Below are 72,089 nucleotides of genomic sequence, written 5' to 3' on the forward strand. Positions count from 1 at the left end.
CCCCACAAACATACAACACTATAACCAAATCGTATTTAGTTAGAAGAAACCTCAGAATATTTCTGTCCTAAAATACTGGCCCTATTACAAAATAATTTCACAAATATTGTTCCTGCGTGACTGTTCAAGCAAGATGTTGAACTCAGGTGAGCGAGCTACGGCCAACAAAACCCTCTTGTTGCTATACGTAACAGCACTTATCATTAAGATAATTATTTGTATTACATAAACCTGCTAATTTTTCTTCCCTCAAAAAAGTAAATATACACAAGGAATTGATAGTCATAGTGTCAAATAGGAATTGCGACATTTAGCGTTGGTGTTGCGACATATAACGGTGGGCAAATTTTTGCGACATTTAACGTTAAAGGTGCGACATTTAGCGGCAGACGATTTTGCGACATTTAGCGGTGGTTGCGACATTTAACGTCAATCTTGCGACATTTAACGGTGGTTGCGACATTTAGCGGCGTTGCGACATTTAACGTTGCAACACTCATACGCCTAATTTGGTTAACACATTCTAGGGTTATGGTACTTATCTCCCTTTTACATTTCTGTCAAATAGGGCACCAGGACAACAAGTTAGGCAATATTTGAACTCTTGATTAAAGATGTAAACGTTCATGCTAGAAAAATATATATAATTGAGTGGAACTGTAAACAATTAATTTCTTGCAGAAGAATTCTAGTCACAGCAATATAAATCGAGGATTGATTTTGTCTTAATTATTTTTTTTTTTCAACTTGAAACATTTTGGTGAAAGAAAGCTATTCAATCATTTTGCTGTCACCATGCCATCAGTTACTTAAATATTTCGAAGCTTCAATTTTTGAATTTTACGGACGACGCGTTAAGAATGGTTTTCACGGAAAATGTCCGAAGTTTGTCTCTTTCCTCATTGTGAGTTAACATAACATTGAACTATTGTTAGCGGTAATTCAATAGTCTGCCCTCTGTGGGTATTTACAATTTCCGGAATTATTTGGGAACGAGTAAGTCTAAAAATGTGATTAGTGCCAGACAAAATAAATTTTAAACAAGAAATTAAATTATATAGCTTAACTATTATCATGCTGGACACGAATTATTCTGTCTTTGCGACCAGTGTAGGTCATGATCAACCCTAATGGCTTGATATAGACAGAAAAGCATGTAGGATAACATGCGTTACTTTTTCTGGTGACACATTGTGCTTGTGCGTCTATGGCTGCCGAAAACAGGTCAACGCAACACACTCAAATCGTTGAGAGATCACTAGATGCTAGAAATGAGACTGATTCCTACAAAAGCCGATTCGTGTCAATCGAATCTACTATTTTGTAATTACTAAATAACTTTCTCGTTAAAACAAGATATTTTCTCGTAATTGCGAGATTTTTTCTTGCCATCACGGCCTGATGTTGTTCAACTCCATGGCCTAAAAGTACAGTATATCATCATAGTTTAATGTCACAGGACAGACATTTATCTCCAAATAGATGACATCAGACAAAAGAAAAACTGTGTGAATTTTCAATCTCTAAAGTGATTGTTATTTTGTAAATTTCACCCCGCCATGCAGTTTGACATTAACAGCTGTAAACTGTCTCCTTGTAGAATTATAAGCAAACAGACAAATGTTTATCATGGCTTTAGAAATTTTAGATCAATCATTTCCGTAACAAGATGGTTCTTTGGTAGATTAATCCTTATCATGCTGGGCACGATTGATTCTGCCTTTGCGATCCGTGCAGTCCGATCATGATCTGTACTGTACGCCATTCAGTCGGCATCTTTTTGGTAGACATCCGTTTTGGCAGTTAATGGTACTGTCTAAATTGGAAATTCTGCAGGGTAAGGGTTATATTCCTTTAGTTTTCAACAATCTAAAAATAGTCATAGATATGGTATAGAATTTTTTTTTTATTTTCAAAATATCTTGCCATGGTTACTTTTAAATTCATAATAAAAATTGCGTTGCAAAAAGCCTTCTTTTTTTTGCATTTTCAGCATTTTCATTTAAATTATGACCTTATATGTTAATGGATTGTTTTAAGGCTTTTGAATTATCAGAAGCGTTCTACGTGCAATATTTTTCAAATATCAACACACGATTTCATACCCTTGTTACTCCAGAGAAATACAAATTAGGGATTCTTCATATATAAGCCAACTCTTTAAGATAGGTAAAGTCATGAAAATGATTTTTTTAAATGCGCTGGATCGATTTTTTTTCAAACCCGTATACAAAAAAAAACACGACAAAAATCTGCTGGTTTGGCGACTTTCATTTGGCGTTATTTCGTGCGAAATCTCTAAATCTATAACAGCGTCTTTTTTGTTCATACTGTGTGATTTAGTACAACATTAAACTATTTTTATAACCGAGTTAAATCAATAACTTGTCGTCTGTGAGACTTTTCAATATCCTGAATATCTGAGGAAAAAAAAGAAAATTAAATAAAAAACTGAGATTCATGATTACAAGATATGAAAAAGCAGGTTCAATGGAGATATATTGTATTAGACGGCCAGACATGTGCTGTAAAAAATTTCTTAGCTGGTATTATGCGAGGGAATAATGTTAAACCAATCTGTGTCATTTCATTTTGATATTTCTTTGGTTAAACCTCTCATTGTAGTATTAGATCCCATTGTTTTAAAGATGTACCATTCTCACTGTACGCTAAAAATGCTTTAGATTCAGATAATGATTTTAAGCTTAAAAAATCCTCACCAAGTATGTTTAACTTGATTACGTACGCTAGAATTCGGGCGAAAGTTTTCCCAATAATAGAATTTCTTCAAATTTTGGACAATCATCTAAGAAACAAAAAAAAAAAAAATGCAATAAAAATCATAGGTCATCGGTATTGAAAAAGAGTTATCTGCCCTTGAAAACGGTAATTTCGTACGCCTTTAAATACATTTTTAGTGTGTAGCATTTTAATTCCCAGTACTGTTTATACACACAAGTTTTACATGCTTCTATTTTTCCATTAATAATCTGAAGCATTTGTTCATATTTCAATAAACTTTAGGCATAATATATCTTTAAGCGTTGACGTAGATCTATATGAAATGTACCATTTTCCATGTAAATTATCGCTCCAGCTCATGATCTTGTTTGTTAGGCAGACATTTTGTAACAAAAATTGTCAGTAGGAAAGTAAATCGGGTCGTGTTAAAATGTGTAGTAAAACATGAAAAAAGAACATGAAGAAGGTAGAAAGTATTTGGCGTGTTCAACAATATGATTCCTATTCGATAGTAAAAGATGAGTTCGCTGTTGCAGAAAATAGGCATACAGCCATATAGATCAGGAGCAGGTTCTCGTCTGTTGGATTATATATAATCTATGGGATAGGAAGGCATATCGTAATTGTATGTTGCACTGTCAAAGAGGTCTAATTCAATGTTTCTGTCTGGTCTAGACTAATATTTTATATTGAGAAATTTTCTTAAGATAGATACTCCATAATTATGTTTCAGTCATCTAGTTAGATTTTATTGATGAATTAGACAGACAAGAATGTAAGTCAATCTTAAGAGTACATTTTATTTTCACACAAACTTCCCATAAGGCACATGTTAGAGTCCATGTCCTTGCACATACCTCCAATTAAGGCACATGTTCGGGTCCATGTCCTTGCACATTCCTTCAAATTAAGGCACATGTTCGGGTCCATGCGCTTGCAAATACCTTCCAATTAAGGCACATGTTAGAGTCCATGTCCTTGCACATAACCTTCCAATTAAGACACATGTTCGGTCCATGTCCTTGCACATAATCTTCCAGTTAAGGCACATGTTCGGTCCATGTCCTTGCACATAATCTTCCAATTAAGGCACATGTTCGGTCCATGTCCTTGCACATAACCTTCAAATTAAGGCACATGTTCGGTCCATGTCCTTGCACATAACCTTCCCATTAAGGCACATGTTCGGTCCATGTCCTTGCACATAATCTTCCAATTAAGGCACATGTTCGGTCCATGTCCTTGCACATAACCTTCCAATTAAGGCACATGTTCGGTCCATGTCCTTGCACATAACCTTCCAATTAAGGCACATGTTCGGATCCATGTCCTTGCACATAATCTTCCAATTAAGGCACATGTTCGGTCCATGTCCTTGCACATACCTTCCCATTAAGGCTCAAGTTCGGATCCATGTCCTTGCACATGCCTTCCAATTAAGGCACATGTTCGGGTCCATGCGCTTGCAAATACCTTCCAATTAAGGCACATGTTACAGTCCATGTCTTTGCACATTCCTTCCCATTAAGGCTCATGTTCGGATCCATGTCCTTGAACATTCCTTCAAATTAAGGCGCATGTTCGGATCCATGTCCTTGCACATAATCTTCCAATTAAGGCACATGTTCGGTCCATGTCCTTGCACATAACCTTCCCATTAAGGCTCATGTTCGGATCCATGTCCTTGCACATTCCTTCAAATTAAGGCGCATGTTCGGATCCATGTCCTTGCACATAATCTTCAAATTAAGGCACATGTACGGTCCATGTCCTTGCACATAACCTTCCCATTAAGGCTCATGTTCGGATCCATGTCCTTGCACATAATCTTCCAATTAAGGCACATGTTCGGTCAATGTCCTTGCACATACCTTCCCATTAAGGCTCATGTTTGGACCCATGTCCTTGCACATTCCTTCAAATTAAGGCACACGTTCGGTCCATGTCCTTGCACATACCTTCCCATTAAGGCACATGTTCGGATCCATGTCCTTGCACTTTCCTTCAAATTAAGGCACATGTTCGGATCAGTGTCCTTGCACATAATCTTCCCATTAAGGCTCATGTTCGGGTCCATGTCCTTGCATATACCTTCCAATTAGGGTACATGTTCGGGTCCCTGTCTTTTCAAATACCGTCCCATTAAAGCGCATGTTTGGGTAAATGTCCTTGCACAGATCTTATCTTTTTTAAGACATATGTTTGAGTCCATGTCCTTGCATATTGGTTATGACTTCATGTATTTAAAGTTGAATGATATAGGTGGTAATATAAATTATATTGACTGAACAATCAAAGAGTCAGGGCAAACAAATTGAGTTCAAGCTTTGTTTAATAATGAATAGGCCGTACACCCAAAGGATAGGACTCGTGTGCTGTATGAATTAAAGAAATCGTCCCACGGTACCTTCAACAAAACAAAAAAAAAAAAAAAACCAAGTATTGTAGATCATATATGCATGTTATAAGCTTAAAATAATTGCCGACTCTGCGAGTGTCTGTTCTCTGATACTACTGAGCTCACAATTTAAATCATTTGAAATTGGATTTTAAAAGTTTGGGTCTAAGCACATTCATCGGCTTAAATTATTAAGTTTTTTTTTTCGCTTTACTTTTGCCATAAATCGTAACATGGCCTTGTCATATACTTGTCATTTTTGTTTTAGTAAATTTATAGATTTCCGTGTAGATGTCAACTATCTGCATATCATTACATTCGCTACTGTGAGGGGACTCCGTGGCCAATTGGTTAAGGTAACTGACTTAGAATGACTTGCCCCTCTCACATGTGGGTTCGAGCCTCACTCGGGGTGTGGAATTCTTCATGCGAGGAAGCCATCCAGCTGACTAACGGAAGGTTCGTGGTTTCATCCCGGTGTTAGCCCGTGATGAAATAATGTACGGAGGGGCATCTGGGGTCTTCCTCCACCATTAAAGCTGGAAAGTCGCAAAATGACCTGTAATTGTGTCGGTGCGACCTTAACCCCCCCCCCCCCCCCCCTCCCCCTCCAAAACAACAACAAAAAACAAAATGCGCTTCTGTAGATGTTCCTGCCGGCGTTTATTGAACGTGACATATCTTACTGGATCTTTGGGCTTGTAAAATTGGTACTGGTTTGGTGATAATAATTTTATTCCTGTGGATTTTATTACGTGTGTTTACCCCGCCTGGTGAGGAATAATTTTATTAACACTGTCTTGTAATATGATAACATGCTTGGGTTAAAGAGTGGGGTTTGGTGCCAGTAAAACTAGGTTATCAAATGTTTTTTTTTATTATCATTTATATTAAACTCATTGAATAAAACTGATAAATTGCTCGACAGAGCCTCACATTTTATCAGGGTTAAAGAGTGGGGTTTGGTGCCAGTAAAACTAGGTTATCAAATGTTTTTTTTATTATCATTTATATTAAACTCATTGAATAAAACTGATAAATTGCTCGACAGAGCCTCACATTTTATCAGGGTTAAAGAGTGGGGTTTGGTGCCAGTAAAACTAGGTTATCAAATGTTTTTTTTTATTATCATTTATATTAAACTCATTGAATAAAACTGATAAATTGCTCGACAGAGCCTCACATTTTATTAGGGTTAAAGAGTGGGGTTTGGTGCCAGTAAAAGTAGGTTATCAAATGTTTGTTTTATTATCATTTATATTAAACTCATTGAATAAAACTGATAAATTGCTCGACAGAGCCTCACATTTTATCAGGGTTAAAGAGTGGGGTTTGGTGCCAGTAAAACTAGGTTATCAATTATTATTATTATTATTATTTTATTTCTATTAAACTCGTTGAATAAAAGTGATAAAGTGCTCGACAGAGCCTCACATTTTATCATTTTATTCAACTCGTTAAATAAATTCCGGATGAAAAGATACTAATATCCTCTATTAAAACTTCAAAGTGGTGTTTTGTCTGTGATTGTTTAAAGGTAGTGCACGCCTGTGTGCCTTCTTCAAGTATTCTGTGTTTGTTTGTTTGTTATTTTTATGTTATTATTACTGCATTCTTGAATATGCATGTGTACATGTGTTCAACTGCCGTGTCAGTGTATACACTTACATGTACCCTTATTCCATTCGAAGTGCTGTAGAACAAAATTAAGTGTACATTATAGAATTTATACGAGTTAACAAGTATGTAATAAAATGTTTATTGGAATTATTTTCGGCATTAATAATTGTTCCACTGCAGAACTCGTGATCTTTATGGATGCAAATAAAACTAAAGATTGATAATTTTGGTGCTGCACGACAACAAGCAATAATCGGCCAGAATAATCAGTTATTGTCTGAAGGCCTAGGCGATGAGTCCCTTAAGGCTAGTTATTGTCTCCTGGAGTGTAGCATCAAATTATTAATGCCTTTTATGTGTATGTTTTCATTTTTCAGTGAAAAAGATGAAAACAACTGAATTGTATAGGTTCGATTTTGTGAGGAACCGACAATTACGCAAATCTCGTCATACAAACTATGTCACCATGTTCTTCACTGTGTATAAACTTAATATAAATTATAAAAAAAGATACTTTTGGAAGCATGAAACGTAGCCAAGCAAAATAATTGTACACTCGGTTTTGATTGAATATGTTCATGAGAGGTAGTGAAGTACGCAACACTTCATTCGTCCCCAAATGATCAATGGTCTCCAGAGCGACCTTGAAAATAGGACATAGGATACATTTCTTCAAGTTGTGTACATAAAGTAAAATCCTTTGGAAACATAGTACGCAACCAAGAAAATCATGTGTAGACTCGGTTTGACTGAATCTGTACATGAGAGGTAATGAAGTATGCAGTACCTCAATCGTATTTAACAGTTTTCCTCAAATGATCAATGGCTTCCAGAACGACCTTGAAAATAGGACTAAAGCTACAAACTCCGTCATCATGTTTTTTTCAAGTTGTGTATGAAGTAAATATAACTGTAAGAAGATTCTGTGGAAGCAAGGAATGCAACCAAACAAAACAGTTGTAGACTCAAACTCCTACTCAGTGGCAAGGGAGATCACTGCCATGAGAGCGTAGCGGCAAGGGAGATCACTGATTAGGAGTTTGTTGTAGACTCGGTTGGATCGAGTTTGTCTGTGAGAGGTAATGAAATAAGCAAAACCTCAATCGTATTAAACAATAGGAAATAGGACACACTTTTAGCAAATAGATAAATAACAAAGACAAGCTTTTGTTTGGGAAAAAATATATTATTAAATACTTTTATTATCACTGCTATAATATTGCACACCGAGGATTCTTAAGGGATACCCATACTTTGATCGTATTCCTCGTTTTATTTTACAATTTCACATTCATACACCAATCACAGTTTCAGCATAACATCACGTGTCAATATGGCACGTGAATAACTAGCAGCTGTAACCGGTACCGGTTAAAGATGTTTAATATATTCAAATAAATAACAGTAAATCAACAAAATATAAAAACAATTACACACGGCAAATTGCGGCCTTTATAAACATTGTGTTGCAAGAACGGATTTACAAATAAAGATGTTATCGATAGACTTTCAAAACGAGGCTTAATTCTATTGTTTTTAAACAAAATTGTCAGCATGTTACAATTTTTATTCTCAGTTGGGTCACGTGACATGTAAGTCCGTCCTTGGCGTAGGAGCTCCTAGTCCTGGGGTCGCCTTTGATTGTTCGAAATAACGAAGTCTGACTTGGTGTAACACCCGAATGCCTTTTTACACTGGAATTTTACATGTTACTAAAATGAAAGATGATGTCTTGGATGTAAAGTTTTTTATAAAAAGTCTTTTTTGTTTCGTTGAACTTAGTTGGGTCCAGCCATCACTTTGTTGATGCATTCTGAAAGAAAAAATAAAAATAAAATAAATAAAAAAATTATGAAACTTTCGTTAAATGGGTAAATTGTGTTGATTTTGTGTTTGCTTGTTAACACGCATTGACAATCGGCAATTTCCGTGCAATTTCGGCATTATTCGGCCAAAGATTTTGTCCAAAACAACAGAAGAATGTTGAAAAATTATCAGTCAAAATGTTTCATTTATTATTAAAAGCTTTACCATAAGAAATTGAGCATTTGTAAATCGCTGAACAGAGTGTTTTGGACATATATTGGGGTCGTAACGTAATCATCAGGGTCCAAGGTTGGAGACCAGTAATCTGATTTGCTGTTTCTGAAGATACTTTTTGAAATTGACCAATCACAGAACAGCATTCTGAGACTGGTGTACAATCTAAGTTTTATATCCTTGAGTCTTGTACCAATTTTTCTATGAAACGTAATCCATTGTATCTCCATACGTTTCAAGCTTTTCATATGTAATTGAGCTATAACAAATTAACAGACACCGAAATTAAAACTGTAAAGACATACCTTCGTATTTGACATTGCCCTCCAAATCTTCTGTGAGGTCAATATATCTCAAGATGTCGTCACATTCCATATCGGTCAATTTCTCACCTACAACAAGGAATATTGCATTATAATTTTATCAATATTAATACAAGTTTTATGAAAAGGAGGTCATACAATATACAGTACGCACAAATCTTAATGAAATAATTACAAAATTCGATCACAAAGTTACTGTGTTAAGCATAAAAACCGTGTCCATATAATCTGAATACGGTATGTCGAGTCTAATTTCCAACATTAAAAACACAAGAGCCAAAGTATCCTTTTATGAAAAAACATAACAACCCAGTGAGTTCGAAACCACGGCATGTGAAGAAGGAATCTGGCTGGCATACTGAACGCCGGTGTTCTAACCAGGTGCCCGCCTGTGTCTGAATTAATGTCCGAAATGGAACTACCATCAAAAGCTGGAAATTCGTCATATGATCCATAATTGTTTCAGCGTGACATTGTGGTCAACAAAACGTTATCCTTTATGCTGGACACGACTGATTCTGCCTTTGTGACCAGTGTAGATTATGATCAGCCTGCATATCCGTACAGTCTTATCATGATCTGCACTGTTCGCCAATCAGTCAGTATCTTTTTGGCAAGCACCCCTTTTAACAGATAATGGTACTGTCCAAATTGAAAGATGTACCAGTTCATTATAGAAATTTAGCAGGGTAAGCTTACCGAGAGATGTGAGGAGATGTCTGAGCTCGGCGCCGGAAATGAAACCCTGGCCTTCTCTGTCAAAGGTCTTGAAAGCTTCCATGAAGTCTGCGAAAGTTCCAGTGTCTTTCTCATTCATCAATTCTTTGTACAGTGGAATGAATTCTTCAAATTTGTAGGATTTCTCTCCTGAAAATCAAATAAATACAACTATTAAATCAAGTTTCCAGTAAATATAGACATTGGATCTTCTAGAACCGAAAAGAAATAGTGGGATATGACCCTGAATGTCTACACTTTGTTTAGAAATTTAACCGATAGACCGAACTGTATACACTGGCAAACCTTTTATTTCTGAATAACTAAATCGTTGAACAAATTTTGCAAAAGTACCAGTTGAAATGTCAAGACTTTTTCTTATAGGAAACATACTTGCCAGTTAAAAAGCAAAGTTTTTATCAAAACAGTTTTTATTCCACAAAAGATTCAAACATTTATTTTCAAGTGGTATCTCATAAATTATGTAGTTTTAGTGCCTTACAATACTCATCAACTGGTGATGAGAAAGTATGCACCTTGTGACTAACTACAAGAGCGAAGCGAGCTCATCCACATGTCCTGGATAAATTGAATTTTGAGGCAAACAGATCCGGACGTAAAAAGTTCTGTATTGTGACAGTGTGCTTGTATCAAATCCAGACAAGACCAGGACATAACAAACAGTCTGGAAACCGATTATTTGCATTAAAAAGCCAGTCTTCATCAACACTTACCCATCTTTTCGGTACCGCCATGCTTGGATACAATGGCGTTGGTTGGGTTGTGGCCCAGACATCTGAGAAGATCTCCAAGTTTAAAAGCATCTACCTCACCGTCACGACCATCCCAGAAATCGAAGAGGTCGAACACCTCACGAGCGTCTGAAATATATGATTCAATATGTTTATAATTACGTATTCGGACATGTTCGGTTTTTATGGTTAACGGAAATACTAAGAAGTAACTGAATGCATTTGGTTTTCTACATAAAATGAACGATCTTTGTAGACAATCATTTAATGATTTGGCATTACCAGCATTGTATTGAATATTTATGAAAAAACATCGAACAGATGCATTTCTACAACTGGAATTTATTGAAACTGGCTATGTTAAGTAATAAAGTGTTCAAGAGCTCAGAGTTGCAATAATACTTTTACGATTGTATAGATTAGATAAAAAGAAATATCATACAAACCCTAATTGAAAATGGCTATGTTATATAACAGGGTATACACGAGTTCCAAGTTTCAGTAATACTTTTACGATTGTATAGATTACATAAAAAGACATTTCATGAAAAAATATTGCACAGATGATCAACACTCCATGCAACATGTGGAAAGTCTATGCAATTAGAGAGTTGGAATATCCAGCTCCTCCAATCCCCAACCCACTATTTGTCAGAGTATCATTGACATGTGACAGCATTTGTTTCCATTCTTTCAATTATAGTTTATCTTGTTTTTTTGGTAACATTTCGCGGAGACCCTTTATATTCCAAATTAATCTCATGCCAATGTTATTTCTTATTCATTTCCTCCTAAATAGTCTTCAAAAGGTCCATCGTTAAGCTTATCAAGTGTTATCATTAATTGAATAAGAAGTTTCTAAACTAAAAATTTAGAATCTGAAAAGTTTCCAATTTTAAATTTAAATTTAAGTATCTCAGTGATAAAGTTTATTTTTTTTTGTAAAATATTCAGTGCTTGGTAGCGAACCATCAAACGTGTACGAGCGTCTGCAAGGCGCTGATCTTATGTGTTACTAATAGATATTTCTCTAATGTATAGAAAAAGAACAACATATTTAACATTGTTTTATGACCTTCGATTGAAAACCTGAACTGACTTGAAAACATTTTTTCACGACCTTTTAGTTTTACAAACGAATTTAAATACATTAAACATACAAAAATTTCTCTTTTTTTTAATTACATTCTATCTGCTAATTTAATTCTATTTAACCGAGTACAATTCATTCAGACGTCCCACAAATTGATAGACACCTGTCTAACAGTGAACTGATTATCTTTTAATTATATTAAATGCAGTTCCACAAAAATAAATCGAGCAGTTTTAAACATTAGCCTTGGTTAGATTAATTTAGAGTTAAGTAAATGGTTTTGTACCCAAATGTTTGTTTGATCTTCATGCAGTCATGTTATGTCTTGGAAATGTTAAGAGGTTTATGGCGCTTTTTACTATCAGTACGTATACATAATTCGATTATAACAATTTATTGATTTTTCTGTTGAATATATCTTAACGTAAACACAAGATATGTTGTTCGTTATCTATGTGTAGTATATTCACCTATCATATCTACCTGTGTATTAACTTCACGCCCCCGACATACATAAGTATTGACATTGCCAAATATGGCGCAGGACACATAACTGATAAGCCTACTGGCTGAGCACACGCGCTACTGCGGTTTCTGATTACAATCCATCATATGTTTCTCTCTGCTTGCAGTAATAACTAACACGTGTTGCTCATTAGCTAAGTTATTGTTGCCATGGAAACGATAGGTAAAAACTTGTACTTATTTCTCTGTAACAACGAAAAGCTGCCGAAAATTATTAATACGTAGATAAGAAATGATTGAGTTCCAATAATTAACAGAGCGTACAACAACATATTACCTGAAAATATGTTCGCACAATGTTACAATGAAAATGATTAAATAAAACGTTGGCTGGCACCTTTAAAATTAGATAATTTCTTTATCTCTAATAAATGAAGAACTTTACATTATACCGAAACAAAAATGTTTTAGCGAAAAAAAAATATTTCTTGGTGTCAACAGACAAGTAAAGGTTATTTTAGTTAAAAAAAAACAAAGTTCGATTTGAATTTAAAATACTAAATAGATTGCTTATGAAAATAGTATTTTGCAAGGAATCAACGAATCACTGCTGAAAAATGTCGAAGAGCTCTTTAGTTCTTTGCTTTAATTTAGAACGATTAATATCACACTGTCAGACATTTAGTTGAAAGAAGTCACAGACACTTAATTTACATTTTAATATTCGGTTTTACTGTGTTATGTTATGCATACAACTTTGATAATAGAAAGGCAAACAGGCTTTTGCTGCAGGTTGATTTTGTCTTCGTTTACTGCGCACGAAAGCTTCGAGCAACCCATTTATCATGGTGCAAAAATTGCGAGTGTTTATTTCTAGATGATACACTTATTCCTGACGCAGTTCATGTATGCAGGTACAGAAAGTTTTGAAAAGCTGCCAAACAGTGACTTTCAGGTTCATGAGAATCACATTTCGGAATGTATTCTTGGAAATCATTAGTTGTAATAGATTAAGGTTGTTAGATACCACACAGACAGATGCAAATTAATATTCTACAAATACCTTTAAAGTGATATATTTTGGATACCAGAAAGTTATAACATTTGCGTAGCATTAACAAGTTAAATTTTAACAGCTTCTTGCAGAAATATCGAAAGCACTGTCACAATGTTTAGAAAACTTTTAAAAGTGTCATTTTAAGCAAGGTAACTATGTCTAACATTTGATAAGCAAAAACTTAGGTTAAACGCCAAATGTATTGTTATACAGGCTGGGTTAGACTATGCCTGGCCTGGGTCACACGGAGTGCTTAAAGTGTCCAGTGTGACCCGGGCTGACGTGATCCAGCCTTGTAAAGTCCACGAAAGTCGAATTTATCCCTGAACAATCTAAGTAATGACCCTTATATCAAATAATCTCCATCAATATCATTTTTACTCGTTAAGAAAAATTACTTTAAGCTCCTCTGAAACCAAGAACTATTTATTTGTCGGAATATTAATTGGATGAGTCCCGGCACTGAGATATACGTAATCGGAAAATTCCACCTAGTGCAAATACAAGCCGCAATTTGCAAAATATTTATAGGTATACATATACAAGATATTATCTTCCGAGGTATGCGTCTACCTTACATGCAGCTGCGAAGCGCATTTTGCAGAAGAAAAAAGCTGCAAGAGTCTAACACAGATAGCTAGCTAATTCCGTGCATGTGATATATCCATGTACGAATGTAAACACACTGGTTACAATAAATAAATCCATGTAAAATAGAAAACTGGGAGTGTGGAAAGTGATCTGAAATAAAATGGGTAATAAACAACAGAGAATGTTTGGTTGAAAACTGTTAGGAAAAGAAAGTCTTTGTTAGAACATCTCAGAAAAGGTGTGACTAAAATGGGTGCAGGTATTAAGGGGGAAAGGAAAGTTTTGTGATATATACGGGCTGAGATAGCCCATAGGGTTGGGGCTCAGGGAGCCCCTAGGGAGTCACACGTGCTTACCTTCGATTTCACCTTCAGATAAACCGCTCTGAAAATGGACAATGAATTTGATAAATGGTTTGAACATAAAAAACACGTCATATTATGATTTTTTCCCAGAGACACTCAGTTTTCATCATGGACCGTGGCTGAATCCGATGACGTCAAATGTTTAAAGGTGGTTAATCAGACCTTGGTCAAGAAATGGATGTATTCATAAATTTGAAAAGTAATGAATCTTTTTGCACCTTAAATAAATCTGTAATAGAATATACGAAAAAATGCATAATGCCAGAAAATATTGCTTAAATGTGATCTGATCATTACTTAACGCTATGTAAGGGATCTTTTTGCACCTTAAATAAATCTGTAATAGAATATACGTAAAATGCATAATGCCAGAAAATATTGCCTAAATGTGATTGACCACCTTTAACGAAAGTAACGAAAACACTTATTACACTTTTATGTCTCTGAAAAGCTCATGCGGTACATTCTTATTCTGTACATCTTGATTTCTAAGTCTATGACAAATACATCTTATACTTGTAAAATACTAGTATAGAAAGAAATGAAAATCAAAACTCACGTTCAAATACATACAAGCCTAGTTGCATACTTTAATTTTTTCCAAATGAAAATGTGCTAATATTTGAGACTGTTCATGCTTATCTAGATGGAAAAGATTGCTTTCTAACAAAATGCATTTACAGTTCTTTAAGAATAGCATTAAAAACTTTCTAAATTCTACTGGTAAAAATGCACGAGAAAAATACTCTAGTAAAAGAAACAACTGCAAAGAAACGAATAAACAACCAAAGTCCACTTACCATTTTGTATTGTTTGAGAGGCTAGTAACACGTTATGATCCAACAGAAAGCTCAGGTAAAATCCGAAATTTGCTTGGCAAACCAGCCTTTTTACCTTTTCTTATAATTGGCTTATTCCATTATTTGCCGTAGGGGAAGTAGGTGTAACAGCTGTTCTGCGACTGTCCGATCACCAGGGGTTACGTGATCTTAGCGCCATGATAAATGTTGCAGACGAGATTGATAATTATATAATTAACGTAATAGAATATCAAATTAATGCAGAGCGTGTGCATCAGGGGTGTTAGATAAGACTCATTATCTCCATTCGGCACCCTGGGGTTCCCTGATCTGCGGAATCGTTTTACCGGAAGTAGAACTATTTTTGCGTTGCTTGGAGACAAGAAAGATAACGTTCAAACTGTGTATGTGAGGAAAAGTGTTTATTTCTATACAGGACCAAAAAATAAAAAAAAAACATGTTTCCTTCGAACTTGATGAAAATGACAACCATCAAGTCCCAGATATTTTTTTTTATTTCTGCGTTCAAAATAATCACAGACATGTTTTGTTTGTCTGTCTATATTTTTAAATCTGTTTCACATTTTATTAATCACAGAGACTCGATGAGTCTGTATTCAGACCCTATGTGGAGCTATCAAATAAAAACGTTATATGGCCTACAAATATTAGAAAATTTCATATTGATGATAACTGAAAAAATATACATTTTTTGCTACAAGAAAGTTTGATCTTCTATAGCGAATTTAGCTCTTTCGAAACATATTTATTTTTTTGTTCAAACATGTCACTGAATATTGCTGAAGTCACAGATTCTTTGAGAAAATTGGCAGTTTTGCCATATTTAGGTCATATAGGACTGTTTTTAGTACTGAGCACAGTCAAGGACCACAAAAATATTTGACCATAGGTCCAGCTTCTTTCACAGAATTTTTCAAATTTTGATTATGGTCGACATCTGTGCCCAATGACCATATCGAAAATTTCAGATTTGTTTAAAAATTTGATTAAAAAACTGAAGGTTTCCCATACCCGAAATGATAAAAGTTTTTTGTTTTTTTCTTTTCATTTACGTCAGATTTTTTTCTTCGATGATGAATAAATTGTAAAATAGTGCATGCAGTTTGATAAAACGATACTTTTTGAAGAAAGAAAACTTGGAATGAATGTACTCCATTTAGAGACTTTCGGTTTTAGGGCATTTTTGGGGCAAAAGTGATACTTCTCCTTACAGCGGAGACGAATTTTTATTTATGCTGTAAAACTGAAAAAATAATATTCTCAAAAAAAAGAAAAAAGATTATCTAGACCGTAGCAAGACTTGTCTCCTAGAAAGCAGCAAAAGAGTTATCAATATCATGTTAAATTTGATAAATCTGACATCAATGGAATGGAATAACAGGAAGTTGTCTTCTAGAATTAAAGCATCAAAAGAGTTGCTATTAACATCATATTAAATTTGAAAAATCTGACATCAATAGAAGATCTCCAAATTTTTTTTATATATTTACATACATGTTTGTTAGGCCGAAAACGAATCCAAGAGAAATAACTCATTGTCTCGTATCAGGTTTATTTTAAGAACTTGTTTGACGTAAAACATTCTTCTGTCTACATTTCATTTCAGAATCTAGTCAGATATGTGAATTTTTATGCATGCTGGCACTTTATTGTATTGTATATGTTTGTTTCTTGAAACTGTTAGTCGACAATGCTCACAAGTAAATGTATTATTTTGGTCTAATGTCACGATTTTCAAGGGGAAAATATTCACTTTTAATGTGTGGTCCATTTTATTTTTTAATCTTTTTTTATCATATTCAATAAATTTCAGTGAGGCTGAAAATCCAAATTCATTTTTTCTTTAACGAAATATCGTGTTTATTGATATTAAATGAAGTTACGGCAAATGAAATATACTTGTAGTTTAACGTCTGAAATTTCAAACCTTTTAAACTTCGATAAATGTGCGGCAATGTATTTAAGACACTTTGTTAACAGTAAAAGCAGTTTGAAACTCTGGATATATGAGCCGTGCCATGGGAAAACCAACATAGTGGGTATGCGACCAGCATGGATCCAGAACAGCCTGCGCATCCGCGCAGTCTGGTCAGGATCCATGCTGTTCGCTAACAGTTTCTCCAATTGCAATAGGCTTTAAAAGCGAACAGCATTGAGCCTGACCAGACTGCGCGGATGCGCAGACTGGTCTGGATCCATGCTGGTCGCAAAGCCGTTATGTTGGTTTTCTCATGGCACGGCTCAAATATGATTTTGAAAGATACATAAAATCATTCTTTCTCAAAACGTTTTTTCTTCAAACGGTTTTGAAATACGTACATTATTTGGTTAGATGAAATGAGAACCCTAAAATATTTTTTTAAAATTCTAACACGGAAAGACGTTGTCGAACCTTAGACGTCCATCCAATAAGAACTAATTTGTTTTCTTACACGCATATTTCTTACGCGCGTTCTTTTCTATTTTAACATACAGTGATAGTAAAAACCAGGACCCAGTTCTTAACTGGTGATTAAGCCTTCAACGGTCAATTAGCTCTAAGGGTGATATTTCGACACTTTATAAGACTGGTAAAACTAAATGTATGAGTTAAGAATTATATGAACACTGAAAAGCCTTTGCAGCATCATACTATTGTTTCCCACAATGACTGATATTTTGAAAAAACAACAACAACAAAAAAAAAACGATGGTAAGTTTGACAGCCGGTTACATGCAGTTTCGAACATCTGGGCGAAGGACATTGAAATGAAAGTTGTTTGACAATAAGGTCTGTGAAACAGGAACAGGTTGCAAAATGATAACGTTGACTTTATGATAACACTGGCTAGTACTAGTCTCGGGCCGATTTTGGTTTTGTAAAAATCTGAGAAACAATGTATTATTTGAGTCGATTTTGAATGGTATAGGGAAGAATATAATTTTAAGTAGAGACAATTAATATAAACAGAAACTTTGGAAGCTGTGAACATTGTTTACAAGCCCCTGTGTGATTGGAAGAAAAAACACACCTGAACGACTTTAGCAGACGAACATGTATACACAGCATTATGTATACATATCAATTTGTGATCGGCACCTCTCGTCTGGCGTTTTCTGCGCAGACGATGTCTTTGACAAACCAGCACCGTCAATAATATATTTACGTCGCTATTGTCATGCATATTCTCTTATGCTTGTCTTTGTTGATGAAGATTTTTGGCAAAACTTTCTAAGACATTCCTGTACCAATTCATAAAATGCATAATTAGGTCAATGTCGAAATACAAATTTAGTTTGTTTGCGTTATAGTAGAATGTTTTCTCGAATATGAGGTTAGTGTGTAACAATAACGTCACTGAATCAACAACTTGTTGCTTTAGAAGTTTTATACGAAACCGTCACGTACAACGAACTTTGATAAAATACGGACTGTATTTTTTCGGTTGTGCCAAACGCATTTTCGGGACAGTGACCAGATGGTCGTTTGTATGTGTTTAAGTTTATTCAAAGGCGCCGCGACTCCTCCAGAAGACTGTTAGCTGGAAGTTATCGCAAAATACAATTCCAGATGTTTCCCTGGTTTTTAGCGTACCTGGTGTAAAAATCTATACATAGGACTCATCAGAAGTTAGTCGTTTTAGTTGGAGGAACGGAGGCTCGAAATCATGACCCCTGGTTTCGTGAACTGCCAATATTATTGCGAGACCACTGCTTCGGCTCCGGAATTTTCCTATTTAAATGGACAAGCAAAGAAGTTGATTGTGCCTGAGTTTTTTCCCTCTTGTCAGTTTTTGTCAGGAATTGACAGTTTGAAAATGATATACATGTAGTTGCGGTTGATTCATCGATTGATTCTTGTTTAATATCAATATTTTAATAAAAGTACTGAAATGTACACGTGTTTCATCGCGTCGGAATGGTCAGTTTCAAAATGATATAATTGCGATTTGGGAAAACACCAATTCATCTTAGTTTGATATCAATATTTTACTTAAATGAGATACTGAAAATTGATAATCGTTGTTAAAAATTGTACGCATTATTTTAATTGCATTTATGATTGATAAGTATTATTGATTTGTGCACATTAATATTCGACCATACTACATAATTATATGATAATTGCATGTACAATTTAATAATCAGATATTTATCAACAGGCTCTTTCATGATGATAACGCATTATTCCAGAAACCCACATGTAGAGCGACAGTCTGAAAGCGATTATCTCTGATACAGATATATGTTTTCGGCAATACATTCTATCAGTACATTTAATATACCAAAGATCATATCTACACACATTGCCGCGGTACGAGATTCCATCAGCACTCAGTATATTGACGCAATATCAGTATACACAACCAGGCATAGATTTTTTTTTTCTCTGCCAACTCATTTGTAGCTCATATTTTCAGAAATATATATTAACACTTCTGATATAGCTGAAATTTATTTTTACTTATGAAGTCACGTGTCTCTTTTGAATTATCAATTTTCAATTCATGTGAAGTGTGCAATGACAAATACAAAAAAAAAAAAAAGAAAAAAAAAAAAGCGCAATATCTTGGTCATATTCAAAATTGTTACGTAGCAAATTTATGGAAGTTCCTATGCAAGACATTTCTTTTGTATTAAAATTTGAACTTGTACTCAGTGTTTTGATTAATTCATTATATCTAACACTGCAGCTTATAACAAAATGAGCATGTAAATATATAGCAAAAATCAGTCGCAGGTTAGATAAATTTGAAGAAATTTGGGGCAACCTTTTCCAAACACAGTTAAATCCTTCACATATTTTATTATCACTTCGTGTCTGCCAATGGGCCTTTATCAAGTTATAAATACACATTATTTAGATTACATATTTTGCCATTCTTCTTGCTAACAAAAATAAAATGTCTTTATATACTTGTCACAGAGAGTGATAATAATTTTTAATGAATATTCAGGATTCAGGTTTATTTATGGAAAATAGGCAATATTTTTGCCTTTGGTCATTAACAACACAATGCGAAAAATGGTAAGTTTATACATTTGAAAATAAACAGTTGTAATAGTAAGCCTACATTGTTTCTATATGAATTACAAATTAGGAAACAATTACATGATTTATATATAGTAAAAGGTATTTATTATATAGATATTTAAATTCTTGACAATTATTATCTTGTACACAATCAACTTCCTTTTTGACAAATTCTCTAAACGGTTGAAGAAATTGTTGGATTTCAAAATTTAAACGAGACGACTGTCTTTTCATGTTTTATTATTTTCTTTTTTATCCAATAAGGTGGTGATGTTAAGTAGTGTTTCTTTATCAGACAGGGTAAAGAAAAATTTGTTTCCATCTTAATTCTTTGTTTGGCCTTTTTTTTAAATTTTCTTTTGTGTTTGTTTACAAAACACGGTTAATTAAAGGCAAAGAAAATAAGAGGAAAAGATACAATAAATTTTGATGTTTCTTTTCCCGTTCTTTTCTATATTGTATAAAATTAGGTAAAGAATTTTGAACTTTGATTGAAAGTTGTATGATGTATTTCTGTATACATATTATACTGAAAATGATGAGCACATGCAGTTTGCCGATGTAAAGCCATAGAGCTTGTTTGCAATTATCTATATGTTTTATGAAATAAAATAAAAAGTCCACATTGTAAGTGCGTCTTGGACACTCTACAAGTTAGATATAGATAGTTTAATATGTATACTTAAATCGACTACAGAAACTGGACCCCGTATATTAGGAAAAATGGTTTGAACGTCCCGAAAAATAATAATTTCAAGTTACGGATCGTATATGATTAAAGCAAAGTAAAAATATATATCTTTATATTGTTCACTATTTATCGGAACGGTTATCCATACGAATTTTCTTTTATTTTAACGAAATTAACAATAGCGTTTCATTTCTTGATACGTCTAAATCAGAGATTTCTGTAACATTAAAAGATACACATTGTGTGTAATATTCCCAGAGAATCAAAGCGTCATAATTCAGCATGGGAAGATAAAAGAATTCGCGTTAGTGGCATGCATTTACATAGACAATAATATATTGATAAAGTATGGGGAGATAATGTTAACTGATTGGAGCAGTAATAACGTATGTTTGCTAAAATTCCAATAACAGTTAGCTCATTATTACTCCGCGGGACAGGAGAAACGCGTAAGAATAATCTGTTTATGATAATTGGTTCCAGAATGAATACTGGATTTTTACCTGCCAATATTTGTGCTATAGTCTACATTGACTTGATTCACTCTCGTAGAATGGTCTGGAAACTCAGTTCTCGGAGGTCAAATACGAAATGTATTATCTAATTAACGCTACTATATGTACAAAAATAGAGGCTATATTTGTATTTGTTCATGCAATGTCCATCCGGTCTGAGTGCATGTAGGAAACAAAGAATGAGGAATTACCATAAAGTGTCTTAAGCGCTCCGTTTATAGCATCTTGAGAAAAATGAAAACCTGTGGCAAATTCGCATATTTACAAGTGATCAGCTTTAGTACAAATGCTTGACGCAAAGCATGGCTCTTTAATTATGAAAACACTCAATATCTTGCATAGGTACTTATCATCTGATATCGCTTTTCTTTCCTTTCTATTCTTGTATGAAGTACATATTATGTATTAACAAACTGTAACGGGGATACGTTTCATCAGTTATCCAGAAATTCTCGTATAAACTTTTTTTCTGCAGCTACCTGTAAACTTTCTGCTTAGAAGCAGATGTGGGGGATTAACATTGTGGACAGTGCATGTTTTAGACATATTGCCTCGGGAAGTACACAACTCGTCAGAGGATCGTACCAGAGTGTCTGAGATTGATGTTCGAGCACGAGCTTGTGCTGTAATTATTGAGGTTTTATAATTCCCAGTTGTAAGACATAGTGAATGGTAACCTGACTAAAGAACGTATCCAACCCGCCCGCTTAGCTCAGTAGGGAGAGCGCAGATCTACGGATCGCGGGGTCCGGAGTTCGATTCTCGGGCGGGGCGTATGTTCTTTGTGACGATTTGATAAACGGCATTGTGTCTAAAATAATTTGTCTTGCACCTCTGATTTATGTGGGTAAGTTGGCACTTACTTGCGGAGAACAGGTGTTACAGAATCCATGAACACTGGTTAGGTTAACTGCCCGCCATTACATAACTGAAATACTGTTGAAAAAAGGCGTTAAACCCAAAACAACAACAAACAAGCAAAGAACGTATCCAATGTATATCGTTTTATTTGTTATTTATCAGAATGTCGAGTTTGCGTTTTGCAAGAACCAGACAATGATTTGTCTTCATAAAAATCAAGAAATCAGGTTTTGCGATTTATTTTCACTTGACTTGCAATGATCATTAATTTGATCATGAAAATGCATTGGGTTGCCAATAATAGTCTGTAGAAAGATATAATGGTCCAGCCATGCATATATGAGATCATTTATCATCTCATCGAAAAAAATAAAACACCCCAAAACATTTGCATATCGAGGGGCGAGAGCGAAAGTGGTGTGTAAATGCATGTAGATAAAGAAGCACTTAGATCAGCAAACAAGTGTAGAATAGATTCGCGTGTAACTATGGAACGCCGTGCCAGCAAATTGTCCGACTCTGCAGAGTATCTTAAATCTTCATTTGCCAAAAATCTGCTCATTAAAAAACGTCATTAACTAATACTATAGTGTCATAGTTGTGTTTATCCTATTTTTTCAAACGGTCACCAAAGATGTTTTATTTATTCCTGTAAAATGAATAAACATGAACTATCAGCTTTATACCATGAAGAGTGTCATTAAGATGCTGACCTTTTGATTAAAAGAGCTGCATAGAAAAAGAAGGAAAATGTTCAAGTCGGGTAAAAGCTATGAAATGCTTTTCTTTTAATGTTCAAGATAACACAATATTGTCTTTTTTTGTTGGTTTAGCGCCACCAACACCACTATAGGTGAAATGATGGAAGAGCTAGCACCAAAGTAGAGCCATCGGTTTTCTACTGTCTACGAGTCAGCTGGATGGCTCCCTCACATGAAGATTTTTACATCCAGAGTACAGTTCCGAACCCACAGCGGTGAGGGGGCAAGTAATTTGAAACCAGCGACCTAACGACTCCGCCGTCTCTTATGTACCGAGTCACTGGCGAAGGATCCTCTCGTCTTGTGCAAGAACGTCCATGAAATGCATAAACCCATTTTCATTTCACGTTCATTTTATATCGATTTGCGATTATTTTTGTCTAGCAGCGGCTGCCCGATGGACAACCGACCGAAATTAATCCAGCAGTGCATCCGAAATGATACTCGGCAATTTCCGTTCGAATACGGCATTCTCCGGTTGTTCCGGAAACATTGATCGTGCGGGGTACAAGACAAAATTCGAGAGTATGACATTGCATGTCATTACAGGACTGACGAGTCACTTCCAGCATGCAAATTAGGGATAGCTTATAAATATGAGGAATTTTGAATGAAATAACATTTTTGATAAGTTATATCAGTAATCAAATGTTGATACTGGTTTATGTTGTATTGACAAGTATCATGCCCGACAGGTATCTTGCTATTTTTGTGGTTGTGTTTCCACATCGCTTTCAGATTATTTAGTATTCAATTATAGAAAGAATTAAGAATTTTTAAAACTTTTTTTTAACTTTTAGCAGACATACATGTAATCAATTTGGTCAGGTTCGTGCCATTTCCGTCCAAACAGGTGTTGTATTCTAGCGGTCTTAACATAAAATTTAGCCTAGTGACCCATAAATTTTTAGCCATTTTTATGCTCACAATACAATTATCTATATGAAAGGCAATATTGAGACTCAGTGGAAAGGCAATATTGAGACTCAGTGGACATGTTGAACAATTCTCCTCTTTGGCGATCTTATCAGTACATCTACGGCACATATTCTGATAAGCCACCAGACAGCGCAACTGATAAATCCTATTTCTAAACTTACATTGATTTATATAGGAAAATGATACATTTATCATAGAAAATGTCATAAATTACACATTTCTATTTATTCTATTATACCATCCCTGATATTTCCTTAAAAAACAATTCAATTTAATACCTTTACGATGGTATATTATTAATCAAAATAAGTCCATATTTGGTTGCTTCTAAATTCGTTTGAAAAAAGTCTCTCAAATTCAATATACTCTCTATATATATTTGGCAGAATTACACGATAACCCTGTTTTTACTAATTATTTTTGATGGAAAAATTAAAGTTAAATTTCCATCCCTGATATATTTGAAAAGTTCTCGTTATGCACATTCTAGACATATATTTTATTATAAAATAATTTCTTTCTTTCTTGCTTCTAAATTAGTTTAAAAACAGAGTTTCGACGCTTTCTGTATATTGACAATAAAACGTGCTAAGTTGTACCTGGAAGACATTCCTGGTTGTACGGTAAGATAGAGCCGTATCGGAATAGGACAAGGGCGTAGGAGCTGGGGCGGCAGGGGCGGCGCTCGCCGCCCCAATATTTCGAGAAGCGGCGAAATGCCGAACTCATAAATTTTTGAAAAGGCTAGAAAATATAATTGAAAATAAATACAGCGGTCTTCCATTTATCATGAAGTGCATAGGCGACTGATATGTACACAGAATCTTGTCATATCGCTGACACCTTCCTAGATCACCTTGGTGACAGGGTATTGTACAAAATCGATAATCCGCAACGACCAAGGTCGCTGTATATTCATGCCCCGCAGACTCGGATTATATTATATTAATTTAATTAATGAAAGTTAATCGTTTTTAATTGCTTACTGCGAAAATTGCAATTAATGTTGTGTCTCAATTTCTGCCGACAAAGGAAAGTATCTTGTGTAAAACACAAACGCAAATCGGGATCTTTAGATGTCTTTACATAAAATATATTAAATTAAATATTTTTGACACTTAAACATATTGTTTGAAAATCAAAGGCACCAATCATAATGATTAAATTCAACGCATAAAATGTAGAAAAATCCTCATAGATTTTACAGATCTAGTTAAATTAACAAGTATTACAGCTTCTACATAAAAATATAAAAGCAATTTTGCATTTCCAAATCGATCATTTGGTAAAAAAGAACACTGAACTCCGTTCATTCAACCCTCAATGGTTCAAAGAAAACAGTGAATTGCGTTTTACCTTTATAATGCCATTTAATGACTAAAATGCTATAAGGATTGGATTACCCCTTTAAGTCAGGGTCTTGTGCTCGATCCCCTACTTAGACATTACTGGTTTTACCCTGGCAAGACATTGTCCTATCTAACATCGTACCGCCATTACAGTGTTTAAACATAGTAAACTGTAAATAGGGGTGAAAACTCGAAAAAAAAACGAGTAAGTTCAACAGATACTGAGCAGTCCAAGAAGTCGCCAGAATGCACCATTTACTCTAGCTATATGCAAAATTTTCCCGGGACCACCCCGGACCCCGTTCATAGGAGGGGGACACCCCCTCCCAAACCCACCCCCTCCGCCGCCCCAATGCTGAAATCGTCCCATCGCCCCTGTAGGAATACATGATTGTATACTAATTATTTACAGAGTTTAGCAAGATTTTTAGGTGCGTTCCGTCTGACAAATGTTCTTTTAAAAGTTTTTTTTTTCTTTTTAAAAGTTTTCGTGGCATTTTCCTTTGAAAATACTGAGATATGTTTTAAAAAAATCGAAAATAAAAGTGAAAGCATCTCTGTTGTTGCATTACAGTAATAACCAAAATAATAATACAATTTTATTATGACTTATTTTGACAAAATGACTGGGTGTTTCAGTAATTAGTTGAATTTGAATTTAAAATTTAAAGTGTCATTTTGGTCAAGTAGCATCATGTTTCTTGTATACATGTATATCATTGTTGCACGGGACAGCGTATTGTATTGACAAGATATTAGCATTATAAATTTTATGGTCATATGCCTTAAATCAGTGTTCGCAGAAATTAAATTATGTTAATTATATTCTAAAGGGACACGTGTGTTGCCATCCGAATCACGGCATGTATGAATGAAAGGTATAACATCGTGACACGTGCCGATGTATGACATAAGTATTTGAATTTAAACGCGTGATTTATGTCAAAGTAGCGGATTGTATCAGTGTATTAGAATTAAAAAAAAAATGACAAGATATTGGCTATGATTTGAAGGGGTTTTTTTATTATACGCACCTTTTAAAGTGTTCCAATTATTAAATGGAATAACCAGTTGTAAAAGGTCTCGCAAAGAAAGAGTTGAAATGTTCCTACATTTTTTGATATCTAAATGGCTGTAATTTTTGACAATTTAGTACTAAACTTAAATGCCTTTCAAAGAATTAACATGAGATAACGAAATTGATAGGAGTTTTCTAGTGCGTGCTGTTTTACGCCAAAAAGATGTTTATCTCTTAACTAGATGTAATTAACAGTGGACAGATGCACATGTGTTTCATAATGAATGGGGAATCGACAACTAATAATTACCACCTGTGTTCATTTGGGCCAACATTAAGGTTTTATTTTTTTTCATGTCTTACCCTTTATCAAAAAAAAAAAAAAAAAAAAAAAAAAAAAAAAAAATTAACAAGGAAAGAAAATAATTCTCAAATTCAACTATATAATATAATTACGTATTGTCCGTAAGTATTGACCTGGCACTCATGAATATTCCGTATGTTTTCATAAATTAATTTTCAGTGTCCGAACCTAAACAACGATATAACTATTGAAAAGCCAATTATATACCATCATGTATCATGTGCAGATATCGCTGTGCGGACAAAGCGTTTTTCCAGTAACCGCAGGGTTGTGTGTTCGAGTCATCTGTCTGACATTTTTTTCCTGTAAAAGACGGAAAACGTGCCACACTTATCATGATTTATCAACGAAGAAATCTTCTATTGTGACCTTCCTTCTACGTACATAAAACCGTTCTACAAAATGTCATTTAAAGTCTTCAGGACCGGGCAAACATTCATAAAATAATATAACTATAGATACAAATACAAGCACAAGGAATTATATTTTATATTTCATCGTAAAAAGCATTAAAACAGCAAATTCTAATGTGTGTCCATAACATAAAGTTTGTCGGTAATTAAGTTTTAAAGCAATTTGAAAAAGAAAATGAAAAACCCGCCAGTGAAATGAACACGGAAGAACTTTAAACAAGACTGAAATCACTAGGAATCATTATAAAAGTTACTCCGCAAAGCTACTGATGATTATTGATAAGTGTGTGTTAAGATGATGCAAAGATAAGGACACTGAAAATAAGGGGAATGACGTTGGAGATAATATATTACAAACAGATGTGAAGATATTGTATGTAATGTACCTAATTCAATATTATCAAATTTCATAAGAACTCTATGATTTATCATAGTTGCGTACATTTAAAACAGAGTATAGCCATTCATCCATACATGTATACTTTGATTTGTTTGAATACCAATACATGTATTATTAAAAGATGTGCAATGAAATTATTGAATAGATTTGGTAAACTTGATAGATCTATCCGCTTGTCATTCAGTCTGAAGAATACATCAATTATTAAAAAAAAACTGATTTCTGACCTGATAATAAATACTATCACAAAACATACCACTATCTTGTATTTAAATGTTTTCCTCTCGTACAGTTTAAATACTTTTGTTGGATTAAAATTTCAGATCAGAAATCTATAAAACGAATAAATTTCTAATGAAACACTTGCGTATTAGATGCGAAAAAGTATCCAATGTTTCGTGCAAAGCACAGAAAATTGCTAAAACATTTTGTTTGAAGAAAAACGTCAGTCACAACATTCCCATTTCGAATGAAGAATGCTATTCATTTATATTAATTGCATGTATATAGACAATTCAAGCATGTAAGAGATGTCTTCTTACCCGATCACTGTTTGAGATAAGAGTTATCAAAACGCTAAGGGGAGAAAACGCTAACAGCGAAATTGACTTAATCGTAGTATTTGCACACTTCCTTCCCCTGATAAGTGAGGAAAATTTCTCAGGATGAAGTTGAAACAAGAAATAAGACCAACACGTTTTTTTCTGTATTTTTTATTTCCAACACTTTACTTCATATACAAATTCTGACATTTGTACATATCAAAAAGTACAGTATGTAATCATGTCTTTCCTTGTTCATGTTACAAAACATTAAATGATTAACAGTGTGAACAATGTATCCGAACATATTATGTAATATAAGACCTAGCAAATCGTTTGTTTCCACGACAGTGGTTGCTTTTTGTATTAAAATGATTAACTGAAAATGCATAGTCCCGTCCGTAAAAAGGAATAGACATTTAGAACTTCGTGTGCAAATTTAAACAATTTAAATTGTAGATTTTGCCATCATGCAGAAAAACAGCTTGATCAGACAATCACTTCAGTGTACAAGGCCTTTTTGGTGTGCAAAAGTACAAGCAATCTGCACTGTATACAGACAACTGTTTGACATTTTCTTAAAAGAACCACACTACCTTGAAATGCAGCCGAAATAAAAATGTCACCTCACAAACAGCCTCCGCTGACCTTTCCAACAAAGGGTTTATGCTGTACAGAATTTAGTGCAGTCTTCATAAAACTGTTGTAAAACCGACTGCAACATTTTAGTATTATATTTCGTCTGGACACGTTTTATGTTTACGGAAACAAACTGCAAGGCGGAAAGGTCATTCTAAAGAGAATATGCACATAAGAAGCATGAAAATCAAACAACAAATCATCATTGGGCTTGTGTTTTCCAGTAATCATGATTTTTAATCTGTCAAAATGAAACCCAAAACTGCAAGAAAAATCAAATTTACGATGAATTTTAAATAATTAATAGTTGAACATGCCTTAGAGGTCACATGTTGCCATAAGCACAGCCAGATAGTTATGTTCCCAAATTGGCATTCTGTCCTATTTTCAACTTGTCTTAAGTAACTGCCTGCCTTAAGCAGTTAGACAGTGTCACTCCCATGGCTGGCTTGGTTAATACAGGTTTGACAGTATTGTGACAAATTGTGCATTCTTTCATTTTCTATGTATGATCCAGTTTAACTAGTATTAAAAAACAATCAATAGTGACCCTGTATTAAATTCCTCAACATTATGCAAGAGACGAAAACCAATAAATGTGCAAAAAATGATGCATTGTATGTGAAGCTACATATTAAAATTATACAGCACTTTTTTTTTCAAATGGTCAAAGCATGGTATGTGTATTTTCAGAAAAATAAAGACCAAAACACATAGAAAGCAGGAAAGAAAAAAAAATACTTCAAAGTTATGATGCAAGGCATAGTTATGCACACTTATTGTTGACGAGATGTTTCAATTTCACATATATACAAAACTATAGTACATAACAAAATTATGAACGGTTTTTATGGATTTTTAACTATGAAATTTACAATGATATGTAGAAATCTAAACCGCATTCATCAAAATGTTGTGGATATTTACAAAGGATACATGAATATGTACAATGAAATTTGCACCATTAAATTTTTTTTATAATATTTACAATCTGCACAAAAGCAAACGGTAAGTCTCGTGTTGTATTTCTTTTCAGCATCGCAACTTGGTAATAAAATAAATACTTTCTTTTGGAAAGAACCAAGAAAAAAAATTCTTCCATACTTTGAAAGCTTAAAGATAGACAGTCTAATTCACATGTTAGATGGAGTTACTTTACCATTGCTCAAACTCTGTTCATGAACAAAGTCAGAAAGCATAAAACTTCTAACCATTTCTTATTATTTTCAGCAAAAAATACAAGAAAACTTTCCTTCTAAAAATACCCTTTTCCATTATTTAGATGCTTTTAATTCTAAATGTTGCTTAAATGTCCAAAAAAAAATAATATTAGAATCAGTTTTCATATTAAGTTAGTAGAGCATTAACATCCATGGTAAATAATATAGGTATTTTTCTTTAAAACCTGGTGCGTGCATACAATAAAAAACACTTGAACATATTATTGTAAACAAGTTATTTATCAATCCCTGTTACACATTTATATACTCTCTACAGGTAACATGGATTTACGCATCTAGGTGAATACAAAGTCTGTATTTCTCATCAGAAAGTACATATGCCATCACTTATCCTCTCATTTACAGAAAGGAACACATAAAACACACTCAAGGCAAATCTTCTTAGAAGAAAACACATTTACAGATATTGATTTTTTTCTATGTCTAAACATACAAAATATTTTTTCAGAAATACATTTTCTTTATCTATTTACAATCACTATATACAACAAATGTATACTGAAGTAAATCTGCTCCCACAAAGTTCTCCAGACTTTCATATTTTACAGCACTATATCACTTGTCTAATTTCATATTTCTGTAACCACTATAGAACACTGCAGAACATTTTACAAGTGGTGTCACTAAAATGTACACATTTATTTACATCACATTATTTCTGCACCACTAAATACACAAGTCTAATCCATATCACTGTCATCATCTGCAGCACTGTATGTTGGGCTTGTGGGAGAATATTTAGGGGTTGTAGGTGTATAAGCTGGGGACGAGGGACTGTACTGGGGGCTTGACGGACTGTACGAGGGAGATGCTGGGGAATACTGAGGGCTTGAGGGGCTGTATGAAGGGCTAGCTGGGGAGTACTGGGGACTTGATGGGGAGTAAGTTGGAGATGTGGGGCTGTACTGTGGTGAACTGGGACTGTATTTGTGAGAGCCCCTGTCACTGATGGAGCCAGGACTATATGCTGGAGATGTTGGGCTGTATGTTGGGCTAGTGGGGGAATACTGTGGGGAACTTGGGGAATAGCTTGGGCTAGTTGGAGAGTAACTTGGCGACGCTGGGCTGTACTTGGGGCTAGATGGTGAGTAACTTGGGCTAGTCGGGCTGTATGATGGAGATTGTGGGCTGTATTTAGGGCTACTAGGAGAGTAGCTTGGACTACTTGGACTGTAGTTAGGGCTACTTGGTGAGTAGCTCGGGCTTGATGGACTGTACGAAGGGGATGATGGGCTGTAATTTGGTGAAGATGGAGAGTAACTTGGGGAAGTGGGACTGTAACTCGGACTTGTTGGGCTGTAGCTTGGACTGGTAGGGCTATAGCTTGGGCTTGTTGGACTGTAACTTGGACTTGTTGGACTGTAACTTGGTGATGTAGGGGAGTAGGAGGGAGATGTTGGGCTGTAACTTGGGGAGGTTGGGGAATAAGAGGGGCTGGTTGGAGAGTAACTTGGGCTCGTAGGGCTGTACGAGGGAGAAGTTGGGCTGTAACTGGGTGAAGTTGGGGAATAACTAGGACTTGTCGGACTGTAACTTGGTGATGTTGGACTGTAAGAAGGCGACGTTGGTGAATATGAAGGACTTGTCGGACTGTATGATGGACTTGTTGGTGAATACGATGGTGAAGTTGGACTGTAGTTCGGTGATGTCGGCGAATATCCAGGACTTGTTGGACTATAAGATGGGCTAGTTGGAGAATAGCCTGGACTTTGTGGTGTCCCTCCACCTGACATCGCTGGAGAGCTGGGAATGTATGAAGGTGATGTTGGTGAATAACTTGGTGACATTGCTCCTCTTGGACTCGGTATATATGGACTAGATGGTGAGCTGGGAGAGCCAGGCTGTGGTGACCAAGCTGGACTGTAGCCTGGACTGTAACCGCTCTCACTGGCTGCCGAGGGCGAGAAACCAGCGGCACCGGGTGTCATGCCGCTACCAATACCCGGAGACCAGGCACTTGCATACCCAGGAGTGGCACTCTGTTGCCAGGGAGTCATCTGTGGTGACATTCCCTGTGTAGGACTTGCACCAGCACCAAAGAACATTCCTGTTCCAACTGAAAATAAAGAATTACATTTTATTAGTTATAACGATGGTTTAATGATAGTTTGGCATCAGCACCAGTTTTGACTTCAATCTTAGTAATCCTCGACATTCTTGAAATACAGGAATTTATTTGTAACATTAGGCAGGCCTGATCTATACTTATTTCCACTGAAATGTGAACAAAATGTGCAACTTATTTTCATTAACCTTCTGGTTATGAGCAATAAGGTTAGCACTTTCTCAAAACTTTCCTTCTGTCTAGAAAACTTGTTTCTTTACATTAATATCAAAAGCAATGTTACTGTTAAGTTCTTGTATTTTAACAAGGCACCTAAAGTAATATTTTAATTCACAATAAGATTAACAAAACTATTCAACTACACAGTAACATCAGCAATGTTTCTTTCTCACCTCCTCCCATCATTCCAGCTCCAACATTGGTCGGTATCTCCATACCGTATTTACATTTCTCTGCGTCCAAAAGCAAGTCGAAACATCCTGTTCCGATACGTGCTAACTGTCCAAGCATGATGGCCTCTGACACACCCTTCATTGGATCTTGTTCTGCATGGGCAGCTGCTTCCATTAAAATATCAACCTGTAAATGATACATAAATTCATTTCAGTCCAATGAGTGAGTGAGTTAGATTTTATGGCGAACCCACACAAAATGGCCATATATCGCCAAATAGAGAGTTCATAGAAACATTAAAAATTCAAACACTTTTCAAAGACTTTTTTTTAACACTTTTTGGATGAAAGTAAAGTATTTTGTCTTCAATATTTAGAAACTTTTATGTGTTTTGTATGGTTTTAGTCATTTTCAAGGACTAGCATCATATTCAAGGACAATCAAGATCTGTGCAAAGCCTGGTTATCTCCGATCAACTGTAGGTTGATTTGGCTCCACTAACTAGAGGAACCATTTTTGAGACAAAGTTGTATGTCTGTGTAATAAACAAGAGCTGTCGGAGGACAGCAACGCTCGACTATTCAACAGCCTTGTCGATTGAATGAATACGAGTCGAAAAAGGGACATAATTTAGTAAAAAAGCAAAACAGGGTTATGGAACCTGCATAGTGCTTATCAGCTCAGGACAGTGGACAAGTGTGTGAAGTTTCAATCCATTCCCATTAGTGGGTACTAAGATACCAGCTTACATAATAGGAATTTAACCAAAAACTCCTAAGTCGAAAAAGGGGCATAATTTTGTAAAATGCGAAGTTGAGTTATTGACCCTTTGCATTGCATGTCATATCATGACAGTTAACAAGTGTGTGCAATTTCAATCCTTTCCTATTAGTGGATACTGAGATACCAGCTTACATACAATCACTTAACCAAAAATTTCTATGTTGAAAAAGGGGCATAATTTTGAAAAAAAGCAAAATAAAGTTATGGGACCTGCTTTGTGCATGTCAGATCATGACAGTGAACAAGTGTGTGAAGTTTCAATCCATTCCAATTAGTGAGCACTGAGATACCAGCTTACATACAAAACCTTAACCAAAAAATTCTAAGTCGAAAAAGGGGCATAATTTTGTAAAAAAGCAAAATAGAGTTATGGAACCTGTGCAATGTAAGTCAGTTTATCACAGTAAATAAGTTTGTGAAGTTTCAATCCATTCCCACAAGTGGTTACTGAGATACCAGCTTACATACAAAACCTTAACCAAAATTTTCTAAGTCGAAAAAGGGGCATAATTTTGTAAAAAAGCATAATAGAGTTATGGAACCTGTGCAATGTAGGTCAGTTTATCACAGTGAATAAGTGTGTGAAGTTTCAATCCATTCCCACAAGTGGTTGCTGAGATACCAGCTTACATACAAAAACTTAACCAAATCGGGACGCGGACGCAGACGCGGACGCCGACGCGGACGCCGACGCATGGGCGAGTCCAATAGCTCTACTATTCTATGAATAGTCGAGCTAACAAGAGCTGTCGGAGGACAGCAACGCTCGACTATTCAACAGCCTTGTCGATTGAATGAATACGAGTCGAAAAAGGGACATAATTTAGTAACAAGAGATCACAGAGTGATCTTGGCGCCCACCAATGTGCCATTTTTGAGTGTTCCAAATTTCAAGACTTACTGACTAGCTCAAGGTCAAATTTCATTTCCGTACACAACACTGTGCATGTGGTCCAAATTTGAAAGCTGTAGCTTGAGAAATGTGAAAGTAGGTCACTAGATCAATCTTAAGGTCAAAGTTTAATTCGGTACACAAAACTATGCAAGTGGTCCAAATTTGAAGGCTGTAGCTTGAGAAATGTGAAAGTAGGTCACTAAGTCAAAATCAAGGTCAAATTTCACTTCAGAAACAAATCTATGCATGTAGTCCAAAATTGAAGCCTGTACCTTCAAAAATGTGAAAGTAGGTCACTAGGTCAATGTCAAGGTCAAAGTTTGTTTCGGTACACAATCCTATTCATGTGGTCTAAATTTGAAGCCTGTAGCTACAGAAATGTGAAAGTAGGTCACTAGGTCAATCTTAAGGTCAATGTTCATTTTGGTACACAAAACTACGCAAGTGGTCCAAATTTGAAGGCTGTAGCTTGAGAAATGTGAAAGTAGGTCACTAGGTCAATGTAAAGGTCAAAGTTTGTTTCGGTACACAAAACCATGCATGTGATCTAAATTTGAAGCCTGTAGCTACAGAAATGTGAAAGTAGGTCACTAGGTCAATCTTAAGGTCAAAGTTCATTTCGGTACACAAAACTATGCAAGTGGTCCAAATTTGAAGGCTGTAGCTTGAGAAATGTGAAAGTAGGTCACTAGGTCAAAATCAAGGTCAAATTTTATTTTGGAATACAGAACTATGCATGTGGTCCAAATTTGAAGCCTGTACCTTCAAAAATGTGAAAGTAGGTCACTAGGTCAATGTAAAGGTTAAAGTTTGTTTCGGTACATAAAACCATGCATGTGGTCCAAATTTGAAGGCTGTAGCTTAAGAAATGTGAAAGTAGGTCAATGGGTCAAAATCAATGTCAAATTTTATTTCGGAACACGAAATTATGCATGTGGTCCAAATTTGAAGCCTGTACCTTCAAAAATGTGAAAGTAGGTCACTAGGTCAATGTCAAGGTCAAAGTTTATATCAGTGCACAAAATTATGCACGTGGTCCAAATTTGAAGGTTGTAGCTACAGAAATGTGAAAGTAAGTCACTAGGTCAAAATCAAGGTCAACTCATGTCAAGGTTCATCTTGCCACTCAAAACCATACATGTGGTCCAAATTTGAATGTTGTAGGTTATTGACAAGAAGTTTTTAAAAGCTTTTCCCTATATAAGTCCATATGAACCATGTGACCCCAGGGCGGGGCCATATTTGACCCTAGGGGGATAATTTTAACAAACTTGGTAGAGAACCACCAGGCGATGCTACATTACAATATCAAAGCCCTAGGCTTTGTGGTTTGGACAAGATTTTCAAAGTTTTTCCCTATATAAGTCTATGTAAACCATGAGACCCCCGGGGCGGGGCCATATTTGACCCTAGGGGGATAATTTGAACAATCTTAGTAGAAGACCACTAGATGATGTCACATACAAAATATCAAAGCCCTAGGCCCTGTGGTTTTGGACAAGAGGTTTTTCAAAGTTCTTCCCTATATAAGTCTACATAAACCATGTGACCCCCGGGCGGGGCCATATTAGACCCCAGGGAAATAATTTCAATCATCTTGGTAGAGGACCACTAGATGATGCTTCATACCAAATATCAAAGCCCTAGGCTCTGTGGTTTTGGCCAAGAAGATTTTCAAAGTTTTTCCCTATATAAATCTATGTAAATTATAGAAATAAACAAAGGGCCATAACTTACTAAAAATTTGTTGAACCTGTCTGATTTTCAGGGGGGACACAACTAGGGTATCAATACATCATTCTGACAAAGTTTGGTCAAAATCCCCCTGGTAGTTTCTGAGGAGATGCGATAACGAGAAATTGTTAACGGAAGGACGGACGGAAGGACGCCGGACCACGGACGCAGAATGATTTGAATAGCCCACCATCTGATGATGGTGGGCTAAAAAAGCAAAACAGGGTTATGGAACCTGCATAGTGCTTATCAGCTCAGGACAGTGGACAAGTGTGTGAAGTTTCAATCCATTCCCATTAGTGGGTACTAAGATACCAGCTTACATAATAGGAATTTAACCAAAAACTCCTAAGTCGAAAAAGGGGCATAATTTTGTAAAATGCGAAGTTGAGTTATTGACCCTTTGCATTGCATGTCATATCATGACAGTTAACAAGTGTGTGCAATTTCAATCCTTTCCTATTAGTGGATACTGAGATACCAGCTTACATACAATCACTTAACCAAAAATTTCTATGTTGAAAAAGGGGCATAATTTTGAAAACAAGAGCACCGCCTTGCGGGTGCTGACGCTCATCTGATTTTTTTTTGTGTAATAGAAATATTGTCCTACCCATGATTTTCTAAGTCTAAAAAGGGCCATCATTCTTGCAAAAAGCAGGATAGAGTTATGTTTCTTGATGTTCAGTGTCCACATATGATGGTGAAAAACTGTTGCAAGTTTTAAAGCAATAGGTTTGATAGTTTATGAGAAAAGTGGACTTAAACATAATACTCAAGCAAGAAAATGATTTTCTAAGTCCAAAAGGGGCAATAATTATTGCAAAAAGCAGGATGGAGTTATGTTGCTTGCTGTACAGGGTCAGCTTATGATGGTGAACATGTGTTGCAAGTTTCAAAGCAATAGCTTTGATAGTTTAAGAGAAAAAGTTGACCTAAACATAAAACTTAACCAAGAAATCTGATATTTTCTAAGTCCAAAAGGGGCCATAAATCTTGCAAAAAGCAGGATGGAGTTATGTTTCTTGCTGTACAGGGTCAACTTATGATGGTGAACAAGTGTTGCAAGTATTAAAGCAATAGCTTTGACAGTTTAGGAGAAAAGTTTACCTAAACATAAAACTTAACCAAGAAATCTGATATTTTCTAAGTACAAAAGGGGCCATAAATCTTACAAAAATCAAGATGGAGTTATGTTTCTTGCTATACAGGGTCAGCTTATGATGGTGAACAAGTATTCCAAGTTTCAAAGCAATAGCTTTGATAGTTTAGGAGAAAAGCTGACCTAAACATAAAACTTAACCAAGAAAACTGATTTTCTAAGTCCAAAAGGGGCAATAATTCTTGCAAAAAGCAAGATGGAATTATGTTTCTTGATGTACAGGGTCTGCTTATGATGGTGAACAAGTATTCCAAGTTTCAAAGCAATAGCTTTGAAAGTTTAGGAGAAAAGCTGACCTAAACATAAAACTTAACCAGGCAACGCCGACGCAGACGCCGACAACCGCTCAAGTGATGACAATAACTCATCATTTTTTTTCAAAAAATCAGATGAGCTAAAAAGCAAAATAAAGTTATGGGACCTGCTTTGTGCATGTCAGATCATGACAGTGAACAAGTGTGTGAAGTTTCAATCCATTCCAATTAGTGAGCACTGAGATACCAGCTTACATACAAAACCTTAACCAAAAAATTCTAAGTCGAAAAAGGGGCATAATTTTGTAAAAAAGCAAAATAGTTATGGAACCTGTGCAATGTAAGTCAGTTTATCACAGTAAATAAGTTTGTGAAGTTTCAATCCATTCCCACAAGTGGTTACTGAGATACCAGCTTACATACAAAACCTTAACCAAAATTTTCTAAGTCGAAAAAGGGGCATAATTTTGTAAAAAAGCATAATAGAGTTATGGAACCTGTGCAATGTAGGTCAGTTTATCACAGTGAATAAGTGTGTGAAGTTTCAATCCATTCCCACAAGTGGTTGCTGAGATACCAGCTTACATACAAAAACTTAACCAAATCGGGACGCGGACGCGGACGCCGACGCGGACGCCGACGCATGGGCGAGTCCAATAGCTCTACTATTCTATGAATAGTCGAGCTAAAAATTAACACTTTTTTTGTACTGAAAACTAATAGCCGTCTTTTCCACCAAGAAAACTTTTACGGCATTGCTCATGGAAAGCAGTTTTTTGTAGGCAAGGTGATGTTCCCCTTTAAAATTATGTACATATACCATATTTACGCTTTTTATAATAATCTTAAATAATAACATGGCTTTATACTTTCTATTATTCCTTTCAGATTGATCTGTTTTAACAAACTCTCTCCAATGAACAGGACTTACAGTCTCCTCAAAGGAACACCTAGCCAGTGCTCCTGTTTCCTGTCTGTTGATACCGTGACGAGTGATGGCCATCAAGTGACCTTTGGCTGTCATCACATCACACAGCAAGGCCAGATGTCTGTAGTTGACATAGGAACCATCAAAGGAGATCACATGGTTCATTTCTTTCTCTATAGATTTTCGTACAGCTTCTATACCAAGTGTCTGTTTGAAAACAAATGGTATATTCAATGTTTAAATAATTTATTTCATACAAGAAGACAAATTCAGTTGAGAAAAAACAATAGCAGTGTGCCAATACAAGGAGAAGAACATTCTCTGCAACACTACTTTATGTCCTATCACTATTTACATACATACATATGGTTCAGACATTCCATGGTGAAATCCAAATAAATCTTACTAAAGTACAAGTTCCTAAAGAGATTATGAAAAGTATCATAATTACTACTAAAGAGAAGAATACTGTAGATCAGATTCTTTTCATTATGGTTTCACTTTCTCTAACATTTGCAAATAATGCCACCTTCGAATTCAAAATATTTGTCTGCATCATGTCCTAAAACACAATTACTTTTGTTTCATTTATTTTTACATGTGTAAATACGATTGAAAGGGCATAACACAAAACTACAGTCAAGGTATGTAAGACCTTTGATAGTAATACAAATATTCAGTTCGTAAGTTTACTTGATACCTTGTCCAACTGTTTTCTTAACACATTTTAGTTAAGAAAACACTTTCAAAACAAAATCTGTAAATCCCCACCTCCCCCACAAATTTCAACTTGTCTATTACCTGATTTATGTACATGAAATATATAAAATCTAGGAGATACATACAGCAAATACTTCAACAATGTCATTGGTGGTAGTTCTGACTGGGTCTACATCACGTTCACTGAGAACTCTCGTCAATGCTGTACCATCAGTCTCCAGAATCCATTCAGCCACCGCTCTAAACTCTCCTTCCTCCGTGATGAAGATTCTCTTCTTGTCATCAGTGTTTGGTAAATGCATGTATACCTAGAAGATATGGACAGTTTTTCAGTACACTAACAATTTATTATGTAACAAATATACACCATGAAAATATTTTCTATCTGTCTTTTAATACAACTTATCCACTCCTTAGTGCATCTAAGCCTATGTTTAGTTTTGATCGATTTACTTTTTTCCATAAAATGCTGTGAAAATTTGATATGCTTCATTAGCAGTAATATTTCTCAAGACTTAGCTATACACGTAACTTAAGGCTCTGTTTCGCAACAAGGTAGATTCATGGACCAACTGCAAATCCGCTGTATGGCTTTCCTACATGAAACATCTTACTATGGCCAGTTGGAAATAGAGCTCTGTTTTACCTTAGCAATAGCTTCAATCCCCTGTAAGGACATGTCAGAGAGAAGATTGGACTCGATACATCTCAGGAACACATCATCCTCCATCTTGTCAGCTACTTCCTCCTCCTGAAATAACACAGAAATTGTTCTGCATACAATTTTGAAACATGCAATTTCATTATTTTTATCTAGAAGCAAATTAAACTAAAAATACAAACCTATGCCATCTTCAATGACAGTAAAGAAACCTTGAAATAGCTGAAGAATTCTTGAAGATGTTTCCTTATGAAATACACTGGCATCATAATGCGGATCTGCATAGGGTTTAACCCTTACCCTGCTAAATTTCTATAATGAACTTGTCCATTTTTTTCCATTTGGACAGTGCCATTAACTGTTAAAAGGGGTGCTTACCAAAAAGATACTGAGTGACGAACAGTGCCGATCTTGATCAGACTGCACGCATGTGCAGGTTGATCATGATCTACACTGGTTGCAAAGGCAGAATCAATCGTGACCTGCATGATAAGGATTAAGTAACTTCCATACAGTGTGTTCCACAAAATAATTGGCCTAACCACATACTATATTATTCTTTTTTGATAAATTTAATCTTCATTATTTTTTTGGATTCTAAGCACTCGCTACACCATACAATTATGGAAGTTTACTGAAAACTTCAAATTTCAGTGTCCCTGGAATGTCAGATACACTGCAAGAACCCATTCTAGTCAACAGAATAGTTTAGCTCATACAGGGAGGCAACAGCTGCCAACTTTGCCTGAAATATCATTAACTGACTAATGTCCCTTGATAAGCATGAAAACAGTTTGGTTTTTTTTGTTTAAATTACTAAAAGCTGAAGAAATTAGGTATCATACTGACGAAAAAAAAGAGACTCACCTCTTGTGTTTTGCCATCATCTGAATTCATAATTCTCAGACGCAGCACCAATTTCTCAGCATTATCATCATTGAAAATACAGTTCAAGTCATCACCGAAACCTGTAATTCAATGTAAGCAAATTTCTTATCATGCAAGTTCAACTGGGACCTTTTTTTCTTAACTGCTGTTGGATAACATGTGCATGAGCTCCTAGAAGGAGGCAATGAACATTTTATGATGGAGAGCATGAGAAAACTTGTTGTAAATCTTTATCTAGGGAGTAGTCAAATCAAATTCATAAGGACTAGTTGACACCAAAGCAGGCCTCTCAAATGTAAAGGTTCTATGCAATGGGAAGAAATTAAACTTGAGGTTTCCCTTTTACCCTTGATTGCTTTAAAGTTATTTGCTATTTCTTCAACATAAGTCTTAACATTTACATATCAACCTGGTAATACTGGAGTCAAGAAATGGGTTTAATACATAAGCTATTATCTTTCATCTTAATGAATAAATACAGGAAAATGTACACCATCAGTTAAATATTTGGAAGTGACACATACCAGCAGTGATTTTCTCCGAGATCTGTTCCATAGTAAGTTTTTTATCTGTCATTTTCTTTCGATCCAGCTCAATCCTCAACAACCAGGCAGAAATCTTTGATACATCAAAGTCCGGCATCTCATAATACACGTTAACCCATTCTTGATCCTCGGCAATCACCGTGTTCTGAGGGTCAGGATCATAGTAAATAGCTGTGTTGGCTGTTACTTTACGCAGGGTTGTGTGTTCAAGTCTACACAATACATCCTGTAATTTATTCATTAATAAAATAACTACTTAGTCATTCTATTTGTCACAAAAGACAGCATCTTTTCAGCTGTCAGAGCGCTTTCTTTTTTTCAAACTTATATCGTTTCCTACACAAGGGAAAAAACAACAACAGAAAAATAAACAATAACAACATTAAAATTGACACAACTGACATGTACCACAGTTTGTCATTTATGTTTACCAACTCCAGATTAGATAAATTCCAACATTGACAACTGTAATATGATTACAATGGTGGAAAAAAGTTCATATAAATGAGGTTGCTGGAAAAAGAACAGGCAGAGGGTATGTGTAAAGACAGAGGGTTTACGTGAGTTGGAGCAAATGTGTGTATCAGCTTCGATAACTGCCTAGAGTTTGTAGTATACAAAGCAGCAACACTTACATTGGCAAACTCTTTCATTCGCTCAGAACGGTCCAGACTGGCATATACTGGATCGTTCTGAAAAAGTTGTATATTTTAGAGCCATCTTTGCAAAAGATTTTGTGTAGAGTACAAATCATCTGCCCTTTTCAAAGTCCTTGTCTAATACGAGGTTTGTCTTTCCATGGAAAATGTTATATCATCTTTTAACTGTGAACCAGTATTTTCAGGCAGTTATATAACATTTATCCATCCATGATAGCCATCTTACATTCAAGGATTCACAGCTCTTTCGAAAATCATATCTTTGCCTTCACTGTCAAAAACAATGGCCGAATCCCAAATCAACATCTTGAGTTATCAATGATACTTCAAGATGGGAAGTTTAAATGGAAACCTACCTTAGCTTTTTCTGCATCTCTGGATGCCTGGCCAGTCAAGAAGACAGTCAATGATGGTGTTTTAGGTTTCTTCGAGATGTTTATAATTTCCTTCAGACGGGGCACACCAAGTGTGACGTTCTTGGCGGACACACCAGCGTAATGGAAAGTGTTCAGTGTCATCTGTGTGGCTGGTTCACCGAGGGACTGGGCGGCTAAAGCTCCCACCATCTCACCTGGATGCACCTGTAAACATGTTTGGCAAGTAGTGTTATCTTGTAATGGTTTTAACATATCTTTCTATTTGTTTTACACTATATTACACTCACCAATTTACCTTTTCAATTTGAAAGAACTTTGAATCTAATGTAACTTATCCAAGTATTAAAGTAAACTTTAAGTTTAGCAAGTCCTCAAAATAATACTTATTTTGTGTTTACTTGGCAGGTTAAAGATAATTTTGATTCTTTCAGCCTGTTCATAATTGGTGTTGATCATTTGTTGAAAATTTTGGTCTCACAATGAATTATGGTATACTGTCAAATCATTTAATTTTGTGGGCATGAAATTTCGTGGTTTTGGTCAAAACAACAATTTCGTGGGGATATGAATTCGTGGATTTCAACTTTTGAACATAAAATGAATGGGAATTTTACTTGTTCGTTGGGATTAAATTTCGTGGATTGACTAAACCACGAAAATTAATCCCCCACGAATATTAATGATTTCACAGTGCGTGCAAAGGCAGACAGGCATTTATTGTCCCTATCATTTCCTGTAATTTCTTATCAATTTTGAGTCCATGACATAACAAAATAAAATAACCAATTATGAACTTGACCCTGCTAAATTTTTTAAATGGATTGGTCCGTCATTCGATTTGGACAATATCATTTATAATTTGAAGGGGTGTTCACTGAAAATTTACTAACTGAATAGCGAACAGTGCAGACCATGATTAGCCTGCACGGATGTGCAGGCTAATCTTGGTCTGCACTGGTCGCAAAGGCAGAATAACTCGCTGCCAGCAGGCTAAAGGTTAAATGGTATATATCAGAAGCAGTTTTCAATATGTTCTTTGTCATAATTCCATTTCAGTCCATCTACATTTTCCAAACCTACCTGGGCATGTTGAAATTTTGTTTCGATTTCTCCAATAAGCCAATCAAATGCTTCATTTGACAACCTGAACTCTTCAATAACACGCTTCGAACAGAATGTTGATCGGATAAGGACCTTCATGAGGATTGTAGCATTCTCGTTTGCCTGAACACTAAGTCTGTCTTCACCAGGCACTACTGTCAACCTTTTACACAAGTGTTTCACATCTATAAATAAATTGCAGAGATATATATGCTTTATGAAATACTTCTACTTTAAGTACCTGTATTAGGAAGTGGTACCTTACAAGCGGAAGTAAGAGGCTGATACTGCTACAATCATTTCGAAATAACAATGTCAGCTGATGTGACTGGTACTAAATGATTCTATACATAACCTTATCCTGTACATAACCAAATCTTTTGTATATATAAATAAACCTTGCACATAACCAACATTTGAACATAACAATTATACATAACTAAACCTTGAACATAACCAAAACTTGTAAATATCCAAACCTTAGCACTTGAACAGACCAATGTTCTAATCCTACTTTGTACTCGTTAGTTAAATTAGAAGATGTGTCATAAATTGATTTTAAAGCATGCTGACATCAGAATATGACATCTTTTACATGCTCAAATAAACGGTTTCTCTTCAGATAGCAGTAAATGTATTCTTCATAAAAGAAGGACACAATATTCACAGTCCAATCAACAAACAACATTTTTCTCACCTTCAATAATTTTGAGAGGGTGTATCTCACAAGGTTTTCGTTTGTCGATCTTGAATATTTTGTGTGCATTCCAGATCATTCTCGCCAGATTACATGGCAGCACGATCTTGCTGTCACCCGAAGGAAAAATCTGCCGCAACGAGTCTCGATCCTCCTTTAGCTGCTCCCATTCCTGCTCAATCTCCGCCTGAGCGTGCGCATCGGCCAATAATTCCCGTACCAATTCTTCGGTCAAACTCTTCTTCAATTGTCTAAAAATTGTCAACGTGTTAAATATGAGTAACTTTTATACTCTACAGAAATATTAGCAAATCTGCTGGTTGCTTTTATATATGCATAACGCAGGGCTCCAAATAAGATGCGTATTAGCGTAAATTACGCTTTCAAATAATGCATATACGCATGTCTGATAATTTTTAAGTGTATAAAAACGCATATGAAATTACAGAAATGCACGCAATGACCTTTTACTGGTGTAAAAACTGAATCGTCTGGATGCCTTATGCAACAGGGCACGGTCGGCATTAATTCTTCCACATTGAACGTACACATGCATTGAATGGTACTCTATAAACCTAGGTTAAACTATTTTTTTACACTCAATACCTGCATATATCAAATAGTTGGGAATTAATATTGATGGTACGATAGTGTATTTTAAAGCAGTGTCGATTTAAAATATCAACTTCCGGTGTGGAGTAAACAACAAAAATGTCTCAAGAATGTAAAAGTGAACAAACACTATGCATTCTTTAAACCAACAAAAATGATCCCCAAAACATAGCTAAAGGTATATTGAATACTCTACTGGCTTTGGTAGCGAGTGTGAAGCTAAAGCAAGCCAAGGGAGAAAAAAGAAGCAAAAACTTAAATGTTGAATTGAAACTGAACTGCAAACAAATACATGAGTGTTACACCCAATAAATATGTTATAAAACTGATTTCTGTTTTTTTTCACATTTACAAATTTTCATGAGTAAAATTACTCCTAGTCAATTTCAGATTTTACCATTTTACTCATTCACAAAAAATATGATGAGTAAATACCCCTAGGCCAAAAAATTTATCTGGAGCCCTGGCATAACAATTTCACTTAAAGTCAACCAATAACACCATCAACCTGTAGGGACAAAATTATCTCTATAACCACTATTTTTTCCCACTAGGATTTTTCCAATTGACTGGTTTGCATATTATGGCTAGTCCTTCAATAGCCAAAACTATAAATCCCAGGTCTGAAGGCTAATATTTTTAACTATTGACCAAATCATACTATAACTGATTTATTGCATGACATCAGTATTAAATTTCAATGATACTTCTCTCAAGTTTAAACTTTAGCTCGGGGAACCTGGGTTGAACTATTGACCAGATGACAGAAAAAACTATGGACTGGTGATTTTATTTAAGGTGGCATAAAACACTTATACTGGCAGATCACTTTCTTCTCTATGGAAGTCCTGAGGGTTCAAATCTGATCTCGTAACTGCGTTGAAACATAGGTATAACGAGAGGTGTAAAAATGAAAACCTTTTTCTTAACCAATAAATAGAACATGTTAAATGCAAACTAACCTTTCATTTGTTGGGTCAAACTTGAAATTCTTTTCAAAAGCTCTATTGGATGGTTTGAGCGTAGGCATAGACTGGAACTCTACACGCGTAGCCTCTAGTCCGTCTTCCCCGTATCTCAACTGAACCAACTGTTCTACCTGGTTTCTGATTGTACCGTCATACTTAACCATAACACTTTCCATAGCTTTGATCAGACGTCGCTGGATATATCCTATAGAAGACAGACACAGGTTTAGTATAAACTCGTATATTGTTTGAACAACCTTCTCTCAACATAAGTGAACTATGATCGTTACTACTTTAAATTACTGGACTTCTGACCGGTGTTCATGTCTTTATAGTGAGGAATTAAAGATTAAAAAATCTCTTATGGTGTAACTGATAGGTCAATTTTTTTTTTTTTACTTTTCACCACACTGAAAGATATACTTTACAAAACCACAGACAGATGTTTCTGCATACATTTAAGCAAAAAAAAAAAAAAATGCACAACTTTATGAAAGAGCTGGGATTATATTAATCATTAACCTTAAGCCTGCTGATGACTAGTGATTCTGTCTTTTCAGCCTGCATGGATCTTGGTCTGCAGTGTTCGCTATTCAGTCAGTAAATTTTCAGTGAACACCCCTTCAAATATTAAAAGGTACTGCCCAAATTGAATGATAGACCAGTCCATTTTTGAAATTTAGCAGGGTAAATGTTAACACATTTGAATAAATTTCTACAAATTTGCAATTTTACCCACCAGTTTCAGCTGTTTTGACAGCAGTATCGATAAGACCTTCTCTGCCTCCCATAGCGTGGAAATAGAATTCTGAGGGTGTCAGACCGGCCAGGTACGAGTTCTCCACAAAACCTCTGGATTCAGGACCATAATCGTCCTTGATGAAGTGGGGTAGAGTTCTATGCCGGAAACCAAATGGAATTCGTTTTCCTTCAACGTTTTGCTGTCCCACACAAGCAATGACCTGTATGTGTAGGGTAAAAATAATATAACATTCCTTTCTTGGGCAAAGACACTATCTGTAAAAATAACAGTGTTAACAAATCTTTGTTCTTCTTTGTAAGAACTTTTTCATGTCCGAGTTTAATAGATAGATGGAAAGATGTTTCCAGTCCTCAGTACTCTACAGTAACATCCCATTTAACTCGAGACAAAAACAAAATTGGAAAATATGACACAGAAAATTTTGACGCCATCTAAAATAAACCAAAACCTTTTAACAAGATATAAAAGTTAGACAGAAATTCTGCAGCCAATAAATTATCTAAGAACTTGTATTTCAATGACTTCTGCTCCGTATTCTACAGAAACCTTTGAACATTAAAAAAAAAGAAGTCAAACAACATTTAAAAGCTAGAGCTATCATAAAAGGGGCTCTATATCCTCAGACGCTGCTTTGATAAGGGGAAATACGGACGTATGAACATGCGTGATTTGGATATTGCCAACCTTTCTCCCTATCTTTGTATCACATTCTTGGGGTTTAAAAATGCAAAATCACCTGAGAAATGTTAATCTTTGATCCTTTAGACCCAGCTACTACCATAGCCTTGAAGTTGTTGAAATCTGACAGGGACTTCTGCGCCTTACTACCAGTCTTGTCTCTGGCATCGTTCAAGATTCTGTTCACCTGATTTTCAAATGTCTGTCTCAGTGTATTACCAGGAGTCGGTTCCATCAAGTCCATATGAGCTTTTTCTGTTACTTCATACACATCTTGCTACAAAAATCAAATTTACAAGTCATTAGGAGGACGAGTTCCGTTAGGATTCTTACCCGAGCAGACTTACAAGTTTAAAAGTTGCTATATTTAGTAACAACCTTCCCATTTTTGAAGCAAGTTGCTATATTTAGTCACATCTTTCTCCATTTGTAAAGTAGGGAAAAACCCATAGGTTATTCTTCCAAATATTTTTAGTGAAGAATCGCATTATTCATGTATGTATCATTTTGTTTGTTGTATATCTTGTCCCATTTTTCGACAGTAATTTCCATTAAATATGAAGAATAAGATTTTGAATTTCATATCTGGGCCAAAGTTACTCATTGCCAGCAACTGTCAACTTCCACACATGAATATTAAAGAAATATCTTTACTGCAAGAATATCAAGACAAGAAATATTATTATCTGTAACTCAGCAGGAAAGAACGAATCCTGTTCTACCATTCTGCCAACATGACCCAACCGAACTGACAAAAGGAACCTTACCTTAGCCTTTTTAATGGTGTCCTGGATATCAATGTAAGTCTGAGGGTCGGCAATGGTGTCTCCTATACCGATACTGTGACCCTCAATCAACAACCAGTTGTTTATCACAGTCTGAATATTACCATACAGAAATCCTGAAATCAAATCCCAAAAATTATATTCTGAAAGCTCATTTTGAGCTTTCCTTTTTGTATTTCAATTCATTTTGTGCATTAATTCTCTTTCACATTATAATGCTTTAATTACACTCATCTACAACAAAGTTTTGTTTCTCTACAGCTTTCTTCTTTTTCGAAAGAAATACCCTACTTAAACCAGTTTAGTTTTTTTATAAGTTCCGACTTCAGTCTGGAAAAATTTGTGTTGAACTATAGACCAGACAACAGCACAAACTACAACATAAAACGTGCACCATACCTGCAGGTTCATATCCCATCTCGAGGAACACAACGTGAGCCAAGGCACCAGATGATGTTCCAAGGGACTTCTTACACAGGATACCCGAGATCAGCTCACCATCTTCAATCAAGACCTGTGTAACAATTTAAATGTCAGCCATCGCATGAAAGAGAACGTTTCAAAATTTTATTTTCCAATTCCTCATGCTAATTTTTTTTGGGTCTTATTTGTAAGAATTAAAGGTAAATTATTTAGGACTATGCATCATTCTGTAACACTGTTAATGACCTTCTTGATTTCTTAACTGAGCCTTTTAAGTTTTTTAAGGGAACATGCTTCCACTCAAAAAAGTCATTTCATTCAAGAATTTATTCCTTCAACAAATCAAGTGTTTCCTCACAATTTTTTTTACATATTATCTGCAAATCTACCAGCCTTGACATGGGTAATTAATTGCTACTACAGGTGGAGTGTTCTAATAACCTGGGTTCCCAAAGTTCCCTGCTGATCAATTCTAAACCTTTTCTGGACCTTTCTGATTACTAAATGCTTTGAATACGGGACAAATGCACAACATAATGGCGTTCTGTAACTCTTTGTCATCATGGTTTTCAAAAAGTATATTCATACAAAGTCCAGTTTGTACTTATAAACATTCACCCTCCTCCATCAGATTTCTTTCCATTTATCAAATTCAATGCATTCTCATGACCAGGAACTGACGTCTCAAAATTCCTGGTTTTGTCCTGATTTCGGAGTTCTGTGGGAACTTTGAATAACTGTATAAAATACATATTAACCCTTACCGTGCTGGACATGATTGGTTCTGCATTTGCAACCAGTGCAGATCATGATCAGCCTGCATCCGTGCAGTCTGGTCATGATCTGGACTGTTCACTATTCAGCCAGTATCTTTTTGGTAAGCACCCCTTTTAACAGTTAATGGTACTGTCCAAATTGGAAGATGGACAAGTTCATTATAGAAATTCAGCAGGGTAAGGTTTAAATACCTTTGTATCACCAGGTGAGATCCATTTGTAAGGCCCTTTATCTTCCTCATCTGGATGTGTGCTATGGGTTCTGATCAGGTTGACACGACCTGGAATGATGAGGGAGAATATCTGTTTGCCTGTCCACAGGGGCTTGGGCTTCAAGATGGCAGGTTGGGGCATGTGGCCATCCCAGCTGGGCAAGAACATGAGCAAGTTCATCATTTGACCCTGAAATATAACATTTTTGCATAACATCAATATATACAAGCATTTTTGCATTTTTATGGACATAAACCCCTTTCCAAACTGCTATTTTAAGTAGTTTATTGCTTTGTTTAAAAAACATTTACTGGAAGAAATCTCCCATTCTATCAACAAACAAAATGAAGTTTCTATAAAACACTCGTCTTAAGGTAAAGAACCTGTACATAAAATCTGTCATTTCCATTAGATCAAATTTTGTCTCTATTTCATTCTGGAATTCTTTGCTTATTATGAAAACAAACAGTATGAGTTACACTTACTGCTGAAGAATACCGAAATAACAAAATAATACATATTTGCGGAACTGACCAATTGCTGTCTCTGATCCAATAGCTTAAAAGAAACTACAACTCTTTGTCATAAACAGTCTGACTGTAATTAGCTGTACTAGTTCAGTAAACTGACACTCTAAAGCCAAAAACAGTAACTAGTAGAAAAAGCGTAAGATTGAAAAAAGATTTAATTCATACCCTATCCAAAAACACATCTCGTTTCGTCATTTTCCTGACCGCAGTGAGCGTGTCCTGTACAATTCCCATGACTGGTCGGTTGGACTGTGGTGTGATGATCATACGAGGTACTGTAGCAAGCTGGGAGATTTCTGCGCGAGTCTCAAGTGACTGCGCCAAGTGAAGATTCATCTCGTCTCCGTCAAAATCAGCATTGTATGGTGTAGTTACACTAGAGACAGAACAAAAACACTTTTTAATGGTAATTCAATCTATCTTGGAAAATGATTTAGCGATTTATTTTCTATTATGTCTTTAGTCACAGTGATCATTTAAGTATATATTTCAACAGGATTTCAGCAAGATACTTAATAGGACTTCATCCTATCATTCTGAAGTTTTAGAGCAGTGCTGACTAATTTCTTGTAGAATTTCTCATCTGCAACACTTGAAAATGGTTAAGAAAAAGTAAGTCACTTCAATCAATGGATATAACAGAGCCTTTATTGCTATTTAAAAATCTCTATGACATGTATTTCTTTCCGCACACTTTCTATTTGAAATATTCCCTTAAACCACCATAAGTGTTCTACAATTCAAGAAATGTAAAAAATTCATATCTATCTCCAGACTTTCCAAGCTGTTTGGTAATTCATCAAGGAATCTAGTTACAAGTGACAGTATAAACTGAGAAATTCACCATCCAATGTGACTGGGACATACCTGAGGTTCATCCTGAATGTGGACCAAGGTAAGATCTTTACCTGATGACACATCATACTCATCTTGTGGAGTGTGGGCTGTCTGTTAAACACAACATAATCTCCATCCTGCATGTGTCTTTCAACCTATTCAATTAAAACAGAAAACAATGAAACACTGCTAGTTGCAGCATAGATAGCTGGAGCTCCCAGGCTTGCTCGGGCAACTCGTGCTTCCCGACCCATTTTCCTTGTATTCTTGATGTTCAGACTGCTCAAAACCCTGGATCATTCAGATACTCTGCTCATCCCTTTGCAATTTCGAGCAACCAGTGTATTATACATGTAAATTTGCATATTATGCTAAATCTGCATATTTACTAAATACATTCTGCAACTTTATACATTTTTTCTGTCACATACAGTGTGCGACATTTACGGTAGCCCGATCGCCAATGGCTACGAAAATTCGGCTCGGGCGACAGAAAATCGGCAGACCGTAGCCCATCGGGCTATGAAAAATTCTGAGGAATAAATTTACCAAAAAGATCAATGCAAACTTGGGAGCAAAATAGTTGCTCTGAAGCTTCAAACTTGCTCAAATCCAATCTCAAAGCGAATTCAAGTCACCCGAATTTTTTTTTGGATGCGCACCCGCTAATCTTTTGACAATTTGCACCATGTCATAATGTGCGTTGAATACACATACACACTCGCCGATAGCATAATTTAAGCTTCGCCTACTTCAGGTACTTGTGAGATTTTCGCGAGAAGTGTGAAAGCAAATCAAATTATCGGTTTCACCAGAGGCAATTGTAATAGGCCAATCAGCGCCGCGGTTACGTCTTTGACACTTAGCATTTAATTGTCAGCACGTGCGAGTCGTTTTCTAAAGAATTGTCAATTACATATGCGATTAATTGGAATTATAGACACAATTATTTGGTATCCATGGTAAAAGAACGACATGTAAAGTATTAACTTCGTAAAACTAACTTTGATGGATGAATTGATTTGAATACCGGTATGTATTTCTAGGTTTGACACAGTTTACTTTCAGTTTTATTTCGAATGATAAACTGCTCACACAAGTGGTGACTCGGTATAAATGTGTATGGTAAAATGATGTAACTAAGAAAATGAGTGGTCATTGAATCAATTCACAGCGTCGAGGTAGAAATACAAAAATTAATGGAGTCTTCCAACTTCTCCCTAAAGTCTCCCCACTTCTCCTTAAATCAGTTTGAGGGATAATTGACTTCTCCCAAAAAAATAATGGGCCTAGCGAGACCCCTGGTCAGTCTACTGCCAAGCTATTTCTTGTCTACCATGTCTACAAAGCTGTTTAGATCTCTTTTCGTGACTCTGTGTCTTTGACTTTCTGCACAATTTTGTGAACACTGTTTCAGATTTTGAAATCAATTCTGAAAAACTCATACAAATTTCTGAAATATATCAATATTCACCAACCTACAGCAGTATATTGAAAGAAATTAAATATTACTAGAATGAAAGTCTTGTTCATTCTTGAGCGAAAAATTAGTGGGGCTACGAAAAATTCTGTCGGGCTACAAAAAATTAGAAGTCCGTAGCCCCATTGGCTACGGTGTTAAAAAGTTAATGTCGCACACTGCACATACATGTATGAATGCCTACAACTTCGAGTTAAAGATTATTATAATACTGCAAAACTTCAAAGTGCATGCTTCTACCCTAATACTGTGAACTCATTAATTTTCAAAGGGGACTAACTTTCATGGAATACACCGTTCAGTCAATCCATGAAATTAAATCTTAATGAACAAGCAAAATTCACATTTCATTTAAGTTGCAAAAAAGTGAAATCTACAAATTGATATCCCCACAAAATAGCAGATTTGACAAAAACCTCAAAATTAAATAATTTCACTGTATTTCTTTTTTTGTGGTTAAAGACGCTTAAGGCAAGGTCAGTAATGGTATTACATCGTGGATCCAACAATGTGATGTATAACAAGAGTGCCAGACTGTCACAAAATATGCCCGTCTAAATATTCAGTTACGTATCATAAAGGTAATAATGTTGATGTTGTATGCCTTGTTAACCCAAAGAAAGAGTTAGAAGGAATCAAGGTATTTGTGAGGTTCCATGTGGGATGAAATTGACAATCGGATCAAAACTGTTTGAATGGACAAGGCTAATTTTGCAATTTCGAGTAATTCAATGGCCATAATCCAAGAGTGCCTAGAGCGATTTGGGTGGCTATCAAATTTGGCCGAGATATTATGCCCATAAACATTGTCAGCATGTTTGGTGAAGATCGGATGAAAACTGTTCGACTTAAGAGAGCAGACATGCTTTTGGACGCCGACCGCCCGCCGACCACGGGTGTTCACATAATACGCTCTTTCAGAGACGGGTGTATAAAAAGTATATGTCATTGCAGAAATGAGTTATTTGAAAAGTGACACTTTAACACTTCAAAGGATGATAACACCTTGTTTAAACTTACTTTATAGCCAATCTGTAAGTGAAGATCACTAGCTTTTGGATGAAATCTTAGATCAATTCTTTCCCCATTGTCTCTCACAATATACTTGGCTCCTGGATACTGGTTAGCTCCTCTTCTCACCAACTCATGTAATCTGTAATCAGACAATACAGTCTTAATTTCAATCTAATCCAAAGTTGGAAAAGTGTCAAAGGAGCATTTTATCCAGATAATTCAAAATGTATCTTCAGTCATTTTTAGTATTGCCAATTCAATTCATTCATTTCATTTTAAGACAGTTTTTCAACAATATTTCAGTTACAAGATGGTAGCCAATAAGTTGACACAACCAGGTTCCTGAACCTTTAACCAGTAATTGCCAGTTCTCTTTGTAAACAGAATTAACTTCAACACCTTTTAACAAAGGTAATAAGGAGTATTTACATATTACAGAAAAATGTTGTCCTATTCAGCAAATGAAGCTCTTGTTGCCTGAACGAACATACCTGTCAATGTTGAAAGGAGTGACAATCTCTGGGAATGTCATGTTTTGTGCAATGGTCCTCGGTACTCCAACCTGATCAATACGTAGATTGGGATCTGGTGTGATGACAGTTCTCGCTGAGAAATCCACACGTTTACCCATCAAGTTTCCACGGACACGACCTTCCTTTCCCTTCAGTCTCTGCTTGATTGACTTGAGGGGTCGCCCAGACTTTTGTACTGCCTGGAATGTAAAGCTATCTTTTACTATTCAATTTATATAACATTCTGTATAGTAAACACTTTTATTGTTATAAAAGCCTTTTTAAAGACATGAAATATAAACATTTTCATTTCTATACTTCATATATAAAATCAATCCCAAATTCAAGTCAGACCTCATCTTAAAATTATCAAGCTATTTTTCTGTGCAGGGATCAAAAAATCAAAATGTCTCATAAACAAGAAACCAGAACAGAGCAAGTGGAACTTGTTTCTGTACTCGTCAAGTTGGATACATGAGACTGGCCAAAAATGTTATAAAGCAAATGGATAAGTCATAGAGAAGCTAGAGTATCTCAGCAATCGGAAACGAAACTGTTCGCATAATGGCTGCATTAGCTAGATGTACAGCAGTCCAAGACAAGATTTGGGTATGAACTGTTTTTACTGGAGTTTAAAATGGACACTGGAGGTAAAATTATTCAGCCCTGCTGTAACCAAAAAAAATTCCAGTGAAGCATAAATAATTGCAAATTTAATTTCAGTATGCTTATTTTTAAGTCTTTAAAATGTCCTAGAGCAACAGTATAAAATTATCTTTCAGTTGATTTCAAAAAATCTTACCCTGGGCAGACCAGGCAACTCGTTATCCGTGAGTGTAGCCACATGGAACTGTAACATCTTTGTATCCTCCGCTATAATATGTGCTGCAGCTCCATTCTGTTCATTCCTCTTTAACTGATTGTTGGCCTTTATAATGTCAGACAACTTGTGGGTCAAGTCATCCTGGAAAAAATAAGTAGGATTACTTTTCTGTTCCAATTTTGAGCAAAAATCCCCTATCCATCATTTCTTGTACACCTATTCTTTTCTTTCTGAAATCACAGATTTTACATTGACACGAAGTATGAGGTACTGCAGCACTATTTCAATTATAAAATAGCAGCTGGTTAACACGCCTTCGTTAACAAGAAGACCGGTACTAACTAGAATGTGTCTGTAGGACACAGGGTGTGCCCCCCACTGGTACATTTGTCACAAATAAGGGGAAATAATTCAAATGTTTGCAGTCTTAACAAACATTTTATGGTAAGGATTCATTATTCTAGGCCATATACTTTTTGAGTTATGAGCATCACAAACAAAAAATCCACTATTCTGGCCATTTCAAGAACCATAACTCTGTAATAAGCGCTAAGATTCTCAAGAAGAATGCCAAGTGTGCAATGTCACATCATGATAAAGACTCGAGCAATGTTTCATGAATTTACATCAAATACTTTTTGAGCTAGGCACATAATTAGGTGAAAATGTGCATTTTTTACTATTTAAGGGGTCATAACTTTAAAAATAAGGGATGGAGCCAGCCTTTTCCATACATTTAGAAAGTGAATGGTGTCTGCTTATATGCATGATCCACTAAGATATACCTGGTTTCTAGCTGAACCAAACATCACAACCGCTGGTCTAACACAAAGTGGTGGCACTGGCATCACAGTGCATACCATCCAATCTGGTCTTGCGAATTTTGGGTCCATTCCTGAAATAATAGTCAGTTAACTATGAAACGGACAAACTGACGTTATGTCGCTTTATCTGTTAAGATATGTGGATAACAGTTTATCACACTTGCAAAAATATCATGTTAAAGTGCACATTTAATTTTTGGAACTTGCACCTTGCTTTTCTTACTATGTCTTGTGTGTCACAAGAACTGTTTTAACTAATAAATTCTAAAATCGGAATCAGAGTAAAGTCAGGACAACGACTGCAGATAATCTATAATAATACTAGTTCTCTTTCTACTGAATAAATGAATACCCAGAATAATGGATTCCTCATCAGATATTCTCTTGAAAATTTCGTGCACCCTTTCTGCAGTAAGCACAATCTTTCTCTCTTGACCTTCTTCGTTTATTTTCTTCCATTCACAAGTCAGTTCCAGACCCATTCTCCTTATGTTTGGTTGGTATCTACCACAACCACCATGTCCCTACAACATATCAATCATAGGTTCATCATTTATCAAAACAACATATATATAATCACAGATAGCTTGGAAAAGTATATTTATAAAGGGCACCTTCAATATAAAATCATCTGACAAACTCAGGCCTAAAAATCTACTTTCTAATGTCTGAAATGCCTCTTTTCCAAAGAGTCATATAGGAAATTCTTGCTGCCAATAGCCTGAAATCAGGATGAGTCCTGAAAAATCCCAGGCCTGCAAACTGAGTGAAGACTGGTATCAAATGTTTGTAAAAACATAACAAAATTACGAAGAAGGTTCATTTTGTTCAGAAAGTTTGAGAAAACACATTACACATTTAGCTGGAGACACTTTCTGAACATTGCGAAAATTCAAATGCCAGTTAGTTTATGAGTATGACTGTCAATGGTTTCTCTTTATTACAAAACAGAACTGTTTTCTTAATTCTTTTGTAAGTATGATTAGCCTAGCTTATCTGGGCCCAAGTTTTATTAGCTACTGTACATAGCTAAATCAAGCTATCAGTATTATAAATATTCCAAATATTCTGGCCAAGTTTTACTAGAAACATGTCTAACTTTGCCCAGATGTTAAAGTTGTTGTGCATGTTCACTGGTCAAATTTTTTGCTACCATGTAAAATTTGAATTTTTTTTGGACCCGACATAACCCAGATTCAATCTGGACCTTGAGATCATCAAGATTACCATTTTGGCCAAGTTTCAAGAAGATAAAGTCATAAATGTGGCCTCTACAGTGTTAACAAGCTTTTCCTTTGATGTGACCCCAGATGACCCAATGTCGAAATCGTCCAAGATTTTATTGAAGGTTACATTCTGACCAAGTTTCATTAAGATTGGGCCAAAAATGTGACCTCTAGAGTGTTAACAAGCTTTTCCTTTGATCTGACCTGGTGACCTAGTTTTTGACCCCATATGACCCAATATCGAACTCGTCCAAGATTTTATTGAGGGTGACATTCTGACCAAGTTTCATTAAGATTGGGCCAAAATTGTGACCTCTAGAGTGTTAACAAGCTTTTCCTTTGATTTGACCTGGAGACCTAGTTTTTGACCCCAGGTGACCCAATATCGAACTCGTCTAAGATTTTACTGAGGGTAACATTCTGACCTAGTTTCATTAAGATTGACTCAAAATTGTGACCTCTAGAGTGTTAACAGTCAAATTGCTGACGACGACGGACACAGGGCGATCACAAAAGCTCACCTTTGAGCACTTTGTGCTCAGGTGAGCTAAAAATCAAGATACACTAACTAAGTAAGAGACAAGACCAATAAAAAGATACGGTTGGAAAAAAAAAAAAACCCATATCAATCAAGTTTTCATAATGGGCCTTGGCTATCAGAAAACCTCAATCAATTCAAGCTACGATTAACCATTCACATCCAGTTTTTCAAATATGCAGAACTACTTTAATAGCATAATTTCAGGATTGTTCCTAATTAACAAGATTTGGAATCTCATTAAATTTTGTAATCCCAAATATGAAACTACCTTCTTCTCGCCACTTGCTCCTTCCTCGCCGTCTTTTTCTGCTTTCGTGTCCATTTCATCACCACCTTCACATAGTTTACGACCCTTACACAAGTCGTAAACATGGGCAAGTCTCTTTGCTGGAGCTCCTTTTGACCTGACAAGTATGTCCTTGACTTTGGGGGATGTCTACAAACATAAACGATAAAGAAGTGTTGTGATTTAATGTTTACAAGCTGCAGAAAATGTGTCAATACGTATTTTAGACACCAGTGCTGTCCAATATTTTAACTAACAAATACAAGTGAAACCTAACTAGCAGTACAGCCCCAGAATTTATCAAATTCATGTTTACTTCTATCATTTCCTTAAAAACAAACCATACACATGCAACCCCAGTGAAATTCGTTACCACAAAAACATTGAACAATATTTGTTGAACGCACTCGTAAATAAGCTAATATCAGATATTAATATTTATTTATTGCAATAATCAATAACTGACCTTCCTGTATATTGTACAAGTTGTTGTGCTTTAAAATTATATACATGGAATCATAAAGTCCAGAAAATAACTTGAACACCAAATGTTTATTATAATTTGAAACTTACTGGGTCAACAAGAAGTTTGGAGCAGTAGAAACAGACGCAACGAAGCACTTTGATCGACTTTGTAAGAAATCCAATATGGAAAACCGGCTTCGCCAATTCAATGTGTGCAAAGTGACCTGGACATTCGGACATGTTGCCGGCACATGTCTGGCATCGTGCAGTTCTATCTATAACACCCTGACGAGGGTCCATCAACCCTCCAAGCTTAGGGCGTCCTCCCTCCATTGTCTCAGAATACCGAAGTCCTCCCTCCACCACAGACATACGTCTCTGAAAAACGAACAAAATTAGAGATGGATCATGCCATCAACAATTAATTATCAAGTTTCTTCGAAATCTTTCAAGAGGTTCAAAAGTTACAGAGGACATGAAATTGCTAACAGACGGGCAGACAGACATCTGGGGTACAACATGGAAGGGACGTATCAAAATTATCAAATTCTTGTTTTCCTCAGGACTGATGAATCAGGATAATAAACTTACTGTTTTATTTAGTATTTAGACATGGATTGTGCTCATGAAAAAATTTTTGGTAAATATTTTATCTATAAATAGTAGGGGTGCGTACCGGTTCTCAATATAAATCGAATACCGGTATTCTGGGTTCGATCGATACATCGGATCGAGCGTCCCTGTATCGATCAAAAGCTAACTACATGGTAAATGGCCTCATTCCCGTAGATACCTATGTATAATGCGCAGTTTTTTTTACCCCGCAGTTTATACACAGGTATAGACGATTTTCCAACTTCAAAACAAGTTTCTTTCCGATGGTCGCCATTTTGGTAAAGGGAAACAACTCTCCACGCTAACTGTCACCGCTAAAATCTAAGATTGCCGTTACGTTCCGTAAAAGATCGAATGGTTTAATTTTCTTTCAAACAAAATTAATTTCATATAAATTTAAAAGTATTTTGATTAAAGAAATATTAATAAATCACAAAATTTATGATACTAATTAAAGATCAAGTATTATCTTTAACCGAGATCAAACTGTGAACAAACAAAATTGACAGAGGTGACATGCTAATTGCCGGTAATTACTGGCTATTTGATCGTAACAAAAAGACTATCACACCTTTTGTTAGTGGTTTGAATTGAGAAGCTCATGTCACTTTGAAAGATACCATTCCGAAATATTGAATCAGCTGCTAGTTATTTCTTCAAAAGAGTTAATTAAAAAAGGTAAAACAACAATTCTAGCATGCTTGCCTCTGTTTCCTAAAGAAAAATGTATCCAAGTCCTGTGATTTTGTCTCAGAATAGACCGACCTTAAAAGTGATAAATCGATACTAGTAATAAAGTTCATATTGCATTACTTTTGGTCGTGTACTCTGTTATTATTCCGTTAGAAAATATTATATGATATATCGAATATCGATCATTTTGTATCGATACAAATATCGTATTGATCATTTTGACCGATACGCACCCCTAATAAATAGTTCTTACTTGGGTTGGAGGCATGTTGAATATGAAAGAAGTCATTGTTATCTACTCAAGAAGTACAACAAATTAAACAATTTATGAGCACAATCCATGTTACAAATACGAAAGAAAACATTTTAATTCTTCAGTCTCGAGGAAAACACAATATTGATAAAAGCTTCTGATTAAGGCGTACAAAGTGCTAATTAATACCAATAATTTAAATATCAAATTTGCGATCGTGCTTTTGTCAGGATTAAACAATTATAAATAATTCTGTTTCCTGTCTGTCATTTACAATGTATCTAAAACAATGAAAACAAGATCATCTCCTGTTTTGAAAGATAATTTTTTGTCTCCTCTCTGTAAATACCAATCTTAGTATTCATTTAGATAACTGGACCTCTAGACAGCCCTGTACGGGTTTTCTAGAGGTCCGTTACGCTCGACTCTGCGTCTACAAGTCCCGTTACTGGACCCATCACCACTGCCTTTCTAGTTTTGTTATTAAGAATAGATAATTTGTCGCTTCACTTGATTGAAACAAGCACTCCCTAAGTCCCTTCCTTTTAAAATCCTAGCAGTAAGTGCGTACAAGGAAAGTGCATTCTAGTCAAATATTTGCTCTAGTTCGCTAACATCTACTCCATGAATTTGAAAAATGCGTTTTTATGAAAAAATAACACAAGGCCTAAAAAACATCTTTGTTTCCAGTAACATTTCCCACTAACATAGGGTAGGTAGATGGGATTTTTTTTTTTACAACACAATGTTAAAAGTATAAAAAAAATAGCGAAAATATCGATTAATTTTTCCAACGCTCTAAAAATACTTAGGGTCGCGGCAAATTTTTAGGGCAGGTCGGGATACAGGAAACAAATAAATTTTTTTAGGCCTGATCAAGCAACACCAGTACTTTGAAATTAGAACCATAGGAAGTTCTTTTTTCATATTATTTGTAAGTGAATTAACGTACAAGTTCATCTGGACCAATAATACCGAACTGCACACGCTTGACATCACGCAGGGTTGCGTTCGAGTCCCCGGTGTAAGCCATTTTTCACCGGGTTGTGAAATCCAAAATGGCGTCCTTTCCAATTTATTGAATAAAAACTAAACGGTCAACATTTTCTGTAATTATATTTATTTTCACACAAATCGGATAACGGGATAAACTGTTCGAATAGAATATACGACGGGTTTGCGTTAAAATATAATTTATTTCCTAATTAATTTCGTCTTTCCTCTCTGCTTGTTTCTACTTAGTCTTCCCTGACTTTCTGAACATTCGGCGACTCTCGGCCAGTATTTATACATTTTCGATCTGTGCGGGTTCAACATATGAATTTCAAAGCTTCCGGTATTGGTTCCCAGCTTGAACGGTGTATTTTAGAAGAACTTCATGATTATTTCAACATAAGGCATCAACACTCTAAATAATTCACCATAGAGTAGACATAAACACACTAAATCAGGGGGGGGGGGGGGAAGGATGTATGGTGGTATGCTGTAAGGATTAAGTGAGCGAAACGTATCGCTGTAATAAAAATGGCGGAAATTTAAACAGAAAATACACTTTGCAGACATGTAGAAAAGTGTCATATTTACAGGGAAAAGGGCAAAATTACGTCAAAAATCAAGACATTTATTTGTAAACATTGCTCCCGAGCGCAAAACCTTGTATAAAACTTTTTTGTCTTTATACTTATCTGATTGTAAAGACTATATAGCTAAAGAATAGGCTTTGCGCCACAGCACTGGCATATTTATTTCGTGAAATGTAAAGCAAAAACCCACTTAACTGTCAAAAAGTTTATTTTATGTTTAAATTTCCGCCATTTTTGTTACAGCTATACATTTTGCTCACTTAATCGTTACAGCATACCACCATACGTCCTGTAAATAGATGGAATGTCAAGGGCTGCAGTCAGGGTGTGTATGTGTTTACATTTATTTATACTCGCCACCGGTTAAACAGATTGGAGGACAGTCAGGGGCGTACTAGTACAGCGCATGGCATTTTGACCCTTTGTAGAGAGAGGGTATGGGAGAAGGTTTGGGCTTTTCCATCCGGAATTTTGAAAAGATAATAGTAAAAAGCAAAGGAGAATTTTTTGGCAATTTATTACTTGTGATCACTTGATCATGATTTAGATTTTGTATCTTTAGGTTTGAACAAAATATTCGTTTTTTATTAAGGTCCTCCCGTTGTTGTTTTCGGGCCTCTTCAAACGTTACCTTACATATTATATCTATCACAAAGCACAAAATGAATATTTCTTAAAATACAAAAATGTCACTATATATAAATTTTATTAAAACAAAAATCCACAGTTTTAAACACGTGGACCGGTATCAAACTTTTCTATGGGGGAAATGGCCTATATACCTCAGTAACCGCACATGGCATGTAAATTTTCAAAAAGGGCGGAATATAATTGCCATCTCCTTAATCAGTTGTGTTGGCAAAGTTATGGAAAGAATTATATTCAAGAATATTTTTAATCATCTCCATTCTAACAATATAATATATAAATATCAGTCTGGTTTTCTCCCTGGTCATTCAACTGTATATCAACTTATTGATATTTATAACCAAATATGTAAATCATTTGACGAAAAACAACCGACATGCATGGTATTTTGTGACATCTCTAAAGCACTGACAGGGTATTGCATAAGGCTTTATCATTCAAACTTAGACAATATGGTATTTCGGGTAATATTCTAGATTGGATTAATTGCTACTTAAAAGACGGTTCTCAAGGAGTTTCGTCGGACAATCATATTCTATTACAAAAGGTGCAAATGCCGGTATTCCTCAAGGGTCAGTGCTCTGACCTGTATTAATTTTAATTTACGTGAGTCCTAAATAAGTAGAACTCGATTTTCTTTTGCGGATGATAGTTCCCTAGCAGTATCTACTACCGACATAAATCTGGAAACAACGTTAAACTATTACCTAGAAAAAATCCTTATGGGCGAAACATGGTCTGCATCTAAATTCCTCGGATCTTTGCGTCAGCTAAAATACAAACTTAAACGTACTACACTTAATTAGATATATTTACCTTATTTAAGACCCCTAACCGAATATGTGTCAGTTGTCTGGGACAGCTGTACACAATACGAAAAAAGACACTCGTTGGATGAAATTCAATATGAACTATAGTTACAGGTCTCACGCGTTCCGTATCAACTGAAAGAATATTAAACAGAATCGGCTGAGTGTCACTTTCAGACCGCAGAAAAATACAAAAATTGACATTAATTTACAAGTATAAGCACGGTTTATTGCCTGAGTTCTTAAACGATTTATTCCCCAGTTCAGTTGGAGAGACTACCCCGTATAACTTAAGAAGAAACGACACCAATTTTGCAACTCTGTCCAGACGCACAGAAATGTACTCCAGATCTATTATTCCATCATCTCTTTCGTTATGGAACGCACTCGAGAGTATTATTCGCGATTCACCAACTCTGTCGTCATCCAAATCAAATCTAAAAATAACCGTTTAAAACATTTTACTTACACGGCGATAGATTTTTTACAATTCATCATGCCAGAATTAGAAATATGTGTAGCAATTTGAATAATGGCCCTTTTTCGAATCACTTAAGAGAAGTTCCCAACTGCCAGTGGCATGCAGAGCACTTCTTTTTCAAATGCAACAGATTAAGATATGAAAGGCTTCAGCTGTTTCGTAGCACCCGCACTTTCCATCCACTAAGCTCTGTAAAACTTCTTTTTGGTGCAGCTAACTTGAATGACGCAGAAAGCCATACCATATTTAATAAAGTGCAAACATACATAAAATATACAGGACAATTTAAACCAACCTAATAATTATTTATTTCATATTTCGGTCGGTCGAACTTTGGTTTAGAACAGAGCAGCACAAAACAATATTTTCCCCTTTCTTCCAGTACTCAATCAATTGTTGTTTTCTTTTCCTTTCTGTTTTTTTTATCTATCTTTCACTTAAAATATATTCCGTCATCGGTTTAATCTATATAATGTTGACGAAGTGGGGAGGACTGTTTATAACATTGGCATAACTTAAAGTCCAACCCATTTGCTGTTTTTCATTTCAATATATGATAAGTCATTTTGAATGTTATGTATATATGTCGAAATGAAAATATGCAATAAAATATGATTAAACTAAGTAGCCACACATTGAAACGGATTGAAACTTCAAACACTTATTCTCTGCGATGATCTAACGTGCGGCGCACACAAGTTCCACAACTGTCTTCGGGTTATCTTATTTGTTTTTATTTATTTATTTTGATTTATATGGAATTATGCCCCTTTTTGACTTAGACATTTTTGGTTGAATTTTTGTATATTAAACGTTTGTTTTCAACATGTCTTTTGAATAGAAGAGCGTTGTTGTCTTCCTACAGTTCTTGTTATTACTGCCGTATTTAACTTGAATATAAGTTAATGGCCAAAGGCAACTAAATTTCCGATTTGCTTATTTAAAACCAAACTGTTATATATATAAAATGTCGGATTTTTTCCAAATCAAAGTACATGATGGGTGATTTTAAAAACTAGATCTGAAATACTTTTCAAAATCAAAAGAAAACGTATAACAAGTATAACAAATCAGTCTGAATGCTGATGAACTCTTTGGTCCTAAGCATATTTTGGTAACTGCTGACAAAAACCCTCCCTTAGTTAGGTATTCTTACACAGTTAAAATTATAGTGCTAGATCCAGAAACAAAATTTAATTAAAACGTTTTTGAAGGGTATACATTGCTTTATTTCTTATTGTTAAATAAACCTACATGTATACTATGATTCACCTTTATCATATATTGACAGATATCATTGTGATGGGGAAAGTTAAGTCTCTGATAAGATTAACAAATCAGTTATAACATGACAATACATCCGTGACATAGAGGGGAAATAATAGTGCCAAAACGCAACCGATCTTTTCAATACGAGTTACTTCTCTTAGATTAGCAAAAACAATTCTATTGAATTCAATCATTTCAACCGATCTTTTCAATACGAGTTACTTCTCTTAGATTAGCAAAAAACGTCTGTTGAACTCAATCTAGAAACAATATGATATATGCTATGCCAGCATACGTTATGGGCAAAACTAAAATGCCTTTAAACTACTCACAAGTCAGAGAAAACTCATCATATTACAGATTTTCTGCAAATATGAGTGTTTGACTGTAAACCATCGCAAGTATGTTCAAATACAGGTTAATATAGCAGTTAAATTGATGTTGTAGAGCACTGTTATTTTAAGCATATAGGATTTTAATACAGACATATTCAATATTATCACGAAATATATTCTTACTATACAGTGTTGTACAGAACAACTTTGTTTACTTGAATTCACATAGAGTCTTGCGCCATCTGAACATAATGCACGCTGTTAATATTATTACTATCATTGCTATTATAATCATTATCATCACTACTATAATAATTATCATTACTATTATAATCATTATCATTACTACTACTATTATTAATATTATTATTAACATCATCATCATCATCATCATTATTATTTTCTTGTTTCCAGCCTAATGAAGTTTGGTCTAGAAGTTCAGGTATTTGGCAAGAGCATTGAACGAGTATATTTTTAGAATTTAGTCTTTGATATGAAAAATATAACTGATAAAATTCATAAAATGCTTTTATGCTTGCTCATATGTGTTGTATCGAATTAATAAGAAATAAAATGACGGCCATTTTGAATGAACATTTTTAAGGCCAAGGACACCATGTACAGCTCGTTTGTGTCAGACTTGACTAAGCATACATGTATCTGAAACATGTAGAAAAATGATTGCTTTTCAAGAATGGAGGAAATAAAAAATCTATCTATATTCTGAAACTGGATCTTAACTAGGGACCGAATCACTTATCAGAGGTGTACTAAGTATGTTTGTATAACATATCATAATATCATATCTAAAATTGTCTTTAGCGTTGTCGAAGTTATTTTTTTAAAATAAAAATTTGTAACAGGGAGACAATTTTATGACTATTCAAATAATCATGATTTAAAGGCATGACACTGCTTCCCTTTTCCGTATCATTGTTTAAAATCATATTAATTCAAGAAGCTGTCTTGAATATTTTACAAAAATGACAGATGACTGTGTCTTAATCCAATACAGAGTTTTCGTTTTTACCCTTTTCAATCACTTTTTGCCATTTACCATCATATCAAATTCAACTGGCATAACGTTTTAATATTAAATTTAGTTGTTTAATACATGTGGATAATCAAACTTGAATTTATCAAAACATTTCACTCACTGTTTGGTAAAAGAGTTTCCGCGATTTTCTGCTTCATAATACCAGATATATATGAGCCGCGCCATGAGAAAACCAACATAGTGGGTTTGCGACCAGTATGATCCAGACAGCCTGCGCATCCGCACAGTCTGGTCAGGATCCATGCTGTTCGCTTTCAAAGCCTATTGCAATTAGAGAAACCATTAGCGAACAGCATGGATCCTGAACAGACTGCACGGATGCGCAGGCTGGTCTGGATACATGCTGATCGCAAAGCCACTATGTTGGTTTTCTCATGGCACGGCTCATAATTTATTATTAGTTATACATCATTTAAAGGTCTCTAAGAATTGCAGCTGAAACTTTTTTTATTCTTAAAAGTATCTTGAATAGTGTAAATTTTATGTACAAAAATGTATTTTTTAGCATTGGTAACAACAGGCGGTCTTAAAGAGTTATTATACCAAATAAATAGAAAATGCCCGATACGTTTGTTTTTTGCTTTATTACATTACCAATTACTTACAAATCAATGCATACTATAACTTAGAAAAAATGACATAAATATAGAGACATACACATTAGCTTAGCACATTATAGCAAATTACATTGTATTTCAATCTGTATAAACTAGTCAAAACATACAAACAACTTTCATTTCGAAGCGTATCACATATGAAATTGATTTCTAGGTGATCGGCCAAGCTTAACATTTGACGGAACACATTTGTAATTTGATTTGCGTTCCGTCTGAGGCTCCGTATTTTATGATGATATTTATTTCATGAGTGACGTTTTACATCATTTGCAATAAAACTGATATAAATCAGTCGCATTACATTTAGAAAATGTGTTTCAGGATTATCTGGATAGACAAAAAAGTGAAAACTATTGCACAGGTCTTTAAATTCAATATTTTGAGGTATAGAAAAAAAAAGAGAAAAAAAGAAAAGAAAAATAAGTTGAAATGATAAGGTGAGAGACCTGACAAGCAAAATAGTGTTTTATTTAATGATTTCGATAATTTCTTGGGCAGCTAACAGTATAACTGAGCCGCGCCATGAAAAAACCAACATAGTGGGTTTGCGACCAGCATGGATCCAGACCAGACTGCACGGATCAGGATCCAAGCTGTTCGCTAACAGTTTCTCCAATTCCAATAGGCTTTGAAAGCGAACAACATGGATCCATGCTGGCCGCAAACCCACTGTGTTGGTTTTCTCATGGCATGGCTCATACTTATTGAATGCCTTGCTGGCCAATACTCAGATCTACAGAGACCGACTTCCCATTTTATCGGTAAAAATAAAGAAAAACTGTGAAAAAATCCACATATCTCGAAAATTTCCTAGTTGATACTTTTGCTAATACAAAGACAAAGGTGATCATAATAAGGTCGCAGCTCCCCCAAAAACGACACCGTAAAGCAGTGTATCTATGGATGTGAAAATGAAACAGAATTCCGCAATGTTGACTACAGCGCAAACATGTTGCAGCATACCAAATACACAACCATACACTTTCCCTCTTTTTAAAGTCACTTGACTGTGCTGATTTTATAAAATTACTGTTATTGCACCCTGCTTGGTGTATTATGAATATTATTTCATCGACACGGTCTTGATTGTTCTCACAGCTGATTAAATTCTATATATGCCTTTATGGCCTCGTTAGGTTTTGGAAACTATAGGAACAAGCTGAAAAAGCAAAGGATAAACACAAAAACTGAGACTGACAATAAGACAATGTACTCTTTTCAGTTGTGAGATATGTATAATCTAGCAGACCATTTAGTTTACCCTCACATGTACATAATTGACTGACTGAGGAAACATCTATCAATTCTAGCCCATGTCAACCGTCAAGAGGAAAACTAAAACCATTTATCACATATGTGATATGATATTCAGGCTAGTCACGTGACAATAATGTGATACAATGTCATGTATGTCAAATTTGCGGATATAAATCACGTCCGTTCTTTAGAGGATAATTCCTCATTATGGTGGAATGAACAGGAGAAATTTACTAAAATGAGGTAATTTTGTCCTTAAGCACGTGTTATCGTCTAAAAAACAGATTTTCGTGCGACATTACAGTATTCATTAATTAATGAAACACAAGAATTGCATCTTCATTGTACAAGATATGCAATAAAGTACACTTAGTCTACTTATCTCTTAATGAAATACAAAATGTCCATCTTAAGAGAAATTAATAAAAAAATAAAATTGAAGGGGTCCGTGCAAAAAGGAACCTATCTCCATTTAGTAAAAATGTTGGGAAAACGCATTTTTGTAAAATTTCGGTGAAATATGATATTTCCCAAAATAATTGCAGCTGAAGATTGTATACTATTTAAACAGTCATATTACAAAGTTTCGTGTATTTTGCACTATTTATATCATTTTTATAACAAAAAATCTTGTTTTTGTCTATTATGTTTATGCAACAAGGGTTCTAAGTCCATGGAGTTATGCAACAAAGGTTCTAAGTCCATGGAGTTAGGACCATAATTGCATTTAAACCATGATTTGCGAATCATTTTTGCCTAAGTATATCAATAAAATAAATTAATTTCACATACCTGATGACTTTTAAAATTATTGATATAGTCTATTTACATTAGACTCCTTCCTTGATGTCAACTCATTGTGGAGTTAGACCCGATGTTGCATACGTGAAATATCATCTTTTTCATTCTTAAACAGAAGAATACACTGCTGGAGGAGTTAATCAGATGCGGAATGTTCTTTTTCATGCCACAAATGCCCTAACTCCATTTTGACCAAAAATGGAGATAGGTACCTTTTTTGCACGGACCCCTTCATATTGTTGTAAAATTGAACGTAGTATAGAGATGTTGTTCAATTTTATTTTGCCCTTTTTATTAGAAAGTCTGTTGCATTTGATACTTACATAACAAAACAGTATGCCGGTAACAATTCTATAACAATACTATATTTTGTGAAGCTGCACGAGTGTACTAAATGTATCTTTACTGTTGAAGTATCTAGGAACTTTCACTGTAAGGTAAAGCAAATTCTCGAAAAAGTGATTAATTTTATGTACACACAAGAAGGAGCTATCATGGTCTTACAATTTATATCTTGTATTATTTCTTTATGAAAAATATAGATATTTTCTTAAAGGTCATTTCCGTGTTTTATTTTCTTAAAGGTCATTTCCGTGTTTTATTTTCTTAAAGGTAATTTCCGTGTTTTTCCCTTTGTTAAGGCCGTTGACTTCGAATCATTTGCACCTCAATGCTTTTCTTTCGAGATATCGCTCGGGGTTTAGAATTCTTTCATGTATGAAAGGTCTTTGTTGTAGCAAGGTTTTCCCTGTTAGACGCTATAGAGCATGCAGACTGATGCCATAGATTAACCACTAGGAGTGATAAAAAGGGATTTTGTTTTCTAAATTCTAGTTATTCAGAATTGTGTGTTTTTTTTCTTTCAAAATGACAGGTTAAGTATTCCGTTTACACAATATAGTTTTGTCAGGTGTATTTTATTTCTAGACAAAATATGACAATAAATTATTTTTCTCTTAATCATGTTACCAAAATTGCTTCATACGTTTACAAAGCTGTATGTGATAATTAAAACAAAATCAAGTATCTTTAAGATATACATAAATATGCAATGTAACATGACGAATTGATGTACCGTTTGTCGATCATATTCAAAGCTTGACAAGAACGCATTCTTATACTTGATTTGCAGTTCCCTGGATACTCCTTATTTCTGTTCACCATCCTGTAGAAAGAAATATGCCATCTTTATGTCAAAGAAATCTAATAAATCTCTTTCAAAAGTTGAAATAAGTGTTCCGGGATGGTGGTAAAATAGAATTTACCACTTGGTAGAAATAATTTACATGTATATCTAAACACATCGACGAATTATATCGCTTGCCTTTCGGCACTCGATTATAAAAAAGTCTTGGACCCCTTATTTGTAAAAAGGGGGCCAAAAAGCATTTAAGTAATCGAAATAGTAAAATTTTAATGTCATTCCTTGAAAGTCCTTCGGAGATCTAAATAATCAGAGAAGGACGGACAGAAAACATAACCCAGGACTGACAATTTTTCCCAGGAAGATCGATATTTCCCAGGAAGGACGATATTTTTCCAGGACTACCAATATTGCCCGGGACAGACACCTTTGCCAATGGCGAACAGCATTGCTCAGGACGGACAATAAATCTACTTGCTCTTATGTTCATTGCAAAAAGGGCCATTCCACAATTAGAATATGATTCGGTAGGAGGGTGCCTGGTGAAATTTACATGTAGCAATTTTAAAGGAAACTGTGTAGCAAATCAATTTGCAGACTTTGTACTGCCTTTAAAATCAAGACTTGTCAATAATCCATCAGTATTTTGTTTCTTTTTCAGTTCAGAAATCTGCTTAATTGTCCAACACTGTCACAGGTGAACTGAGAATTAATGTGGTCCTTCAATGATTGTCCATTTTAAACCGTAGCTATTTTGATACAATTTCTCTGACTTTGACAGTTAACCTAACCAGTGTTCCTGGATTCTGTACCAGTACAAACCTATTCTCTGCAAGTAACTGCTTACTTACTCACGTGAATAAGAGGTAGAATGATTTCAGACACAATGTCTTTTATCATATCGTCATGAAGAAAATACATCTCCAAGGGACCGAGCTTCGTAGATCAGTGCTCTCCCTATTGAGCTAAGCGGGCGGGTTCGGACGAGAGGAGTGTGTCGCATCCTTTATTCCTTTAGATGACCAGACTCTGCTCTATTTTGTTTGGTTCATAGGTTTGAGTTAATGTCTTCAGAATATTTCAGTATTTCATAACGTTTGTATACCTAACTTTAGCTTGTTCTAGAAGGTGACAAAGGATTTTGTATACATATATAATTATTGATTTGCAGTTGTTTGGTATAAATTTCAGAGGCGCTTTGGCGCTTTGATTACATCTTAATTTGCCACTTTTATAACTGTATGTTAGCAGTCAATTCATTTTCACTGAATGTTTTGACTTCAGCTTCTCCATATCCTCCTTGTTGATTAATGGCCTACATTCACCACATTAGTTTCGTTTGTAATACATTTGTTTTCTGTCAAAAATCTTACAGTTCCTTTAACTCTTGGGAGCCATTTTTCACGATTTCTCGCGATATCTCACATTTTCTCGTTTGTGTTGGAATTACGGGGCTTTTAAGCTTATTTCCCAATTTTCTGCTGTCTTAGAGCTATGCATGCCGATCACACATTCTAAAGCAAAATAGGAAATTCATACCTTTTACGGAAATGAATGAATAAAATCACCATTATTTGATTATGTATGCTAATGATTAAAGGAAAAAAACCCCACAATTAATGAGCAGGTTGATTCTAAGAAAATCGAATATAAAAAATTAAATGCGATCTTAATAAATGTAACCTATGTGAAATGCATGATAATGTTAGCATGTATTGGCGCTACAGAGCACGTTAAAGAACCAAGACTATTCGCTTAGAGTTTGCCTGACAAGCACGTATCTAAAAATGCAGTTCTGTCTATAAGATTCTTTCACTGGTTGTAGGTGCAGATGGGAATATCCGGCCTCGAGGGTAACTGTTTAGGCGGTAACGAGGCTCCCTGCCGAGTTACCGCTTAAACAGTTACCCGAGAGCCGGATATTTCCATCTGCCCCTATAACTAGTGACAGAATCTTTTTCTTGCATACCGATTTCAAGAAATAATAATAAAAATAATAGCAATCGAACGGCTTTCTTTTTAAAATTATTTCTTATAGCAGTGTATTTAAACAAAGCGCGGGAAACCAACGTCCGTAAACAGGAAGGACGTCATGATGTTTCAAAACAAATAGCAATGTTTAGTTCCGGTTTTGTTTTATCAGTTGCAGCGTAACGTTATGAATTTTTGATAAAATAACGTGATTTGAATCGAGAAATATACTATCAGGAACTAATAGGAACTGTCAAGGTACTGAATTTTTATTCCGTTTTTTTAAATAAAATATAAATTACTACATAAATCTTCTACATATTTGTAATTCGTAATACGTCATTTACAGCACGAGAGTCATCTTACACCTCGGGGTATAAGATGGAGTTTTCCAGCACCGGTAAAAATACTGGAAATCTCCGTCTGGTATGCAAGAATGTCTGTTCTGTGGATATTTTCTCGTTCTTTCCCTTTGGGCAGATCGCTCTATGTCTGTACTAGGAGAGGATGAATCAGATGTCATTGCTTTTTCAAAATCAAAATGCTAACGAGGTTTATAGTAAACAAATATGTATTATTAAGATTGAAATAAAGTATTAAATTTATGTAAAGTGTGAACTATTCTGGTGTTATCAAATCGACAACGCTTGTAGCGGTTCGTTTCATTGAAAAGCTTTTGTTGATGTGCAAATAGATATTGTAAAAATAGTCACAAAACTTTTAACATATTGACACTGATAAAGTAAAAGTATTCGTATTAATAAATCTGAAAACAAAATATGTTAATGAAGTAACAAAATATTCTCCACTGTACAATTATGATCACAAGAACAACTAGAAGGACTGTAAAACTTATAAAAATGTAGGACTATAATTTTCCTTTCCTTACAATACTGCAGTCTTGTTGCAAAAGCACATGCTTTGTCAAATTTTCAAAATAAAGTTGTTTATATTGTAGTTATATTTCGCAGAAACTCAACCAAGAAGTATCAATGAGATATAGAAAACCTACTGCTTGAGCCACCGTTTCCGGATCAAGGGTTTTCTTTGATTTCTCTTTAGATGTAAAAAAAATACAACCTTTATGAACACTAAGAGTGGTTATATGAAACAATGTTTTTCCATTGTACATGTGAGTCTTGAGTAATCAGTTTTTATTTTGACCTTAATTGTTGAAGAACGAGGGGAATTCAGAAAATGTTGAGAC

At 35.2% G+C, this 72,089-nt stretch overlaps 2 protein-coding genes across 2 annotated transcripts; both read right to left on the minus strand.

Moving 5' to 3' along the window:
• Positions 1 to 7,925: 7,925 nt before the first annotated feature.
• On the minus strand, positions 7,926 to 15,094 carry LOC123554922 (myosin, essential light chain, adductor muscle-like). The gene is made up of 6 exons (XM_045345355.2): positions 14,964 to 15,094; positions 14,155 to 14,182; positions 10,575 to 10,721; positions 9,823 to 9,990; positions 9,106 to 9,192; positions 7,926 to 8,573 (listed from the first exon to the last, which is right to left on the minus strand). Exons 1-6 carry the CDS (start codon positions 14,964 to 14,966, stop codon positions 8,539 to 8,541), a joined length of 468 nt encoding a protein of 155 aa, XP_045201290.1. The 5' UTR covers positions 14,967 to 15,094; the 3' UTR covers positions 7,926 to 8,538.
• Positions 15,095 to 28,004: 12,910 nt separating this feature from the next.
• On the minus strand, positions 28,005 to 60,176 carry LOC123554921 (DNA-directed RNA polymerase II subunit RPB1-like). Its single transcript, XM_045345354.2, has 26 exons — positions 59,863 to 60,176; positions 57,458 to 57,727; positions 56,867 to 57,034; positions 55,184 to 55,355; positions 54,793 to 54,902; positions 53,987 to 54,148; positions 53,164 to 53,384; positions 52,679 to 52,811; positions 50,209 to 50,333; positions 49,507 to 49,717; positions 48,791 to 49,000; positions 47,799 to 47,913; positions 47,382 to 47,515; positions 46,673 to 46,891; positions 45,913 to 46,135; positions 45,168 to 45,378; positions 43,594 to 43,844; positions 42,876 to 43,081; positions 41,775 to 41,999; positions 40,739 to 40,985; positions 40,194 to 40,294; positions 39,312 to 39,416; positions 38,791 to 38,973; positions 37,949 to 38,152; positions 32,189 to 32,375; positions 28,005 to 31,787 (listed from the first exon to the last, which is right to left on the minus strand). Exons 1-26 carry the CDS (start codon positions 59,941 to 59,943, stop codon positions 30,412 to 30,414), a joined length of 5,850 nt encoding a protein of 1,949 aa, XP_045201289.1. The 5' UTR covers positions 59,944 to 60,176; the 3' UTR covers positions 28,005 to 30,411.
• Positions 60,177 to 72,089: the final 11,913 nt, after the last annotated feature.

Source organism: Mercenaria mercenaria, chromosome 7 (assembly GCF_021730395.1).
Source record: "Mercenaria mercenaria strain notata chromosome 7, MADL_Memer_1, whole genome shotgun sequence".
Taxonomy (NCBI): Eukaryota; Metazoa; Mollusca; class Bivalvia; order Venerida; family Veneridae; genus Mercenaria; species Mercenaria mercenaria.

What these genes read in the sequence shown, in the direction of transcription:
- LOC123554921 (XM_045345354.2), bottom strand. Translation starts at nt 59,943, where the DNA reads ATGGCTTACACCGGGGACTCGAACGCAACCCTGCGTGATGTCAAGCGT. An exon ending in GAGCAAGTGGCGAGAAGAAG is followed by an intron (nt 55,356 to 56,866) that starts GTAGTTTCATAT and finishes GATATGTTGTAG; the next exon opens with GGACATGGTGGTTGTGGTAG. An exon ending in AGCTGGAATGATGGGAGGAG is followed by an intron (nt 31,788 to 32,188) that starts GTGAGAAAGAAA and finishes CTTTATTTTCAG; the next exon opens with TTGGAACAGGAATGTTCTTT.
- LOC123554922 (XM_045345355.2), bottom strand. An exon ending in ATCTGAAGGTGAAATCGAAG is followed by an intron (nt 10,722 to 14,154) that starts GTAAGCACGTGT and finishes CATATATTTCAG; the next exon opens with ACGCTCGTGAGGTGTTCGAC. An exon ending in GGGCAATGTCAAATACGAAG is followed by an intron (nt 8,574 to 9,105) that starts GTATGTCTTTAC and finishes TTTTTCTTTCAG; the next exon opens with AATGCATCAACAAAGTGATG.